This window comes from Trichomycterus rosablanca, chromosome 7 (genome assembly GCF_030014385.1).
Source record: "Trichomycterus rosablanca isolate fTriRos1 chromosome 7, fTriRos1.hap1, whole genome shotgun sequence".
Taxonomy (NCBI): domain Eukaryota; kingdom Metazoa; phylum Chordata; class Actinopteri; order Siluriformes; family Trichomycteridae; genus Trichomycterus; species Trichomycterus rosablanca.
The window spans coordinates 23782016-23839711 of NC_085994.1; the positions used below are offsets into that span (position 1 = coordinate 23782016).

A 57696-nucleotide genomic window follows, 5' to 3' on the forward strand; every position below is an offset into this window, starting at 1 on the left:
GTTCTACAATTACTGACTGTAGTCCATCTGTTTCTCTACATATATTTTTAGCCTGCTTTCACCCTGTTCTTCAATGGTCAGGACCCCCACAGGACTACCACATAGCAGGTATTATTTAGGAGGTGCAGGGGGGTCCTGACCATTAAATAACAGGGTGAAAGCAGGCTAAAAGGTATGTAGAGAAGTTGATGGACTACAGTCAGTAATTGTAGAACTACAAAGTACTTCTATATGGTAAGTGGAGCTGATAAAATGGACAATGTGTGTAGAAACAAGGAGGTGGTTTTAATGTTATGGCTGATCAGTGTATTTACTACTACTATTGTTACTAACTAATAATAATAACACAAGTAATTTTTATTTTAAAAGATTAACACTGTTAACAAATGCATTAAAAAGTATTACATATTTTAAACATATATATATATATATATATATATATATTTCAAATACCAAATAAATCAGATCAAATAAATACGTTCCCATACAGCTGCACAGCAAAGTAGGAAAACTATATTCCTGCTTACCCAGTTATTAAATATAATTGAGTTTACACACATTCTGCAGCCGATTAATAAAAAACCATAAAAAGTATGACTGCACTGTACGCACTGTTACCTTTTCTGGCCATGAGTAATTTAAGAAAGACGAAATCCCAAATGGCTGACTTATTCAAACTGAACTGCACTACATAGCGTATGAAATAGAATTGAGATTGAACCAAGAGGAAGCAGTTCTTCGGCGGAAATACAAAAACTACAACAAAGATGGCTGCGCCCGTGCCAGACGCGTTGGTAAGCACACACGTGGAGAAAAAGAAAAAGGTAATATTGAATTTCTTTTTAAATAGACTTAATAATTGTTTTTGTACAAATTTAGAGCTTTAATGACGTGGTAGACACGTTGGTTTAACACCGAGTACAAATGTCGAGCAGAAGTAAATAACATCAGCTAGCAGCTAATACATGCAGGCGGATTAGACCAGGTTTATACATGATTTGTTTTTATATTCGTTTGCAGTTTTAAGATAACATTTGACATTTCTGTTTTAATAATAAAAAAATATATAGTTAAAACAACAAATACATGCTGTAGTTTGTTTCAGTGCATTGCAAATATTTATAAATAAGTAATATGCACATATTGTATGAATCTAATTTAAATCTACATATGTACTGTCATTTATACATACAACTCCCACACTGAATTTTTATGCAAAAAAATGTTTTAAAGAGTCATACTGAAAAAAATCAGACAACACAAATGAACTACATCAGAACTTTGTTGGTAATTACAGCTTTGAGAGCTTGAGTACTTCAAGCGAAAGAAGAATTCCTTTTTTGCAGCCTTGTGGTTACATTTTTTTCACCAATTTTTCATAGCAACCTGTCTTCTATTTTCCAAGCCTAAAAGGCACAAATTGATTGACTGGCAAATTCAAAATTTCAGAAAATTTTGGTAGAAGATGCCTTAGGTTGTTTTGGTTTTGTTTACTGTTGTTAAAATCTATTTGCTTAGTTCCTCGGCTATTAGACAGTACAACGATATATACCGGGCAAGTCCGGCCTGTGGGCCAATCACTGCCCGAGGTTAGATTTTATACGCCCGCATCTTCTGTCTTAAATTGCATTATTTGTGGCCCGCCAGCACAGTCAAACAAAAATAATACATCATACAAATTTAACATGCAAGTCCGATTTTTACCAGATGGCGGCTGCAATACTGTGTAAGTACGCATTCATGTGAGAAGCGGCAAAACTGCGAATAAGACGTACTTGATATGATATGACAAGATAAAAACGACACAGTCTGTACAAACAATGATTAACGGAAACAAAATTTAGTGTGATGTATTGTACTAAAACAATGAGCTAACAATTTCAGTAGTAGAGAAAACTTACGACCAGTAATAATTTAGAGAAACTCAGTTCCTGTGTCGTTCTAAAGCTATGTTAGTTTTTTTTTTTCGTAAATGTGCCCTGAATTTCTTTCAGGCTTTGAGTTTCTGAAAGTTTTAAATTTCTTTTAGAAATTCAGATTGTTTTGTATGTTCTGATTTGTTCATCGGAATGCTTACATTTGCTTACTTTGTTGTTTGCTGTGTGAAAATAAAATTATTAAATAACAGCGTATTTATGTGCATATTTTTCTGTTTAAAATAATATCATCAGAGACTGTTGGCCATTGGGCACTTTTACATTATCAAATATGGCCCTCCTTGAAAAAAGTTTGGACACTACTGATAAAAACAAATAGGATACAATAGATGATCAAGAAATGAGCCATTAAATAGTCTGAAGAAACTATATATGGTCACCAGGAGTCTGATTTGACGTTAATAAAAACTATGTATCAATGACTATGTCTATGACTTTCTTTTCATAGCCAAATGACCCATTCTGTTACCAAGTTGTTTTTTTCTATTGGCTGTCCCCGTATTTAAGGGTGGCCACAGAGGATCATTCTGGTTTACATACCTGAAATGGCACAGTTTATACGCAGGATGCTCTTCCTGATGCATCCCATCTTATTTTATTCGGGCTTGGGACCAGCACCAAGAGCACACTGAGAAGTGCAGGCTAGGCTTTACACAAACATTATAAAACCATAAACACATCTATGTTAACTACATTTTATTTTATCGTTTAATGATTGTACCATTCTATTCCAAGCTAGTGTTCATTCATTCATTCATTGTCTGTTTTACCATTGCTTTACTGTCACTGTGTGTCTGATTCCTTGGGAGAAGGGAAACTCACTGGATAGGTCGCCAGTCTATCACTGGGCGCACACACACATACTTAAAGCAATTGTTAGTAGCTCCAATTGACCTAACTGCGTCCAACCGATTAGCCAATTATATGACTCAGTGTCCAGATTGTATGTAATGTTTATTAATGGTGCATTCTGCATCCAAGTTGTTAAAACTGCAATTGGATCCAAATGGTCCAAATAATCTCTGGTCCACTAAAAAAAGTTTAGCCACATGTAACAACCTTTTAATGCATGTGATTAAAATTTTTTATCTATATTTATTAAACTTGTCTGTATGTAATTGTGGGTGTTATACACCCTTCAGTTGTTTTACTAATGCATATTTGTTTACTTTTCTATTTTTTATCTCAGCAACCTAATCGTTATTGGGAAGAAACAAAGGATGGAGAAAAAAAGAACGAAGAGCAAGGCACAAACCCTGAGGCCGCAAAAGAAGTGTCGGAGGAGAAAAACAACAAGCAACGACAGATAAGGAAAAGAAAATTTGAGGGAAAATTCCTATCAGGGGTGTGTATATTTCATTTGTTTTATTTTAATATGTGCTTTTATTTGATGTTCAAATGTTGCAAGTGCAGATCACACCTTTCCCAACATTCACATATGGCCAAAAAAAGACACCTGACCATAAGCATGTTGGATCCCATTTAAAAACTATGGGCACCAGACTATTGGAGAGTGTCTGAAAACATGTATGCTAATTCAGTTTCCTTTGCTTTTCTATTTTTCCCTGCTAAACCTTAATGGAGAGTTAATATTTTATTTCTACTATTTAATTTGTCTCCTTCTATATTCCAAATCTTAAGGCTTCCAAAACGACTTCTGACCATAAACATTTAGGACAGCCCCCAGTAGCAATAACAGCTTTCATTCTTCTATAAAGCTTTTCACAAGATTATAGTGGGGTGGCATGGTGGCTTAGTGGGTAGCCTCACAGCAAGAAGGTCCTGGATTTGATCCCCAGGTGGGGCGGTCCGGGTCCTTTCTGTGTTGTTTGCATGTTCTTCCCATGTCTGCGTGGATTACTTCCCACAGTCCAAAGACATGCAGTCAGGTTAATTGTCCATGACTGTGTTTGACATTAAAACTTGTGAATGAATCTTGTGTAACAAGTAATTACCTGTCCTGTCATGACGTTAAAATTCTAATAAATAAATGTGCTTTTATTTGATCACACCTTTTCCAACTTTTGCATATTGCCAAAAAAAGAGACACCTGACCATAAGCATGTTTGACGTCTCTTTTAAAAACTATGGGCACGCCCGTTCAGGTTGGCGCAGCATTAAAAACACACGCTAGCACACCAGAGCTGGGATTTTCAATACATCGTGTTGAATCTTAGCTCTGCCATCCGGCTGGACTGAGTGGCCACATGAACAACGATTGGCCTGTTGTTCCTATAGGGGTGGCTGATTGATGGTGCCTGCACAGAGGAGGGGATCAGGGTGTGTCTCTCCGTACACAAGGCTGATTAGCATATATGCACTCGCCTAGTGTGGGTGACAAGATGCATACGGCTGCTGCCCACATGTCGGAGGGGGCGTGGGTTAGCTTCGTTCTTTTCAAATCAGAGTGGGGTTCAGCATTAGTAGAGAGAAAGCGTGATACAATTGGGTGCGTTTATATATATATATATATATATATATATAAATATATATATATATATACACATATATACACACATACAGTGGGGAAAATAAGTATTTGATCCCCTGCTGATTTTGTAAGTTTACCCCCTTACAAAGACTTGAACAGTCTATAGTTTTTATGGAAGGTTTATTTTAACAGAGAGAGACAGAACATCAACAAAAAAATCCAGAAAAAAAACATTAAATAAAAGTTATAAATTAATTTGTATTTAATTAAGGGAAATAAGTATTTGATCCCCCTAGCAACCAGCAAGAATTCTGACCCCCACAGACCGGTTATGTGCCCATGAGGCACACAAATTAGTCCTGTCCCTGTATAAAAGACTCCTGTCACAGAATCAGTTTCTTCCATTCAAATCTCTCGACCACCATGGGCAAGACCAAAGAGCTATCAAAGGACGTCAGGGACAAGATTGTAGACCTGCACAAGGCTGGAATGGGCTACAAGACCATCAGCAAGAAGCTTGGTGAGAAAGAGACCACTGTTGGTGCGATAATTCGAAAATGGAAGAAATACAAGATCATAGTCAATCACCCTCGCTCTGGAGCTCCATGCAAGATCTCACCTGGTGGGGTAAGAATGATTCTGAGAAAGGTGAGGTCAGCCCAGAATTACACGGGAGGAGCTTGTCGATGATCTCAAGGGAGCTGGGAGCACAGTCACTAAGAAAACCATTAGTAACACACTTCGCCGTAATGGATTGAGATCCTGCAGTGCCCGCAAAGTCCCTTTGCTCAAGAAGGCTCATGTACAGGCCCGTCTGAAGTTTGCCAATGAACACCTGAATGATTCAGAGAAAGCTTGGGAGAATGTGATATGGTCAGATGAGACCAAAATTTAGCTCTTTGGCATCAGCTCCACTCGCCGTGTTTGGAGGCAGAGAAATGCTGGATATGACCCCAAGAACACCATCCCCACTGTCAAACATGGAGTTGGAAACATTCTGCTTTGGGGCTGTTTCTCTGCTAAGGGTACAGGAAGACTTCATCGCATTGAGGGGCTGATGAACGGGGCCATGTACCGTAGAATCTCAGCCAGAACACTGAAGATGGGTCGTGGATGGGTCTTCCAGCATGACAATGACCCAAAACATACAGCCAAGGCAACAAAGGACTGGCTTAAGAAGAAGCACATTAAGATCCTAGAGTGGCCTAGCCAGGCTCCAGACCTTAATCCCCTAGAAAATCTGTGGAGAGAGCTCAAACTTTGAGTTTCCAAGCAACAGCCTCGAAACCTTCAGGATTTGGAGAGATTCTGTAAAGAGTAGTGGGCCAAAATCCCCCCTGAGATGTGCACAAACCTGCTGACCAACTACAAGAAACATCTGACCTCTGTGCTTGCCAACAAGGGTTTCTCCACCAAGTACTAAGTCACGTTTTGCTAGGGGATCAAATACTTATTTCACCTAATCAAATACAAATTAATTTATAACTTTTATTTAATGTTTATTTTCTGGATTTTTTGTTGATATTCTGTCTCTCTCTGTTAAAATAAACCTTCCATAAAAATTATAGACTGTTCAAGTCTTTGTAAGGGGGTAAACTTACAAAATCAGCAGGGGATCAAATACTTATTTTCCCCACTGTATATATATATATATATATATATATATATATATATATATACTGTATATATCCACACTACCACTCAAAAGTTTGGGATCACTGTGAAATTTTCTTGTTTTCAATGGAAACACACATGAGATGAGGAAATATAGCAAATAAACAGGACATGCAGACATTGTCAGAGTAAGAAATTTTTATTTTAATGGAAATGATGACTGTGTACTTCAAATTTTGCCTTTATCAAAAAAGCCACCTTTTGCAGCAATTACAGCCTGGCAGACCCTAGGCATTCTAGCTGTCAATTTTTCGAGGTAATCTGATGTGATTTCACCCCATGCTTCCTGAAGCATCTCCCATAACTTGGATTGACTTGATGCAGTCTTCCTCCGTACCATACGGTCCAGCTGCTCCCACAACAGCTCAATAGGGTTCAGATCCGGAGACTGTGCTGGCCACTCCATTACAGTCAGAATTCTGGCTGACTCCTTATTTCTTAAATATTGCTGACACATTTTGGAGGTGTGTTTGGGGTCATTATCCTGTTGTAGGAAGAACTTGGCCCCAATCAAGTGCTGTGCACAGGGTATGGCATGGCGTTGCAAAATCTTGTGGTAGCCTTCTTTCTTCAAAATCCCTTCCACTCTATATAAATCTCCTATTTTACCACCTCCAAAGCATCCCCAGATCATCACGCTGCCTCCACCATGCTTGAACTCCTTTTTCTGTCCTTGTTAGAGCCAGTTTGTGATACTCTCTGAAGGGAGTAGTTAACAGCATGGTAAGATATTTTCAGTTTCTTTGCAATATCTCGCATTGAGTAGCCTTCCTTTCTTAACACAACAATAGACTGACGAGTCTCTAAAGAAAGTTGTTTCTTTCTGGCCATTTTGAGCCTGTAAGCAAGCCAACAACTGCTGATGCTTCAGATACTAAACTAACCTAGAATGTCGTCCTCCCTTTTATGCTCCCTTATTAGTATAACGTTTTTCAGCTGTGCAACAAAATTAAAAAAGGGTTTCCTAACAGTCAATTAGCCTAATAACATTCTTAACTTGGATTGGCAGCCATACCAGGAGATTGAGGCAGAGGATTAAGAATTGCTGATAATAGGACTATACGCAAAATAGGCCTCTCTACAAAAACAGGCTTTAATGTAAACATTTTCATTCTTTAAAAATCATCTGATACATTTAAATGTACAGTATGTGTAATGGACAAAATTGTTTGTGAATTGCATGAAAATGTTTTTCTTTGGAAAGGAACTTTTGAGCGGTAGTGTGTGTGTATATATGTATATACAGTGTATCACAAAAGTGAGTACACCCCTCACATTTCTGCAGATATTTAAGTATATCTTTTCATGGGACAACACTGACAAAATGACACTTTGACACAATGAAAAGTAGTCTGTGTGCAGCTTATATAACAGTGTAAATTTATTCTTCCCTCAAAATAACTCAATATACAGCCATTAATGTCTAAACCACCGGCAACAAAAGTGAGTACACCCCTAAGAGACTACACCCCTAAATGTCCAAATTGAGCACTGCTTGTCATTTTCCCTCCAAAATGTCATGTGATTTGTTAGTGTTACTAGGTCTCAGGTGTGCATAGGGAGCAGGTGTGTTCAATTTAGTAGTACAGCTCTCACACTCTCTCATACTGGTCACTGAAAGTTCCAACATGGCACCTCATGGCAAAGAACTCTCTGAGGATCTTAAAAGACGAATTGTTGCGCTACATGAAGATGGCCAAGACTACAAGAAGATTGCCAACACCCTGAAACTGAGCTGCAGCACAGTGGCCAAGATCATCCAGCGTTTTAAAAGAGCAGGATCCACTCAGAACAGACCTCGCGTTGGTTGTCCAAAGAAGCTGAGTGCACATGCTCAGCGTCACATCCAACTGCTGTCTTTGAAAGATAGGCGCAGGAGTGCTGTCAGCATTGCTGCAGAGATTGAAAAGGTGGGGGGTCAGCCTGTCAGTGCTCAGACCATACGCCGCACACTACATCAAATTGGTCTGCATGGCTGTCACCCCAGAAGGAAGCCTCTTCTGAAGTCTCTACACAAGAAAGCCCGCAAACAGTTTGCTGAAGACATGTCAACAAAGGACATGGATTACTGGAACCATGTCCTATGGTCTGATGAGACCAAGATTAATTTGTTTGGTTCAGATGGTCTCAAGCATGTGTGGCGGCAATCAGGTGAGGAGTACAAAGATAAGTGTGTCATGCCTACAGTCAAGCATGGTGGTGGGAATGCCATGGTCTGGGGCTGCATGAGTGCAGCAGGTGTTGGGGAGTTACATTTCATTGAGGGACACATGAACTCCAATATGTACTGTGAAATACTGAAGCAGAGCATGATCCCCTCCCTCCGGAAACTGGGTCGCAGGGCAGTGTTCCAGCATGATAATGACCCCAAACACACCTCTAAGACGACCACTGCTTTATTGAAGAGGCTGAGGGTAAAGGTGATGGACTGGCCAAGCATGTCTCCAGACCTAAACCCAATAGAACATCTTTGGGGCATCCTCAAGCGGAAGGTGGAGGAGCGCAAAGTCTCGAATATCCGCCAGCTCCGTGATGTCGTCATGGAGGAGTGGAAAAGCATTCCAGTGGCAACCTGTGAAGCTCTGGTAAACTCCATGCCCAGGAGAGTTAAGGCAGTTCTGGTAAATAATGGTGGCCACACAAAATATTGACACTTCAGGAACTTTCAATAAGGGGTGTACTCACTTTTGTTGCCAGTGGTTTAGACATTAATGGCTGTATATTGAGTTATTTTGAGGGAAGAATAAATTTACACTGTTATATAAGCTGCACACAGACTACTTTTCATTGTGTCAAAGTGTAATTTTGTCAGTGTTGTCCCATGAAAAGATATACTTAAATATCTGCAGAAATGTTAGGGGTGTACTCACTTTTGTGATACACTGTATATATATACAGGGGTTGGACAATGAAACTGAAACACCTGTCATTTTAGTGTGGGAGGTTTCATGGCTAAATTGGACCAGTCTGGTGGCCAATCTTCATTAATTGCACATTGCACCAGTAAGAGCAGAGTGTGAAGGTTCAATTAGCAGGGTAAGAGCACAGTTTTGCTCAAAATATTGCAATGCACACAACATTATGGGTGACATACCAGAGTTCAAAAGAGGACAAATTGTTAATGCACGTCTTGCTGGCGCATCTGTGACCAAGACAGCAAGTCTTTGTGATGTATCAAGAGCCACGGTATCCAGGGTAATGTCAGCATACCACCAAGAAGGACAAACCACATCCAACAGGATTAACTGTGGACGCAAGAGGAAGCTGTCTGAAAGGGATGTTCGGGTGCTAACCCGGATTGTATCCAAAAAACATAAAACCACGGCTGCCCAAATCATGGCAGAATTAAATGTGCACCTCAACTCTCCTGTTTCCACCAGAACTGTCCGTCGGGAGCTCCACAGGGTCAATATACACGGCCGGGCTGCTATAGCCAAACCTTTGGTCACTCGTGCCAATGCCAAACGTCGGTTTCAATGGTGCAAGGAGCGCAAATCTTGGGCTGTGGACAATGTGAAACATGTATTGTTCTCTGATGAGTCCACCTTTACTGTTTTCCCCACATCCGGGAGAGTTACGGTTTGGAGAAGCCCCAAAGGAGCGTACCACCCAGACTGTTGCATGCCCAGAGTGAAGCATGGGGCTGGATCAGTGATGGTTTGGGCTGCCATATCATGGCATTCCCTTGGCCCAATACGGTGCCGTGTATCAGGATGACAATGCACCAATACACACAGCAAGACTGGTGAAAGATTGGTTTGATGAACATGAAAGTGAAGTTGAACATCTCCCATGGCCTGCACAGTCACCAGATCTAAATATGATTGAGCCACTTTGGGGTGTTTTGGAGAAGCGAGTCAGGAAACGTTTTCCTCCACCAGCATCACGTAGTGACCTGGCCACTATCCTGCAAGAAGAATGACTTAAAATCCCTCTGACCACTGTGCAGGACTTGTATATGTCATTTCCAAGACGAATTGACGCTGTATTGGCCGCAAAAGGAGGCCCTACACCATACTAATAAATGATTGTGGTCTAAAACCAGGTGTTTCAGTTTCATTGTCCAACCCCTGTATATATACAGTGTATCACAAAAGTGAGTACACCCCTCACATTTCTGCAAATATTCTATTATATCTTTTCATGGGACAACACTATAGAAATAAAACTTGGATATAACTTAGAGTAGTCAGTGTACAACTTGTATAGCAGTGTAGATTTACTGTCTTCTGAAAATAACTCAACACACAGCCATTAATGTCTAAATGGCTGGCAACATAAGTGAGTACACCCCACAGTGAACATGTCCAAATTGTGCCCAAAGTGTCAATATTTTGTGTGACCACCATTATTATCCAGCACTGCCTTAACCCTCCTGGGCATGGAATTCACCAGAGCTGCACAGGTTGCTACTGGAATCCTCTTCCACTCCTCCATGATGACATCACGGAGCTGGTGGATGTTAGACACCTTGAACTCCTCCACCTTCCACTTGAGGATGCGCCACAGGTGTTCAATTGGGTTTAGTCCATCACCTTTACCTTCAGCTTCCTCAGCAAGGCAGTTGTCATCTTGGAGGTTGTGTTTGAGGTCGTTATCCTGTTGGAAAACTGCCATGCCACTGCCAGTTTTCGAAGGGAGGGGATCATGCTCTGTTTCAGAATGTCACAGTACATGTTGGAATTCATGTTTCCCTCAATGAACTGCAGCTCCCCAGTGCCAGCAACACTCATGCAGCCGAAGACCATGAAGCTACCACCACCATGCTTGACTGTAGGCAAGATACAGTTGTCTTGGTACTTCTCACCAGGGCGCCGCCACACATGCTGGACACCATCTGAGCCAAACAAGTTTATCTTGGTCTCGTCAGACCACAGGGCATTCCAGTAATCCATGTTCTTTGACTGCTTGTTTTCAGCAAACTGTTTGCGGGCTTTCTTGTGCGTCAGCTTCCTTCTGGGATGACGACCATGCAGACCGAGTTGATGCAGTGTGCGGCGTATGGTCTGAGCACTGACAGGCTGACCTCCCACGTCTTCAACCTCTGCAGCAATGCTGGCAGCACTCATGTGTCTAATTTTTTAAAGCCAACCTCTGGATATGACGCCGAACACGTGGACTCAACTTCTTTGGTCGACCCTGGCGAAGCCTGTTCCGAGTGGAACCTGTCCTGGAAAACCGCTGTATTACCTTGGCCACCATGCTGTAGCTCAGTTTCAGGGTGTTAGCAATCTTCTTATAGCCCAGGCCATCTTTGTGGAGAGCAACAATTCTATTTCTCACATCCTCAGAGAGTTCTTTGCCATGAGGTGCCATGTTGAATGTCCAGTGGCCAGTATGAGAGAATTGTACCCAAAACACCAAATTTAACAGCCCTGCTCCCCATTTACACCTGGGACCTTGACACATGACACCAGGGAGGGACAACGACACATTTGGGCACAATTTGGACATGTTCACTGTGGGGTGTACTCACTTATGTTGCCAGCTATTTAGACATTAATGGCTGTGTGTTGAGTTATTTTCAGAAGACAGTAAATCTACAGTTAGCAAACTGCTTGCCAAGTTTCGTGAAACTGGTTCAGTGTTGGATTTGCCAAAATGTGGACGCATGAAAACTGTCACTAATGAAGAAACATCATCTGGCTGTCCTAGCTTCATTCAGCAAGAGCCCACAGCGTAGCACTCGCCACATGTCACTGGAGAGTGGCATCAGTCGAACATCCCTTTGGCGGATATTAGCTACTCACAAATGGCACCCTTACAAACTCCAGCTGCTGCAGCATCTCAACGAGGATGACCCAGATCGGCGCACTGAATTTGCAGAATGGGCAAAACAAAAATTGGAACAGGACCCTCAGTTTACACAGAACATTTTGTTCAGTGATGAGGCAAACTTTTATGTGAATGGTGAAGTTAACAAACAAAACCACCGCTATTGGTCTGACACTAACCCACAGTGGATAGATCCCTCCAAGACTGTTGGAACACAAAAATTGATGGTATGGTGTGGTATATGGGGTACAAAGATAGTGGGGCCATTCTTCATCAATGGAAACCTCAAGGCCACTGGATATTTGAAATTGCTACATGATGATGTGTTTCCCTCTTTATGCACTGAAGCTGGCACGTTCCCTGAGTTTTTCCAGCAAGATGGTGCACCACCACATTATGTGTGTCAGGTCCGAGCATTCCTAGATGAACAGTTTCCTGGAAAGTGGATTGGTCGTCGTGGGCCAGTTGAATGGCCCCCAAGGTCTCCCGATCTGACCCCCTTAGACTTTTATCTTTGGGGTCATCTGAAGGCAATTGTCTATGCTCTGAAGATACGAGATGTGCAGCACCTGAAACTACGGATACTGGAAGCCTTTGCTAGCATTTCTTCTGCGGTGTTGCGATCAGTGTGTGAAGAGTGGGAGAAGAGGGTTGCATTGACAATCCAACACAATGGGCAGCACTTTGAACACATTTTATAAGTGATCAGAAACTTGTAAATAACTCATGAAAGAATAAAGTTACGTTAAACCCAAGCACACCATTGTGTAAGTTTGATGTGTCACATGACCCTCTTCCCATTGAAAAAACTAAAGTTGGATCCAAAATGGCCGACTTCAAAATGGCCGCCATGGTCACCACCCATCTTGAAAAGTTTTCCCCCTCCCATATACTAATGTGCCACAAACAGGAAGTTAATATCACCAACCATTCCCATTTTATTTAGGTGTATCCATATAAATGGCCCACCCCATATATATATACAGTATATACAGTGTATCACAAAAGTGAGTACACCCCTCACATTTCTGCAGATATTTAAGTATATCTTTTCATGGGACAACACTGACAAAATGACACTTTGACACAATGAAAAGTAGTCTGTGTGCAGCTTATATAACAGTGTAAATTTATTCTTCCCTCAAAATAACTCAATATACAGCCATTAATGTCTAAACCACCGGCAACAAAAGTGAGTACACCCCTTAGTGAAAGTTCCTGAAGTGTCAATATTTTGTGTGGCCACCATTATTTCCCAGAACTGCCTTAACTCTCCTGGGCATGGAGTTTACCAGAGCTTCACAGGTTGCCACTGGAATGCTTTTCCACTCCTCCATGACGACATCACGGAGCTGGCGGATATACGAGACTTTGCACTCCTCCACCTTCCGCTTGAGGATGCCCCAAAAATGTTCGATTGGGTTTAGGTCTGGAGACATGCTTGGCCAGTCCATCACCTTTACCCTCAGCCTCTTCAATAAAGCAGTGGTCGTCTTAGAGGTGTGTTTGGGGTCATTATCATGCTGGAACACTGCCCTGCGACCCAGTTTCCGGAGGGAGGGGATCATGCTCTGCTTCAGTATTTCACAGTACATATTGGAGTTCATGTGTCCCTCAATGAAATGTAACTCCCCAACACCTGCTGCACTCATGCAGCCCCAGACCATGGCATTCCCACCACCATGCTTGACTGTAGGCATGACACACTTATCTTTGTACTCCTCACCTGATTGCCGCCACACATGCTTGAGACCATCTGAACCAAACAAATTAATCTTGGTCTCATCAGACCATAGGACATGGTTCCAGTAATCCATGTCCTTTGTTGACATGTCTTCAGCAAACTGTTTGCGGGCTTTCTTGTGTAGAGACTTCAGAAGAGGCTTCCTTCTGGGGTGACAGCCATGCAGACCAATTCGATGTAGTGTGCGGCGTATGGTCTGAGCACTGACAGGCTGACCCCCCACCTTTTCAATCTCTGCAGCAATGCTGACAGCACTCCTGCGCCTATCTTTCGAAGACAGCAGTTGGATGTGACGCTGAGCACGTGCACTCAGCTTCTTTGGACGACCAACGCGAGGTCTGTTCTGAGTGGACCCTGCTCTTTTAAAACGCTGGATGATCTTGGCCACTGTGCTGCAGCTCAGTTTCAGGGTGTTGGCAATCTTCTTGTAGCCTTGGCCATCTTCATGTAGCGCAACAATTCGTCTTTTAAGATCCTCAGAGAGTTCTTTGCCATGAGGTGCCATGTTGGAACTTTCAGTGACCAGTATGAGAGAGTGTGAGAGCTGTACTACTAAATTGAACACACCTGCTCCCTATGCACACCTGAGACCTAGTAACACTAACAAATCACATGACATTTTGGAGGGAAAATGACAAGCAGTGCTCAATTTGGACATTTAGGGGTGTAGTCTCTTAGGGGTGTACTCACTTTTGTTGCCGGTGGTTTAGACATTAATGGCTGTATATTGAGTTATTTTGAGGGAAGAATAAATTTACACTGTTATATAAGCTGCACACAGACTACTTTTCATTGTGTCAAAGTGTCATTTTGTCAGTGTTGTCCCATGAAAAGATATACTTAAATATCTGCAGAAATGTGAGGGGTGTACTCACTTTTGTGATACACTGTATATATATATATATATATATTTATATATACAGTGTATCACAAAAGTGAGTACACCCCTCACATTTCTGCAGATATTTAAGTATATCTTTTCATGGGTCAACACTGACAAAATGACACTTTGACACAATGAAAAGTAGTCTGTGTGCAGCTTATATAACAGTGTAAATTTATTCTTCCCTCAAAATAACTCAATATACAGCCATTAATGTCTAAACCACCGGCAACAAAAGTGAGTACACCCCTTAGTGAAAGTTCCTGAAGTGTCAATATTTTGTGTGGCCACCATTATTTCCCAGAACTGCCTTAACTCTCCTGGGCATGGAGTTTACCAGAGCTTCACAGGTTGCCACTGGAATGCTTTTCCACTCCTCCATGACGACATCACGGAGCTGGCGGATATTCGAGACTTTGCGCTCCTCCACCTTCCGCTTGAGGATGCCCCAAAGATGTTCTATTGGGTTTAGGTCTGGAGACATGCTTGGCCAGTCCATCACCTTTACCCTCAGCCTCTTCAATAAAGCAGTGGTCGTCTTAGAGGTGTGTTTGGGGTCATTATCATGCTGGAACACTGCCCTGCGACCCAGTTTCCGGAGGGAGGGGATCATGCTCTGCTTCAGTATTTCACAGTACATATTGGAGTTCATGTGTCCCTCAATGAAATGTAACTCCCCAACACCTGCTGCACTCATGCAGCCCCAGACCATGGCATTCCCACCACCATGCTTGACTGTAGGCATGACACACTTATCTTTGTACTCCTCACCTGATTGCCACCACACATGCTTGAGACCATCTGAACCAAACAAATTAATCTTGGTCTCATCAGACCATAGGACATGGTTCCAGTAATCCATGTCCTTTGTTGACATGTCTTCAGCAAACTGTTTGCGGGCTTTCTTGTGTAGAGACTTCAGAAGAGGCTTCCTTCTGGGGTGACAGCCATGCAGACCAATTTGATGTAGTGTGCGGCGTATGGTCTGAGCACTGACAGGCTGACCCCCCGCCTTTTCAATCTCTGCAGCAATGCTGACAGCACTCCTGCGCCTATCTTTCAAAGACAGCAGTTGGATGTGACGCTGAGCACGTGCACTCAGCTTCTTTGGACGACCAACGCGAGGTCTGTTCTGAGTGGACCCTGCTCTTTTAAAACGCTGGATGATCTTGGCCACTGTGCTGCAGCTCAGTTTCTGGGTGTTGGCAATCTTCTTGTAGCCTTGGCCATCTTCATGTAGCGCAACAATTCGTCTTTTAAGATCCTCAGAGAGTTCTTTGCCATGAGGTGCCATGTTGGAACTTTCAGTGACCAGTATGAGAGAGTGTGAGAGCTGTACTACTAAATTGAACACGCCTGCTCCCTATGCACACCCGAGACCTAGTAACACTAACGAGTCACATGACGTTTTGGAGGGAAAATGACAAGCAGTGCTCAATTTGGACATTTAGGGGTGTAGTCTCTTAGGGGTGTACTCACTTTTGTTGCCGGTGGTTTAGACATTAATGGCTGTATATTGAGTTATTTTGAGGGAAGAATAAATTTACACTGTTATATAAGCTGCACACAGACTACTTTTCATTGTGTCAAAGTGTCATTTTGTCAGTGTTGTCCCATGAAAAGATATACTTAAATATCTGCAGAAATGTGAGGGGTGTACTCACTTTTGTGATACACTGTATATATATATATATATATATATATATATATATATATATGTGTGTGTGTGTGTGTGTGTATGTATGTATGTTTACATAATTTGTGTTTGAGTTCAGATGTTGAACAAGATGAACTGGCTCACATTTGACCATTCAATATTCATCCCAACATGCTCAATAGGGTTTAGGTCAGGGCTTTGTGCTGGTCACTGGAGTTCCTCCACACCAACATCATTAACTCATCAAATCATGCCTTTATCAACCCTAAAGGAGCCTAGCCAATTTGGCCCAACTTCGGACCGTTGTCGCAATGTGGGTGTGGTTGGAAAGAGTGTCCACATAACTTTTGGCTATATAGTATATGTGTTTTGAAAAAAAGAATATCATAGGCTGCAAAATGTATTGATGTGATGTGTTTTTGTTTGTTTTGTTTTGTTTTGTTTTTAGAAAAAGGACCCTTTCCCTGGTGAGGCCCCTATTCCAGAGAGTCAGCTGAAGAAGTTTCAGAGAGGAGAAAAATTTCAGTTAGTGAGTGGCACATTTCTTCTGTCTAAAAAGCAAATTGAGATAAATATATTCCATTAATTTTTGTGTTAATGACCTCCCTCAAATTTTTGGTTCTTTAATCTCTGCAATGTCGTCAGTCTAAGGAAACAGGAAAGCGACTGAAAGAGACCATCACAAGCAGTGAAAAGGCTTCTGAGCTGGCTCAGAAACAGGCAGCACGATATGATCTGATCCTCCCAGAGGATGCTGGGTAAGGAGGCTTAATGTGTGCTTTGCATTCCTGTTTTGTTTTAAAAAGAGGCGTTCCTGACTCTAATGCTCACATGCTGTTTTACCAGGTTCCTGGAAGGAGATGATGGTGAAGATACATGTACAATATTACAAGAGGATATAGCAGATGCTGTAGATATTACATCTGGAGCGAAGGTGACACTTAAAAAAAAGCTATATCTCCAGTCACACACTTTCAGTGACAGTATTGGGTTCAAACCCCATTTCTGAATAAGTAAAATGCAGTGACTTCAAGAATTTGTATTTTGTTTACTTTCTTAACATTATGACCTTCCTAATATTGTGTTGGTCCCCCGTTTGCTGCCAAAACAACCCAGCAACTGCGATGCACTGTGTATTCTGACACCTTTCTATCAGAACCAGCATTAACTTCTTCAGCTGTTTGAGCTACAGTAGCTCGTCAGCTTGCCATCTATGGTACATAATATTGTGAAAAGATTTATTCCACCTATGGCAAGGCTCTGTTAAACTCTGTCTTGCATGACATGGCATTAAAAACTAAACACTAACTAACTGTCTTGCATGACCTTTGAGCTTCAGTGATAGTAGTAATAATAATGTTTATGTGCTTGGGTGTACTTCGGAATACCACTGGCACTTAACACAAAATTATACATCAATTCAATGCAGAAACACTCCACACATTGCAACAGTTATTATCCTCAGTTCCTAAATGATCATTAATAGGAAAGGTGATATAACACTGTCACAAGTTTGAGTGTGTTGCAGGCATCTTGGGTTGGTCAGTAAAAAGACTGGAAATCGTTTCTTTGTGCTTTTGTCCAGTTAAATAAAGATTCAAGAAAAAGAACAAGTAACAGATTAATTTTTTGCTGCATTTTACAAAATGTCCCAACTTTTCTGGAAATAGGGTTGGTATTTTGCTACTTTTTAATTTTTTTTTGTATATAAATGTCTCTCTCTTCTCTCTTTACAGTACTTTAACTTGCATTTGACCCAGTTCGGACCATACAGACTGGATTACAGTAGAACTGGACGGTCAGTACTTTTATTTGTGTACTTGTTTGATCAAATTTGAATATTGTCTATGTTTAGGGGTGAATATGAGAGTATTATAAATGTTAGTAATATTGTTGGCGCTCAGCTGGCACAGCAGTGAAACACGATAGCACACCAGTGCTGACAGCTGACATTTCGAACTCATCGGTTCAAAACTCGGCTCTGCCATCCTGCTGAGCTGGACGCCTACTTGAACAACGATTGGCTGGGAGCCGTATAGGGATTCCTCATAACTGATGCAATTATGACCTCAGCTGGTTGATTGATGGCACCTGCACAAGAGTCGCGGAGTGGCTCTCCGTACACAAAGCTGATCCGCATATGAACTAGCCTCGTGCAGGTGAAAAGATGCAGTCGGCTACTGCACACGTGTCGGCAAGCCGTAGCCTAGTGGTTAAGGTACTAGACTAGTAATCAGAAGGTTGCTGGTTCAAGCCCCACTACTGCCAGGTTGCTGCTATTGGGTCCTTGGGCAAGACCCTTAACCCTCAATTGCTCAGACCGTATACTGTAACTGTAATGCAAGTCGCTTTGGATAAAGGCGTCTGCTAAATGCCGAAAATGTAAATGTAAACGTCGGAGGGGGCGTGTGTCAGTCTCGTTCTCCTCAATCAGGGTGTGGGTCAGCATCGGTGGAGAGGAAGCGTTATGCGATTGGGTAATTGGATGCACTAAAAAGTCGGGAGAAAAAGGGAAGAAAATGCATCAACAAAAAATGAGTAAATAGATATCAGTAATATTTGTTAAAAAATGGGATCCAAAGACTGTTTTGGAATGCTGGACACAAGGCACACATTCAGTTTGATTTATCTGTTTAGCCCGTGATGTGTTTTAGAAGTTGACACGCAGGTTTTAATAATAATAATAATAATAATAATAATAATAATAATAATAATAATAATAAAATAAATCCCTAGTTTGACCACTGGGTGTCGCTGTTACACAAAATCTAAAACGGATATAACTTAAGAGTAGTCAGTGTACAGCTTGTATAGCAGTGTAGATTTACTGTCTTCTGAAAATAACTCAACACACAGCCATTAATGTCTAAATGGCTGGCAACATAAGTGAGTACATCCCACAGTGAACATGTCCAAATTGTGCCCAAAGTGTCAATATTTTGTGTGACCACCATTATTATCCAGCACTGCCTTAACCCTCCTGGGCATGGAATTCACCAGAGCTGCACAGGTTGCTACTGGAATCCTCTTCCACTCCTCCATGATGACATCACGGAGCTGGTGGATGTTAGACACCTTGAACTCCTCCACCTTCCACTTGAGGATGCGCCACAGGTGCTCAATTGGGTTTAGTCCATCACCTTTACCTTCAGCTTCCTCAGCAAGGCAGTTGTCATCTTGGAGGTTGTGTTTGGGGTCGTTATCCTGTTGGAAAACTGCCATGAGGCCCAGTTTTCGAAGGGAGGGGATCATGCTCTGTTTCAGAATGTCACAGTACATGTTGGAATTCATTTTTCCCTCAATGAACTGCAGCTCCCCAGTGCCAGCAACACTCATGCAGCCGAAGACCATGATGCTACCACCACCATGCTTGACTGTAGGCAAGATACAGTTGTCTTGGTACTTCTCACCAGGGCGCCGCCACACATGCTGGACACCATCTGAGCCAAACAAGTTTATCTTGGTCTCGTCAGACCACAGGGCATTCCAGTAATCCATGTTCTTGGACTGCTTGTCTTCAGCAAACTGTTTGCGGGCTTTCTTGTGCGTCAGCTTCCTTCTGGGATGACGACCATGCAGACCGAGTTGATGCAGTGTGCGGCGTATGGTCTGAGCACTGACAGGCTGACCTCCCACGTCTTCAACCTCTGCAGCAATGCTGGCAGCACTCATGTGTCTATTTTTTAAAGCCAACCTCTGGATATGACGCCGAACACGTGGACTCAACTTCTTTGGTCGACCCTGGCGAAGCCTGTTCCGAGTGAAACCTGTCCTGGAAAACCGCTGTATGACTTTGGCCACCATGCTGTAGCTCAGTTTCAGGGTGTTAGCAATCTTCTTATAGCCTAGGCCATCTTTGTGGAGAGCAACAATTCTATTTCTCACATCCTCAGAGAGTTCTTTGCCATGAGGTGCCATGTTGAATATCCAGTGGCCAGTATGAGAGAATTGTACCCAAAACACCAAATTTAACAGCCCTGCTCCCCATTTACACCTGGGACCTTGACACATGACACCAGGGAGGGACAACGACACATTTGGGCACAATTTGGACATGTTCACTGTGGGGTGTACTCACTTATGTTGCCAGCTATTTAGACATTAATGGCTGTGTGTTGAGTTATTTTCAGAAGACAGTAAATCTACACTGCTATACAAGCTGTACACTGACTACTCTAAGTTATATCCAAGTTTCATGTCTATAGTGTTGTCCCATGAAAAGATATAATGAAATATTTGCAGAAATGTGAGGGGTGTACTCACTTTTGTGATGCACTGTGTATATATATATATATATATATATATATATATATATATATATATATATATATATATATACAGTGTATCACAAAAGTGAGTACACCCCTCACATTTCTGCAGATATTTAAGTATATCTTTTCATGGGACAACACTGACAAAATGACACTTTGACACAATGAAAAGTAGTCTGTGTGCAGCTTATATAACAGTGTAAATTTATTCTTCCCTCAAAATAACTCAATATACAGCCATTAATGTCTAAACCACCGGCAACAAAAGTGAGTACACCCCTAAGAGACTACACCCCTAAATGTCCAAATTGAGCACTGCTTGTCATTTTCCCTCCAAAATGTCATGTGATTTGTTAGTGTTACTAGGTCTCAGGTGTGCATAGGGAGCAGGTGTGTTCAATTTAGTAGTACAGCTCTCACACTCTCTCATACTGGTCACTGAAAGTTCCAACATGGCACCTCATGGCAAAGAACTCTTTGAGGATCTTAAAAGACGAATTGTTGCGCTACATGAAGATGGCCAAGGCTACAAGAAGATTGCCAACACCCTGAAACTGAACTGCAGCACAGTGGCCAAGATCATCCAGCGTTTTAAAAGAGCAGGGTCCACTCAGAACAGACCTCGCATTGGTCGTCCAAAGAAGCCGAGTGCACGTGCTCAGCGTCACATCCAACTGCTGTCTTTGAAAGATAGGCGCAGGAGTGCTGTCAGCATTGCTGCAGAGATTGAAAAGGTGGGGGGTCAGCCTGTCAGTGCTCAGACCATACGCCGCACACTACATCAAATTGGTCTGCATGGCTGTCACCCCAGAAGGAAGCCTCTTCTGAAGTCTCTACACAAGAAAGCCCGCAAACAGTTTGCTGAAGACATGTCAACAAAGGACATGGATTACTGGAACCATGTCCTATGGTCTGATGAGACCAAGATTAATTTGTTTGGTTCAGATGGTCTCAAGCATGTGTGGCGGCAATCAGGTGAGGAGTACAAAGATAAGTGTGTCATGCCTACAGTCAAGCATGGTGGTGGGAATGCCATGGTCTGGGGCTGCATGAGTGCAGCAGGTGTTGGGGAGTTACATTTCATTGAGGGACACATGAACTCCAATATGTACTGTGAAGTACTGAAGCAGAGCATGATCCCCTCCCTCCGGAAACTGGGTCGCAGGGCAGTGTTCCAGCATGATAATGACCCCAAACACACCTCTAAGACGACCACTGCTTTATTGAAGAGGCTGAGGTTAAAGGTGATGGACTGGCCAAGCATGTCTCCAGACCTAAACCCAATAGAACATCTTTGGGGCATCCTCAAGCGGAAGGTGGAGGAGCGCAAAGTCTCGAATATCCGCCAGCTTCATGATGTCGTCATGGAGGAGTGGAAAAGCATTCCAGTGGCAACCTGTGAAGCTCTGGTAAACTCCATGCCCAGGAGAGTTAAGGCAGTTCTGGGAAATAATGGTGGCCACACAAAATATTGACACTTTAGGAACTTTCACTAAGGGGTGTACTCACTTTTGTTGCCGGTGGTTTAGACATTAATGGCTGTATATTGAGTTATTTTGAGGGAAGAATAAATTTACACTGTTACATAAGCTGCACACAGACTACTTTTCATTGTGTCAAAGTGTCATTTTGTCAGTGTTTTCCCATGAAAAGATATACTTAAATATCTGCAGAAATGTGAGGGGTGTACTCACTTTTGTGATACACTGTATATACAGGGTGGGCCATTTATATGGATACACCTAAATAAAATGGGAATGGTTGGTGATATTAACTTCCTGTTTGTGGCACATTAGTATATGGGAGGGGGAAAACTTTTCAAGATGGGTGGTGACCATGGCGGCCATTTTGAAGTCGGCCATTTTGGATCCAACTTTAGTTTTTTCAATGGGAAGAGGGTCATGTGACACATCAAACTTATTGAGAATTTCACAAGAAAAACAATGGTGTGCTTGGTTTTAACGTAACTTTATTCTTTCATGAGTTATTTACAAGTTTCTGACCACTTATAAAATGTGTTCAAAGTTCTGCACATTGTGTTGGATTGTCAATGCAACCCTCTTCTCCCACTCTTTACACACTGATAGCAACACCGCAAAAGAAATTGCCCCCAAGGTCTCCCGATCTGACCCCCTTAGACTTTTATCTTTGGGGTCATCTGAAGGCAATTGTCTATGCTGTGAAGATACGAGATGTGCAGCACCTGAAACTACGGATACTGGAAGCCTGTGCTAGCATTTCTTCTGCGGTGTTGCGATCAGTGTGTGAAGAGTGGGAGAAGAGGGTTGCATTGACAATCCAACACAATGGGCAGCACTTTGAACACATTTTATAAGTGGTCAAAAACTTGTAAATAACTCATGAAAGAATAAGGTTACGTTAAAACCAAGCACACCATTGTTTTTCTTGTGAAATTCTTAATAAGTTTGATGTGTCACATGACCCTCTTCCCATTGAAAAAACTAAAGTTGGATCCAAAATGGCCGACTTCAAAATGGCCGCCATGGTCACCACCCATCTTGAAAAGTTTTCCCCCTCCCATATACTAATGTGCCACAAACAGGAAGTTAATATCACCAACCATTCCCATTTTATTTAGGTGTATCCATATAAATGGCCCACCCTGTATATTAAATTAAATTCAGAGGGAACTGTGTATGTTTAATTTTTCAAGAAGCAGTTGCTCTAATGACAGAGTTTCATGATGTTAGTTGTCAAAATCACTGTCAACAGCCACTCAGGTGGCGCAGCGGTAAAGTATGCTAGCACACCAGAGTTGGGGTTTTGAATACATCGTATCGAATCTCAGCTCTGCCTTTCCGACTGGGCTGGGCGGCTGCATGAACAACGATTGGCTGTTGTTTATAGGGTTAGAGAGTAAAAAGTAAGAGCATAGGTCCTCGTAACTGGTACAACTGCGGCCCCTGCAGGCTGACTGATGGCGCCTGCACAGGGCTGATGAATAATGCTGATGTTTAATTTGTCAAGAAGCAGTTGGTGTGGCCCTTTGTACACCGTGCACGTCGGTGTATGAACTCAACTCTTGCAGGTGAAAAATGCAGTCTGTACTTGCTGGAGGGGGCATATGTCAGTTGAGAGGCGTCCTCAGTCAGTGGCAATCAGGGAAATTGGACACGACTACATTAGTGGAGAAAATTGGGGGAAAAAATAGAAAATCACTGTCAACGATAGCTCAGTTAGTCACTCATAAAAACGATGTGTCGTTTATAGTAATCAAGTTGGCCTATTACTTTATTATGAATTAATTTGTTAATTCATTAAATACACAGTCTGTCACTTGTTCAGTGCATATTTTTTTTACATCTGTCCCCCAACAGGAAGTTTGGACTCCCCGATTTAAATCTTGCCTGCTTTTTAAGTGTGTGTGTATAGATAGATAAACAACATAAAACAGCTTTTCTAGGTAAGCTTTTCACAAGAAAAATAATGTAATGTTGGACGAGCAGGCCTGGCTTTCAGTCTTTCAGTGCTTGATGACATGCGTTCAAATCGCTGCATGTTTAATACTGTACAACAGTTTTATCAGTCAGGTGCTGTGTAGTTCATACGTCATGGTGGTTGCTCAATTCTGTGCTCTGTCTTTCTGCGACTGTAATAATTAAGGGTCGTCGTGTCTGATTTGTGTCTTGTGACTTCCTGTGTTTCTAGAAACGTCTAAATATTTTCTTTTTTGCTTCCAGGCATCTGTTACTAGGTGGAAAAAGAGGTCATGTGGCTTGTGTAGAATGGCAGACCAAAAACCTCATGTGTGAGATAAATGTAATGGAAACAGTTCATGATGTCAAGTGAGTGCACACACACATACACAAGATTTTTAGTAATTATAATTGTAACTGCCCAAATTTAGTCAAGAATTATAAGATTGAATTCTATATGTAAATAATTAGTATAACAGAAATGTTATATATACATGCATAATTACATAAAATAGTGTATATATACTGTAGTTGCATATAACAGCATATAGTATATATAACATACAGCATACAGAATATATGAACTACATACATGAGTAACATTTTTATTAATTATGAACACGTATTTAAGTAACTGCCCAAATTAAGTCTCATTTGAATTCTGTATAATATATACAGAATTGAATTCGTAATTGAATTAATGATGCTGTAACTTGTCTTACAGTACTTAAATTCAATTCAATTCAACTTTATTGTCATTATACAATACAGGGTTGTACAGTATAACGAAACGCTGTCAGGCTACATCTCCAGTGCAGACAACGAAAGACAATAGTGCAAAGACAATGGGGGAGGGGATGGGGGAAGTTACCAAAAATTACCATACATAAGGTGCAAGAACAAAACAAGGTGCATAGACAAATTGAGGTAGTGAATTTGGATTTTGGATTTAGCAGCTGTTTAGGTGAGCAAAATTGAGGTAGTGGATTTAGCAGCAAAAGTCCAGTAAAAGTGCGAGTGCAACAGTCATAGAGGTAGTTATGTCCTGGTAGTTGTTGTAGGGGTGACCAGTTTAACCGCTCGTGGGTAGAAACTGTTCTTAAGTCTGGTTAGCACTTAGGGCTGAGTGATGAGACACTATAACACTTTAAAAAGCTATTAAAGTAAAATTTGTACCTTTTGTACTACAAGGACCTTGCAACTAAGTTAGTGTTATTTGTAGTGTCTGAATTCTTTTTCCTTTATTTATATGGGTTTTAAAACCTGTCTGTGCTTCAAAAATAGATCTTTCTGACATGAATTCACTGAAAATTGATATTATTGATAATAGCAAAAATAAAAGTGATTCGGGTTTCCAGGTGTCGCAGTGGGACATTCCGCTAGCACACCAGCGCAGAGATTCTGAACACCCCGGTTCGAATCTCGGCTCTGCTATTGCTTGGCTGGGCGCCATCTGGCGGGCACAATTGGCAGTTCCTGCAGCAGACACAAACTGGCCACCGTGTCTGCTGGGTGGGGAAATGATCGGACCAAGTGGGTGGGGTCTTCAAATGCTGTGCAAGGACCCTGGTTAGTAGACCGAGGCACCTGTGCAGAAACACCGGCGTGAAGAAGGGGTCCGCTAGGACTACGCTTGAGCAGCAATTCACCCTCCTCGAATGGAATCGGGGATCCACAGCAGCGGAAGACAAATTGACTACGCTAAATTGGAAGAAAAAGGGAGACGATGCTTAAATTAATGGGGAAAAAAGTGGTTTCTTTTTACTGATGAGCCAAAACATTAAGACAGCTCTCTTAATATGCAGTGAAATTAGCTCTAACCCACCAAGATATTGAATTTGTAAAATATTTTAAGGAGTCTGTGGTATCTTGTACCAGAACAGTACCAGCAGTTCCTTCAACTTTTGTACAGTACCATTTCTTCTATTGGTAAATGATGCACATGTGCCCGGTCACTTTCTTCCATTCTTCCAATGTCCAGTTCTTATGCCTGCTTGGCCATTGTAGATGCTTTCGACAATGGACATAAGTCAGCGTGTGTACTTTGACTGCTAAGATGCAAACACAGAAGGGTTTGATGCACTGCATGTTGTGACACATTCACTTCATGACCAGTATTAAGATCTGTGATTAGAGCTACATTTACTCTTCATCATAGCTTTAATGCCCCCTTGCTTGTTTGGAGGTACTTCAATCCACTGACTTCTGACCATAAGAATTTGGCCTAGAATGCCTTTATTTGTCATCTGTGCCTACATACGTGTACAGTACAATGAAATTCTTTCTTTGCATATCCCAGCTTTGGAAGTTCAGAGTATAGGGTCAGCCATTGTACAGAGCCAAGAGGGTTAAGGGCCTTGCTCAAGGGCTCAACAGTGGCTGCACAGGAGAGCTGGGATTCAAACTCTCAACCTTTCAATTGATAGCCCAATGCTCCACCCACTAGGTTACCACGTTATCTTTTTTATTAAAGTCACTCAGATATTCATGCAGGACATTCACTACTATTTCGAAACAGCCATAACTGTACAGATTTTTGGGGGCTAATCAATGTATGTTATAATGATGATTGGAATAGAGTGCTATTCTTCTCCACCTTGGTACTTAAGTGGTAAAATATCCTAACACTACTGCTGCACTTGACACCCCCAAACCAGAACAGCACAAACTGGTATGGGGTTGCAGTGGGGTTCCCTTTACATTATTAAATGTGGTACCTGGAGTTGACATGGTATACAAATCAACAGTCAGTAATCGTTTACCCAAGTTCATTTGTATGTTAGGTGTTCCCAATAAAGTGCTCAATGAGGGTGTGCGGGCTCTGTAAGTCCTTTTTTTCTTTATTTTGTAAGTTAATAAGGTGTTAGAAGTAGAGCGGGCTTGCATGACTAGAGGTCAAAAGACAACTGCAGAGGTGTTTTGCATTCCTGTGTGCTGATAAGGAGTTTAGGTGGGAGGCAGCGAGTTTCAGATTCTCTCCCACATCTGAAGCAGTGTTCAGCTTTAAATGACTGTGGTTTTAAGCTGGTTGTTCATGTTTTCTGGCGTAATGTTTGTCTCTTGTACTCTAGAAATGAAACTAATTTGAAAGTCTTTTTTTTTTACTCACGTAGCAGGTTTGCCTTTTGCATGTTTTTGAGTGGTGGGAGAGAGGCCTTCACAATGTTAAGGTTGTTTTACAGGACAGAAGGCAGGAAGGGCAAAAATACTGATAAAAAAAAAAAAAAAAAAAAAGAATAGTACAGAGATTGAGACAGAGAGTTCCAGAGCTTAGAAGCTATAGCACTGAAATATCAGCCACCCATTGAGGAGGGTATAGTGAGAGGCGTAGAGAGAAACCTAGGAGTGTAGGGATGTTGAAGCTCTCGAAGATAGGCCAGGGCAGAATTGCCAGTATCTGCAGGGGGGGTGACTGGAATATGTGGGTGGGGTCTTCAAATGCTGTGTAAGGACCCTGACTGGTGGATAGAGGCACCTGTGCAGAAACACCGGCGTGAAGAAGGGGTCCGCTAGGACTACGCTTGAGCAGCAATTCACCCTCCTCGAATGGAATCGGGGATCCACAGCAGCGGAAGACAAATTGACTACGCTAAATTGGAAGAAAAAGGGAGACGATGCTTAAATTAATGGGGAAAAAAGTGGTTTCTTTTTACTGATGAGCCAAAACATTAAGACAGCTCTCTTAATATGCAGTGAAATTAGCTCTAACCCACCAAGATATTGAATTTGTAAAATATTTTAAGGAGTCTGTGGTATCTTGTACCAGAACAGTACCAGCAGTTCCTTCAACTTTTGTACAGTACCATTTCTTCTATTGGTAAATGATGCACATGTGCCCGGTCACTTTCTTCCATTCTTCCAATGTCCAGTTCTTATGCCTGCTTGGCCATTGTAGATGCTTTCGACAATGGACATAAGTCAGCGTGTGTACTTTGACTGCTAAGATGCAAACACAGAAGGGTTTGATGCACTGCATGTTGTGACACATTCACTTCATGACCAGTATTAAGATCTGTGATTAGAGCTACATTTACTCTTCATCATAGCTTTAATGCCCCCTTGCTTGTTTGGAGGTACTTCAATCCACTGACTTCTGACCATAAGAATTTGGCCTAGAATGCCTTTATTTGTCATCTGTGCCTACATATGTGTACAGTACAATGAAATTCTTTCTTTGCATATCCCAGCTTTGGAAGTTCAGAGTATAGGGTCAGCCATTGTACAGAGCCAAGAGGGTTAAGGGCCTTGCTCAAGGGCTCAACAGTGGCTGCACAGGAGAGCTGGGATTCAAACTCTCAACCTTTCAATTGATAGCCCAATGCTCCACCCACTAGGTTACCACGTTATCTTTTTTATTAAAGTCACTCAGATATTCATGCAGGACATTCACTACTATTTCGAAACAGCCATAACTGTACAGATTTTTGGGGGCTAATCAATGTATGTTATAATGATGATTGGAATAGAGTGCTATTCTTCTCCACCTTGGTACTTAAGTGGTAAAATATCCTAACACTACTGCTGCACTTGACACCCCCAAACCAGAACAGCACAAACTGGTATGGGGTTGCAGTGGGGTTCCCTTTACATTATTAAATGTGGTACCTGGAGTTGACATGGTATACAAATCAACAGTCAGTAATCGTTTACCCAAGTTCATTTGTATGTTAGGTGTTCCCAATAAAGTGCTCAATGAGGGTGTGCGGGCTCTGTAAGTCCTTTTTTTCTTTATTTTGTAAGTTAATAAGGTGTTAGAAGTAGAGCGGGCTTGCATGACTAGAGGTCAAAAGACAACTGCAGAGGTGTTTTGCATTCCTGTGTGCTGATAAGGAGTTTAGGTGGGAGGCAGCGAGTTTCAGATTCTCTCCCACATCTGAAGCAGTGTTCAGCTTTAAATGACTGTGGTTTTAAGCTGGTTGTTCATGTTTTCTGGCGTAATGTTTGTCTCTTGTACTCTAGAAATGAAACTAATTTGAAAGTCCTTTTTTTTACTCACGTAGCAGGTTTGCCTTTTGCATGTTTTTGAGTGGTGGGAGAGAGGCCTTCACAATGTTAAGGTTGTTTTACAGGACAGAAGGCAGGAAGGGCAAAAATACTGATAAAAAAAAAAAAAAAAAAAGAACAGTAGTACAGAGATTGAGACAGAGAGTTCCAGAGCTTAGAAGCTATAGCACTGAAATATCAGCCACCCATTGAGGAGGGTATAGTGAGAGGCGTAGAGAGAAACCTAGGAGTGTAGGGATGTTGAAGCTCTCGAAGATAGGCCAGGGCAGAATTGCCAGTATCTGCAGGGGGGGTGACTGGAATATGTGGGTGGGGTCTTCAAATGCTGTGTAAGGACCCTGACTGGTGGATAGAGGCACCTGTGAAGAGTGCATGGGTGGAAAAGGGTTCAGTTAAGGGCCGAACGCAAGTCGGAGAGGTCAGTTCTACAATTACTGACTGTACTATAATTTCTGACTGTAGTCCATCTGATTCTCGGCATGCTTTGTTAGCCCCCTTTCATACTGTTCTTCAGTGGTCAGGACCACCACAGAGCAGGTATTATTTAGGTGGTGGATCATTCTCAGCACTGCAGTGACACTGACATGGTGGTGGTGTTAGTGTGTGTTGTGCTGGTATGAGGGGATCAGACACAGCAGTGCTGCTGGAGTTTTTAAATACCATGTCCACTCACTGTCCACTATATTAGACACTCCTATCTGGTTGGTCCACCTTGTAGATGTAAAGTCAGAGACTATCACGCATCTGTTGCTGCTGTTTGAGTCGGTCATCTTCTAGACCTTCATCAGTGGTCACAGGACGCTGCCCACGGGGCACTGTTGGCTGGATGTTTTTTGGTTGGTGGACTATTCTCCGTCCAGCAGTGACAGTGAGGTGCTTAAAAACCCCAGCAGCGCTGCTGTGTCTGATCCACTCATACCAGCACAACACACACTAACACACCACCACCATGTCAGTGTCACTGCAGTGCTGAGAATGATCCACCACCCAAATAATACCTGCTCTGTAGTGGTCCTGGGAGAGTCCTGACCATTGAAGAACAGCATGAAAGGGGGCTAACAAAGCATGCAGAGAAACGGATGGACTACAGTCAGTAATTGTAGAACTACTATATGGTAAGTGGAGCTGACAAAATGGACAGTGAGTGAAGAAACAAGGAGGGGGTTTTAATGTTATGGCTGATTGGTGTATATGTATTTTAAATGCTTTTTGTGTATTTTTGGACACCTCTTATCACTTCTCGCGTGTGTTTTTGTGACAAAACGTAGTTTGGGAGACCAGCTAGACTCGTTTGAGATTCCTCCAGGTGATGGATCGTGTAGTGTCTGACCCCCTATCGCCAATCAGTCGTGTAGCGTGAAAACCACCACGACCTAAATGACTCCCGATTACAAGAGATCCAGTTGTGTATACTATACAGTGTTCTGAACAACTTGAACGTCGTGTAGTGTGAACTTGGCATTAATTAAATGAGGATTGACCCCAGTTTCCAGTATCCACTCTACTGCACCACCATGGCCAATATGTTTTTAATAGTAGCTAACTTTTGATTCTCAAGACTCCTGACAGCAGTTGGAATTGCACTTGCCTTATTTACGTTATCCTTGTATGCTTTTGGATTTGCTGTTTGCTAGTTCTTTTTAGAGGTGGTCAATTCGGTTTATTTTATGGACTTGGGTTAATCTGAGTCACTCAGTAATCTGATCTGGTTCACTTGAGTCACTTGTACTGTCATCTTGATTTCGATTGATTTACTGCATGAAAATGCATCCAAATATCACCTGTCTTCCGTGCACTCATCTTCTGTAAATAAATCCTTCTCTCTTAATTCTCTTGACACCTCACACTACACTTGTCAGTAACAAGACACTTTTCTAAGTGGAATCTTGATCATGGGGGATAGGGACAAGGAGGGGGGAGAGGGGGGTGGACTCACCTACCAATCAGAAAGGGTATATTAATGGGTCAAGGGTTCAAGGGGGATGGTCAGCAACAAATTGCCGTGGTAACTTGACCCAGTCAGGCAGCTACAGTGGCACCAAGATGAAGAAAATATGCTACATTACTAATCTATACCACTACTACTGATAATAACAATAATAATAGCATGTGCATAAAATCAGCCACATAACGAACACCAGTGTGTTTAACCACTTGTTTATTGAAATATTTAACTTATTACTTAGATTCATGGACTGGACTGAAGCCAGTTCAGCCAAATCATCTGAGTCCGCGGTGTTTCCGTCGAGCCTGCTCACTTGCCTTGTGTACTCATAGGATCTGGGTTAATTGAAACCTCGGACTCGTGATTCCTGATTCAGTACGAAGATTCAAATCATTAACTAGAGTTAATCAGGAACCATTCAGCTCTAGTTCTTTTGGACATTTGTTGCTGAAGGTCTACACTATATGGCCTAAAGAGGGGTTTTCCAAACCCTGGGTCATGACGCTTGGATAGGTCGTGAGCCAAAAAAATAGGGTGAAGAGAAAAATTATTTAAAAAAATTATTAAGAAAAATTTTAACAGACTCAAAACACCACATGAACTTGTACACGAATGCCCCATTGTGAAGGCTTTACGTTACACCTTGTAAACCATAGTGGGACCAGATTGCCACCATTTTTAAAACCCTGCCCTAATGTATGTGTACACCCCTACTGATTGAGGTTAGATGTTCAGCCACACCAGCTGCTAACAGATGTATAAAATCAATTATGCTAAATTCAGCAATGTGTGGTCAACTTGGGCACAGTGGATGCTTGGTGGGCAGATCTTTAGGCTGTCCATTAGAAGATTGTGGATTTGAATCCATTGATTGTGGTCCTTAACCCTGTCTGCTCCAGGGGTGCTGTAAAACATAAACGCCACTGAACACCTGAATTGGAGCATCTATTAGTGTCAGGCCTTATAAATGCTCTTTCGACCAAGCGGGCACAAAGCCCCAGAGACACTCCAAAATCTTGTGAAAACAAGAGAGTAGGCTGTCTGGGAAACTGCATAGTATTTCCCATGGTTTTGGAATTGGGTGTAACAAGGTTATAGTCAGTTTTCCAAAGTCTTTTGCTACCTGTATTGATGTGCTTTTTGGGCAGCACGGTTGTCACCCCACAGCAAGAAGGTCCTGGGTTTGAATCCCAGGACCTTGCTCCCTGTGTCTGCATGGGTTATCTTCCGGGAGCTCTGGTTTCCTCCCACAGTCCAAAGACATACAAGTGAGGTGAATTGGAGATACAAAGTTGTCCATGACTGTGTTTGATATTGAACTTGTGAACTGATGAATCTTGTTTAACCAGTAACTACCTGTTCGGTCATGAATGTAAGCAAAAATCCTAATAAATAAATGGATGTGCTTTTTTCTGCTAGGTGGCTGCATACAGAGGCCATGTTTGCTGTTGCTCAGAAGAAATGGCTTTATATCTACGACTCAGACGGCATAGAGCTGCACTGCATCAAAAAATTTAACAACGTTCTACGTATGCAGTTCCTGCCATACCACTTTTTGCTCGCTACTGCGGTATGTCATTGAATATTTTTCCACTCTCTCAGAACACACGTTAGCATGAGGGTATGAAAGTCTTTAATATGCCATGCCGTATTCTTTCAGAGCGCCGCAAGTTACCTGCAGTACCTGGACGTGTCCGTAGGGAAGGAGGTGGCAACCATCTTCACAAAATCAGGCCGTCTTGACGTGATGGCGCAGAATCCCCACAATGCCATCATCCACCTCGGCCATTCCAACGGCACCGTCAGCCTGTGGTCACCCAATCAGAAGGAGGCGCTTGTTAAAATGCTGTGCCACCAAGGCGCAGTCCGGTCAATTACCTTAGATAAAACCGGCACGTAAGTACTGCTAATGTGGCTTTTGATTATTATGAAATGCTTGCTTGATCATGATTCATTAGTAGGGATGTAATGATACAGTTTACCCATGATGCAATGCGATTCATGATACTGGAAACCCGTGTATTGACGTCAACCAGGCGAGGTGAATAGTGCCAGTGCCCTCTGCTGTTTAAAGTGAATATCAATTCACTATACTTGTAAACCGATTTGAATCGTTACACATGTGAATCGATTTTTAACTGTCTTGTTGTGCATTGTTACATCCCTATTCATTAGTCAGAACAAATAGAATTCCACAGTTTTGCTTTTGGAAAGCAAATACGCAAAATGTACACAAGGTTACTGTCTGAAATCTGCGAAGAAGGAGCAAGCTAGTTAGCTTAGCTTAGCCTCTGGTATGTCTTAGTAAGGCCTTAGTTACCTTCCCATTAACAGTCCATTACCTTAACCACAGAGCTACCATTGACCCTTGATAAGGCTGAAATATGTTGCTCTGTTCTAGTTCTGGACTAAATTCCAAAGTTGTCTCTTCAAAAAGAATAAACATTAAAACATAGCACAATATAACAGCCCTTACCGTGTGTGTTTGTGTTACAGGTACATGGTGACATCAGGTTTGGACCGGAGACTGAAAGTCTATGACATTCGAGCTTTTAAACCTCTTCACAGCTCCCTCTTGCCTGCTGGAGCCTCCTGCCTCTCGCTCAGTCAAAAAGGACTGCTCAGTGCTTCTACTGGAGATGTAGTACAGGTAATACAGTCTTCAATCATTAAAATGTTTAGACACATACATCAGAGTATTCTGCTGTAACTGCTTGTACACATCTGGAAATCTGGGAAAGCTATTGCTATTGACTAGTAGCTGAATGGTGGCTTCACATCACTTCAGTCACTTAGTATTGCGCACCGCATGGTAATCTTAGGATTGTGTGCAGCCGCTCAGCCAGTAAACCACAAATGAACTATGAAGCTTATAATAAACAGATCTTGATTAGCTGTGCATTATGGGAAAAATACATCATTTTAATTTGCACAATTAATTTGAGAAAATGTCAACATATTACCACTAATGAATCTTTAGGCTTTTAAATTACACAGAAAATAATATGAGTTGAATATGTATATATATACTGGTGCTGGTCATAAAATTAGAATATCATGAAAAAGTTGATTTATTTGATTTATTTCAGTAATTCCATTCAAAAAGTGAAACTTGTATATTATATTTGTTTAATACACACAGACTGATAGATTTCAAATGTTTATTTCTTTTAATGTTGATGATTATAACTGACATCTAATGAAAACCCCAAAATCAGTATCTCAGAAAATTAGAATATTGTGACAAGGTACAATACTGAAGACACCTGGTGCCACACTCTAATCAGCTAATTAACTCAAAACACCTGCAAAGGCCTTTAAATGGTCTCTCAGTCTAGTTCTGTAGGCTACACAATCATGGGGAAGACTGCTGACTTGACAGTTGTCCAAAAGACGACCATTGACACCTTGCACAAGGAGGGCAAGACACAAAAGGTCATTGCTAAAGAGGCTGGCTGTTCACAGAGCTCTGTGTCCAAGCACATTAATAGAGAGGCGAAGGGAAGGAAAAGATGTGGTAGAAAAAAGTGTACAAGCAATAGGGATAACCGCACCCTGTAGAGGATTGTGAAACAAAACCCATTCAAAAATGTGGGGGAGATTCACAAAGAGTGGACTGCAGCTGGAGTCAGTGCTTCAAGAACCACCGCGCACAGACGTATGCAAGACATGGGTTTCAGCTGTCGCATTCTTTGTGTCAAGCCACTCTTGAACAAGAGACAGCGTCAGAAGCGTCTCGCCTGGGCTAAAGACAAAAAGGACTGCTGAGTGGTCCAAAGTTATGTTCTCTGATGAAAGTACATTTTGCATTACCTTTGGAAATCAAGGTCCCAGAGTCTGGAGGAAGAGAGAAGAGGCACAGAATCCATGTTGCTTGAGGTCCAGTGTAAAGTTTCCACAGTCAGTGATGGTTTGGAGTGCCATGTCATCTGCTGGTGTTGGTCCACTGTGTTTTCTGAGGTCCAAGGTCAACGCAGCCGTCTACCAGGAAGTTTAAGAGCACTTCATGCTTCCTACTGCTGACCAACTTTATGGAGATGCAGATTTCATTTTCCAACAGGACTTGGCACCTGCACACAGTGCCAAAGCTACCTGTACCTGGTTTAAGGACCATGGTATCCCTGTTCTTAATTGGCCAGCTAACTCACCTGACCTTAATTGTGAAGAGGAAGATGCGATACGCCCGACCCAACAATTCAGAAGAGCTGAAGGCCACTATCAGAGCAACCTGGGCTCTCATAACACCTGAGCAGTGCCACAGACTGATGGACTCCATGCCACGCCGCATTGCTGCAGTAATCCAGGCAAAAGGAGCCCCAACTAAGTATTGAGTGCTGTACATGCTCATACTTCTCATCTTCATACTTTTCAGTTGGCCAACATTTCTAAAAATCCTTTTTTTGTATTGGTCTTAAGTAATATTCTAATTTTCTGAGATACTGAATTTGGCTTTTTCATTAGTTGTCAGTTATAATCATCAACATTAAAAGAAATAAACATTTGAAATATATCAGTCTGTGTGTAATGAATGAATATAATATACAAGTTTCACTTTTTGAATGGAATTACTGAAATAAATCAACTTTTTCATGATGTTCTAATTTTATGACCAGCACCAAGTGTGAGTGTGTGTATATATATATATATATATATATATATATATATATATACAGGGGTTGGACAAAATAACTGAAACACCTGTCATTTTAGTGTGGGAGGTTTCATGGCTAAATTGGACCAGTCTGGTGGCCAATCTTCATTAATTGCACATTGCACCAGTAAGAACAGAGTGCGAAGGTTCAATTAGCAGGGTAAGAGCACAGTTTTGCTCAAAATATTGCAATGCACACAACATTATGGGTGACATACCAGAGTTCAAAAGAGGACAAATTGTTGGTGCACGTCTTGCTGGTGCATCTGTGACCAAGACAGCAAGTATTTGTGATGTATCAAGAGCCACAGTATCCAGGGTAATGTCAGCATACCACCAAGAAGGACAAACCACATCCAACAGGATTAACTGTGGACGCAAGAGGAAGCTGTCTGAAAGGGATGTTCGGGTGCTAACCCGGATTGTATCCAAAAAACATAAAACCACGGCTGCCCAAATCACGGCAGAATTAAATGTGCACCTCAACTCTCCTGTTTCCACCAGAACTGTCCGTCGGGAGCTCCACAGGGTCAATATACACGGCCGGGCTGCTATAGCCAAACCTTTGGTCACTCGTGCCAATGCCAAACGTCGGTTTCAATGGTGCAAGGAGCGCAAATCTTGGGCTGTGGACAATGTGAAACATGTATTGTTCTCTGATGAGTCCACCTTTACTGTTTTCCCCACATCCGGGAGAGTTACGGTGTGGAGAAGCCCCAAAGAAGCGTACCACCCAGACTGTTGCATGCCCAGAGTGAAGCATGGGGGTGGATCAGTGATGGTTTGGGCTGCCATATCATGGCATTCCCTTGGCCCAATACTTGTGCTAGATGGGCGCGTCACTGCCAAGGACTACCGAACCATTCTGGAGGACCATGTGCATCCAATGGCGGTGCCGTGTATCAGGATGACAATGCACCAATACACACAGCAAGACTGGTGAAAGATTGGTTTGATGAACATGAAAGTGAAGTTGAACATCTCCCATGGCCTGCACAGTCACCAGATCTAAATATTATTGAGCCACTTTGGGGTGTTTTGGAGAAGCGAGTCAGGAAACGTTTTCCTCCACCAGCATCACGTAGTGACCTGGCCACTATCCTGCAAGAAGAATGGCTTAAAATCCCTCTGACCACTGTGCAGGACTTGTATATGTCATTTCCAAGACGAATTGATGCTGTATTGGCCGCAAAAGGAGGCCCTACACCATACTAATAAATTATTGTGGTCTAAAACCAGGTGTTTCAGTTATTTTGTCCAACCACTGTATATATATACACTACTGCTCAAAAGTTTGGGATCACTGTGAAATTTTCTTGTTTTCAGTGGAAACACACATGAGATGAGGAAATATAGCAAATAAACAGGACATGCAGACATTGTAAGAGTAAGAAATGTTTTTTTTTCTTCAAATTTTGCCTTCATCAAAAAAGCCACCTTTTGCAGCAATTACAGCCTGGCAGACCCTAGGCATTCTAGCTGTCAATTTTTCGAGGTAATCTGATGTGATTTCACCCCATGCTTCCTGAAGCATCTCCCATAACATGGATTGGCTTGATGCAGTCTTCCTCCGTACCATACGGTCCAGCTGCTCCCACAACAGCTCAATAGGGTTCAGATCCGGAGACTGTGCTGGCCACTCCATTACAGTCAGAATTCTGGCTGACTCCTCCCCAATCAAGTGCTGTCCACAGGGTATGGCATGGCGTTGCAAAATCTTGTGGTAGCCTTCCTTCTTCAAAATCCCTTCCACTCTATATAAATCTCCTATTTTATGACCTCCAAAGCATCCCCAGACCATCACGCTGCCTCCACCATGCTTGACAGATGGCATTAAGCATTGGTCTTGCATCTTTTCATTGTTTCTGCGCCTCACAAAAGTTGTTTCTTTCTGGCCATTTTGAGCCTGTAAGCAAGCCAACAACTGCTGATGCTTCAGATACTAAACTAACCTAGAATGTCGTCCTCCCTTTTATGCTCCCTTATTAGTATAACGTTTTTCAGCTGTGCAACAAAATTAAAAAAGGGTTTCCTAACAGTCAATTAGCCTAATAACATTCTTAACTTGGATTGGCAGCCATACCAGGAGATTGAGGCAGAGGACTGAGAATTGCTGATAATAGGACTATACGCAAAATAGGCCTCTATACAAAAACAGGCTTTAATGCAAACATTTTCATTCTTTAAAAATCATCTGATACATTTACATTTTCAGCATTTAGCAGACGCTTTTATCCAAAGCGACTTACACAATGAGCGAAACACAATGAGCAATTGAGGGTTAAGGGCCTTGCTCAGGGACCCAACAGTGGCAACTTGGTGGTGGGGGGACTTGAACCGGCAACCTTCTGTTTACTAGTCCAGTACCTTAACCACTGAGCTATCACTGGCCCTGATACATTTAAATGAATTGTGTAATGGACAAAATTGTTTGTGAATTGCATGAAAATGTGTTTTTCTTTGTAAAAGAGGGAAATTTGCAAGTGATCCCAAACTTTTGAGCGGTAGTGTATATACCGATCAGCCATAACACCTCCTTGTTGTCCATTTTATCAGCGCCAGTTACCACATAGAAGCACTTTGTAGTTCTACAAAGAATGTAGTCTATCTGTTTCTTTGCATGCACCAGGACTCTCCCAGGACCACTACAGAGCAGGTATTATTTGGGTGGTGGGTCATTCTCAGCACTGCAGTGACACTGACATGGTGGTGGTGTGTTAGTGTGTGTTGTGCTGGTATGAAAGGATCAGACACAGCAGCGCTGATGGAGTTTTTAAACACCTCACTGTCACTGCTGGACTGAGAATAATCCACCAACCAAAAACATCCAGCCAACAGAGCCCTGTGGGCAGCATACTGTGACCACTGATGAAGGTCTAGAAGATGACCACCTCAAACAACAGCAACAGATGAGTGATCGTCTCTTTACATCGTGACTTTACTTCTACAAGGTGGACCAACTAGGTAGGAGTGTCTAATATAGTGGACAGTGAGTGAACACGGTATTTAAAAACTCCAGCAGCGCTGCTGTGTCTGATCCACTCATACCAGCACAACACACACTAACACACCACCACCATGTCATTGTGACTGTGCTGAGATCATCCACCACCTAAATAATACCTGCTCTGTGGTGGTCCTTGAAGAGTCCTGACCATTGAAGAATGTTGAATACAGGTTAAAAAAAATATGAACTGATGGACTACAGTCAGTAATTGTAGAACTACAAAGTGCTTCTATATGGTAAGTGTAGAAACAAGGATGTGGTTTTAATGTTTTGCCTAATCAGTGTATAAGTGTAGTCTAAAAAAATCATGCTGACCTCTGTCCACTGCCAAAAGTGGCTACTATGGGCATGTGAGCATCAGAACATGAACATGCCGTGGTAGGCATTAAGCTCTAATTTGGGACTCTTGAGTGCTTTGATGTTAGTAGAAGGACACCAAATGTCTACTGATAAGAGTTAAAGAATTGGTACAGATACAAGGCTGTGATTTGCAGACCTAATTGTACATCCCAGATGGTGTAGTTCAGTCAACTAATGAGGTATTTTGTAGGTGAGTGAATGTGGGTTGTGATCGGTAACCAGTGAAGCTTGTACAGAATAAGGGTGATATATTGATACATTAACCTGGCATGGAGTGGGTGAATGAATGCTTGTAGAGAGGTGGTGATCTAGAGGGCATTTTTATTGTTAAAGAGCTCATCAGAACTCAAAGCTACATAGACAGGAGGGTGAATTGGTTTGTTTATTGTGTCAAACAGTGTTACAGACCTGTAGTGAAGAGAAGTAGAACCAGTGGGCAGTATTTTTTTCCTAATTATTAAAATTAGACACCATACAAGTGATTTAGTCAGCTAGTGAATGAATGTGCTAGTGTTTAATAAATTGCTGACCAGACTGAATTTCCTGCAAGATATAAATAAAAAGAGTTTGAAAAATGTTTATACACCCTAATTACTACATTTTGCTCATGTTCTCCACACTGAAGGTGTCATACAAGCCTAAATAATGTATTGCTATGTATGAAGTTGTGTCTTATGTATTAAACAGAGCCATGTGTGTACCTATACGATCAATCACAGGTGTACCGGGACGTATGGGGAAGCAGTCCGATCTCAAAGCCCTACATGGCCCATCGGGTGAGAGGAACAGTCTGGAGTGTTGGGTACTGCCCCTTCGAGGACGTCCTGGGAATCGGACATGCAGAAGGGTTCACCAGTATGATCGTACCAGGTCAGTACACACACACACACACACACACACACACACACACACACACACACACACACACACACACACCCAGGTGAACTTTTCTTTATTATTAATAAACCTTATTTACAGTGGTGTTCAAAATAATAGCAGTCCAACACCATTAACCTGATAAATCACTGTTTTTAGTAGAAATGCTATTTCTACATAGCAAAAAATTGACTTGAAAGTGTAGTAGAGTAATAAAAACAAAACAAACCCAACAATTAGGACATGCATCCCACTCATTCTGAGTAATCGAAGCATTGATTGAAAGGGCGTTGTTCAAAATAATAGCAGTGGGGAGTTTAATTGGTGAAGTCATTCATTCTGCAGAAGAACGGGTGTCAATTTTGGCCCTTATTTAAGGTAGGAGGGTGGCAAATGTTGCACAGGTTGGTCATAGCACATTTCCTTTTGAAATACTGGGTAAAATGAGTTGTTCCAGACATTGTTCTGATGAACAGAGTACTTTGATTAAAAAGTTGATTGTAGAGAGAAAAAACATACAGAGAAGTGCAGCAAATTATAGCCTGCTCAGCTAAAATGATCTCAAATGCCTTGAAGTGACAACTAAAACCTGAAAGATACGCAAGGAAGCGTGGAACTACTGTTCAATTGGATCGAAGAATAGCCAAAATAGCAAATACTCAGTCAATGATCACCTCCAGAAAGATCAAGGAACATCTAAATTTACCAGTGAGTACAGAAGATGATTAAGTGAAGCCAATTTACCAGCAAGAACTCTTTGCAAAGTCCCGTTGTTAAGAAAAAGACGTGTCCTGAATGGGTTAACATTTGCCAAGGAACACATTGACTGGTCCAAAGAGAAATGGCTCAACATTTTGTGGACTGGTGAAAGCAAAATTGTTTTTTTTGGGTCTAGTGGCCGTAGACAGTATGTCAGACGACCCCCAAGCACTGAATTCAAGCCAAAGTTCACTGTGAAGACAGTAAAGCACGGTGGTACAAAATGATGATATGGGATGTTTATCATACCATGGTGTTACGCCTATTTATCACATACGAGGGATCATGGATCAGTTTAAATATATCAGAATACTTGAGCAGATCATGTTGCCCTATGTTGAAGAAGAAATGTCCTTAAAATGGGTGTTTTAACATAACAATGACCCAAAACATTTTGGTTACAGACAAACAAGATTGAGGTAATAGAGTGACCAGCCCAATCCCCTGACTTCAATCTCATAGAGAACTTGTGGGCTGAAATCTGAAACGTGTTTTTTTGAGGCAAAACCCAAAATTGCAGAAGAACTGTGGAATGTCGTCTAATCATCCTGGACTGGAATACCTGTTCAGAGGTGCCAGAAGTTGGTCGACTCCATGCAACACAGATCTTGGAAACAATTGTTATGCCACTGAATATTAGTTCAGTAATTTAAAGTAAAGTGAAACCTCAAACATTTTTTCATGTTATAGATAATTTTTTTGAGTTTTTAAAGAAAAATGCTGGCACTGCTATTATTTTGAACAGCCTAATATTCATTTTTCTTAATTTTCTGTAAAGGATTAACACAAACTGACTAAATTTTGTTAATGTTTTGATTTAGAATTGAAAGTGTAGTATTTTCAGTGCATTTGCATTTATGGAAATAAAAGTTATTATAATGATTTTGTGCTTTATTTGCTTTTTTTAAATCACTGCTATTTTTTTTAACACCACTGTATTAGCCCAGGTGGTGCAGCGGGATATTCCGCTAGCACACCAGCGCCGAGATTCTGAACTCCTCGGTTCGATACTGGCCGGCTGGCCACCATCTAGTGGGCATAACTGGTAGTGCCTGCAGCAGATCCTACCTATAGCTAAGCTTAAAGTAACTAACAGTTGTTTCTTTGGTACTGTATTTTTTAGGTGCGGGTGAGCCAAACTTTGATGCTCTGGATGTGAACCCATACCGCAGCTCAAAGCAGAGGCAGGAATGGGAGGTTAAGGCTCTGCTGGAAAAGGTGCAGCCTGAACTGATTGGTCTGGATCCAGGGCTTCTGGGTAAAGTGGACAAAGCTACCTTCGAGCAGAAACATAAGGAGAGGGTGGAGGCATTGGTGAGTATCGTTGACGGTTACCTCAACGTTGTTTTCTCTACCATACATGCTTTTGTTTTACTGTAATGTTTAGTCATACACATTGTTTTAAAAAACATAAAATAATTGTAATTAGAGATGTACTGATCGCGGTTTTTGGCACCGATTTCGTTTCAGGTCAATCGGCCGATGGGGGGGTGCAACATGCAATTTTTTGCGCAAAATTAGCAGTAAATAAACAAAGTAAATCAAACAAATACAGCCAATACTGTAATGATTATATTTAGACTAACCCGTGGGGGGCGCCCGCCCCGGGGGGAGAGGGAGGTTGGGCGAGTACCATGCCGTCCATGACCCTGTCGTCGGTGTACCACTGTTTCTTTCTTGGACCACTTTTGATAGAGATTGACCACTGCAGATTGAGAACACCCCACAAGAGCTGCAGTTTTGGAGATGCTCTGACCCAGTCGTCTAGCCATCACAATTTGGCCCTTGTCAAACTCGCTCAAATCCTTACGCTTGCCCATTTGTCCTGCTTCTAACACATCAACTTTGAGGGTAAAATGTTCACTTGCTAACTAATATATCCCACCTACTAACAGGTGCTGTGATGGTTTTATCATTTATCATGTAGTGTATATACGAAGGCTGTCCAAACCCTGAAATGCCCACATGCCGTCCCAATGTTGATCAAATCAGCTGTATTGGAGTCTTTAGAAATCCCAAAGAAGCAAGGGTTAAAGTTGTAATCTAAATGTTACTTGCAATAAAGTAGATCTGTCTTTTGCTTAAGCCACTAGTTGTTCTATATAGTCAGTCTTAATTAACCTTGATAATATAAACATGCTCAGTTTCTGTACTACATCCTCTCTTGAAAATAAACAGTTGCAAGCTGAAACTGTAAGTGGTTATACAAATACAGTGGAATTTTAAACAGTCGGACCAGACATTTGGTTTTCCAGATTTTGTCCATTAAATTCGAAATCCGTTAAATGGAGGTTCGTTAAATCGAGCTTCCACTGCGATTGCCTTTTTTATTTTTACTAATTCCTTGTGTAATTTGGTGGTGGCTTAATACTTTAAACGTCATGGATTTCCATACAAGGTTAAAATCCTATGAAAATTTAATTTCTCGAACACCCTTAAAAATGTTTACATTCTAAATGTGTGTTTTCAACTGTGTTTCAGGGTTATGATCCACTAGCAAATGAAAAGTTCAAGCCCAGACATAAGAAAGGCAGAAGCAGTACTGTGGAGAAGAGAAAAAAGAAGGTGGCTCACGAGGATCAAAGGGTATGTTATTTTTTTAATGCACACATTTAATTTGTTTAGGGCTTTTAGCATATACAATCTTGTGTGCTATTTGAATGGGTGTGGCTTAAGTTCTATATTTTGTTCAGTGACCACATGCTCTAAAGCAAACAAATGTCTGCACATATTAATGTACAATTACTGCTTATGGACTTAATTTAGATATTGAACATTTTGATATGCATTTAATAAAAATTAAACATCATCTTAAGTATTTGGTTCGAAGCCTTGGCGGTGCCTCTGACAGACAGAGTGAGTTAGGTCTGATGGATGGATGGCTGAATGGAGAATCTCCTTGCAGCTGCAACAGTCAATCCTGCTGTTTGGTCAGGGCACTGGACCAAGTGGTGGAGGAATACAGAGAGAATAGAGTCCTCCATATGTGCTGAGGCTCTCTGTAAGAGTACTGACATGACCCAGAGAAAGTGTGTACCAGCATGTAGTCCTTTTCGGCAAGCTTGGGGGGGTCACAGGGAAACTGGGTATATCCAGATTTGGACAATGCAAAAAAGGGAAATGTATATTTATCCTCAATATGGTAAATTCACAGTGTGCAGAGCAATAGGGCTACAACAACTGACAGCCAAAATTATTATTGGGGCACCCAGGTGGCGCAGCGGGATATTCCGCTAGCACACCAGCGCCAAGATTCTGAACTTCTCGGGTCAAAACTCGACGTTGCCACCGGTCGGCTGGGCACCATCCAGCGGGCATAATTGGCAGTGCCTGCAGCAGACACTAATTGGCTACTGTGACTGCTAGGGGGCGGGATAACCGGACTATGTGTATGTGGGTGGGGTCTTCAAACACTGTGCAAGGACCCTGATTAGCAGAAAGAGGCGCCTGTGCAGAATGCATGGGTGAAAAGAAGGGGTCCGCTATGACTGCGCATGTGTTGGAGGAGACCTTGAATGCAATCGGGGATCCCCAGCAGCGGAAACAGATTGACTACGCTAAATCGGGAGAAAATTAGAGGAAATGCATAAATAAATAGGAAAAAATGAAAAATATTTTATTAGAATGTTGGTAGAGAGAGTATTAATCCTTATGATTATTAGTTAATATATCTGTCTTGGCCACACTAGTGTAAAACAAATCCTGGATTTACTCCTAGTGTGTATACAGGGCCTTGTGCGTTGGATTGGATTAAACTGGATTAAAAGGAACAATTTTTTATTACCTGAATGTTTTTTGTTTTAATGTAAACATTTTTAAATAAATAAAGAAATCGATTAATAGGAAAAAGTAATTGACACATTAATCAATTACCAATATAATCTGTAGTTGCAGCTCAACACAATCATGTATGCGCTTTTGTTTCTGTAGGACGAGATTCGAAAAACCGTGGAAGAGAGAATGGAGAAAGAAAAGGAGAGAAAAAATAGTGCCAAGGAGCAAGCCAAGCTGGGGAATAAGATGGCACTAGATCGATTCAAAAAGTAGACTGACCTTAGAAAAGGACTTCAACAGAGAATACAATGACCACAGACTTTATATACAGTTTCGGGACACTTCAAAAATGTTTTTTTCTTGAACTGTTTCTCTTTTGTGTTCGATTTTTAGAAAACATTGGGTTTGTATAAGTAAATGTTTAATAAATAACCCACATGTGCCATAAATGAACTGTGCACGAGTGTACAAGCTTTACTTTTGTCACACTTCATAATGATCAACACTTTTTTCAATATTATTTATGAATTTTCTCCCTTTTTCTCCCAATTTTAGTGTAACCAATTAGTCTTTCGCTGCTAGGGACCCCGATCGCATCTGAGAAGGAATATTTCCCTGACACACACTCCCTCTGACGTGTGCACAGTCCACCGACCCCCTTGTGTTTGCCCATACTTTGGTGGATTTGTTCGTGAGGCCAGTCTCATGCACGGAGAGTCATGCAGTGATGTCCGCATTCCTCCACCTCTGTACAGGCGCCTCATAAAATCCCACTCTCTTATTTATTTTTATTATTATTATTTTTTTAATTTTTTTTTTTTTTAATTTAGCGTGTCCAATTTCACCCCATCAATCATCCTCTCACTAATGCCGGTCCCTGCTCCTGATCAGGGCTGACGAGGCCGTTCCACGCCTCCGACACGTGCACAGCCAATCGACCGTCTTATCACCCACACTTGACGAGCGCAGGGCGGCAGAGCACCGTGCGCGGAGGATCACACACTCCACCGCACACCCTCCCGTCTCCATGCAGGCGCCACCGACCAGCCAGCAGAGGGCGCAACCGCCCCAGTCCTGAGAGAGTATCCCCTCCGGTCTCAAATCCCGCCCCGCCCACCCTGAACAACATGCCAATCGTTGTTCATATAGCCGCCCAGCCTCCACCGGTGAAGGCAGAGCTGGAATCGAAACGACGCACCTTCGAGATCCAGCTCTGGTTGCAGCGCGTGTCTTTTACCGCTGGGCCACCTGAGCGGCAAAACCCCACTCTCTTATTAGTCCAGTCTTTTTCCACACAGCAGACTTAGGTTGGACAATTTTGTCTGCTGCAGGCACTGCCAGTTGTGCCTGCTAGGGGCCGCCCAGCCATCCGATAATGATCAACATTTTAACTAGAAATAGGTCCTTAAAATAGTTTTGTATCATTCAGTACTGTAAGAAACTCTGAAAAGCAATTATATTTTTAATGCGTCCAATTGCCCGATTGCGTCATGCTTCCTCTCCACTCCTCGCCGATCCCCGCTCTGATCGAGGAGATTGAAGCTAACCCACGCCCCCTCCAACACGTGGGCAGCAGCCGTATGCATTTTGTCACCTACACTTTGACGAGTGCAATGCGGATCATCAGCACTGTGTATGGAGAGACACACCCTGACAGCACTCTTTTCTCGTCTCTGTGCAGGCGCCATCAATTAGCCAGCAAAGGTCGTAATTGCATTAGCTATGAGTCTTCCTATCCGGCTTTAATATCCCACCCCTATCTGAACAACAGGCCAATCGTTGTTCATGTGGCCATTCAGCCAAGCCGGCAGGCAGAGCTGAGACTCGATACGATGTATTTGAGATCCCAGCTCTGGGGACTTCCCCCACCAGTTGCTGTAGATTCGCTGACCCTCTTTTTTTGCTTCTGCAACAGTGCAGCATGTGAAACTAACACATTTGACTTCCACAGTAACATGTTCTTGTTGGTCATGCCTCTTTGATGCTAGCAAACCACACATTGTTCTTGTCTTGATTCCTGAAACAAGAACTTCCGTTCCTGTATTGTCACCACTGTCCAACTCAATCAGCCATAACATTAAAACCACCTGCTTGTTTCTACACTCACTGTCCATTTTATCAGCTCCACTTACCATATAGAAGCACTTTGTAGCTCTACAATTACTGACTGTAGTCCATCTGTTTCTCTATATACTTTTTTAGCCTGCTTTCACCCTGTTCTTTAATGGTCAGGACTACCACAGAGCAGGTATTATTTAGGTGGTGGATCATTCTCAGCACTGCAGTGACACTGACAATGGTGGTGGTGTGTTAGTGTGTGTTGTGCTGGTATGAGTGGATCAGACATACCGTGTCCACTCACTGTTCACGCTAATAGACACTCCTACCTAGTTAGTCCGAGACGATCGCTCATCTATTGCTGTTGTTTGAGTTGGTCATCTTCTAGACCATCAGTGGTCACAGGATGCTGCCCTTGGGGCGCTGTTTGATGGGTATTTTTGGTTGGTGGACTATTCTCAGTCCAGCAGTGACAGTGAGGTGTTTAAAAACTACATCAGCGCTGCTGTCTGATCCACTCATACCAGCACAACACACACTAACACACCACAACCATGTCAGTGTCACTGCAGTGCTGATAATGATCCACCACCCAAATAATACCTGCTCTGTGGTGCTCCTGTCCATTGAAGAACAGCATGAAAGGGGGCTTACAAAGCATGTTGAAAAACAGATGGACTACAGTCAGTAATTGTAGAATTACAAAGTGCTTCTATATGGTAAATGGAGCTGATAAAATGGACAGTGAGTGTAGAAATGAGGAGGTGGTTTTAATGTCATGGCTGATCAGTGTAAGGATAATCAATACACTTGAACTTGCCACAGGGTTATGTTGACTCCCCTAGGATGCAAATCTGTAGTTACCGATCTGAGGTTTGAACAGTTCTCTTAAAACTGTGTTGACACCATAGTCACTTACCAGCCACCTGCAACAAATGGGTCATGCTGAATCTTTTGGGCTTCATCTCAAGGGCTTCATGCTCAAAGAATGAAGGAAATGATGAACTGTTATGAACAAGTCTTCTGTAAAGCTTTCTCTATGCTCTGCTCTAACTACAATCTGCTCTTTCACATGAGCATGGAGGGACTGCTGATGATAACAGACCCATGGCTTCTTTGTTCAAAGCTTTTGTGGCATAAGGCCATGCCTCTGAGCTGTAGCTTCCTCTGTAATCATGAAAATTATGCTATATATAGACACAACATATGACTGCACAGCATTGTTCTGGCTACGACCAGTCTCGCTATTGAAGCTACTTACCCGCCTCGCTGTTGCACATACTCCTTACTTTTAATAATGATACAAATCATGATATCAATGACTCTATTTGACCATGACTGTATGAAATCGATAACTTCCAGCATTCGGTCTAATGTCTTCATCATTAAAATTCTGGACACGTTGTTGTTGACGGCTCTATTATATGTTGTTGTCCATCAAGCTCATTCTCAAGTGTCCCAACAGAAGAAGAATGTCTTTATTTGTGATTTATACATGTGTACAGTACAATGGGTGGGTGGAAGGGTGGATGGATGGATGGATGGATGAATGGAAGGGTGGATGGATGGGTGGGTGGATGGACAGAGTTGACCCCTCCCCCAACAATCACAGTATAATTCGCACTCTGGCCAAAAGTTGGCATATAATTTATCTTATACAGTATGTTATACAATTGTTTGCAATGGATGTGCCAAAAAAACTCAATAATTTGTGGACATATAGTGTATTAAGTCATTTTCGCTGCTATATTTTACATGCAGTGCATTTACTGTACAGTATATTTACTTACAGTATAGTATAAATTAACTTTTACTATTTACAGCTCAGTAGATAGCACAATATTCACATTACACAATTTCTCATCAATGGACAGTGCAGGGAGTGGAAAAATATCACAAAATCAAGTATATCATAATCAGCACATAAAAATAAAGCTTCATAACAATAATCCACTAGTACGCCCTATTTCTGCTTAATGTGTATAAAAAAAGTGCACATATTTATTGGTTCCCCCAGTTTGCATTATAATCCAGACCACAAAAAGTGTCTCAAGAGTGCTCTGAGCTTGCAAATACCAAGCGAGGTTCTGACCCGCAGCCACGAACAAGGTGCAGCGTATTGCATGTCTGTCCAGTAGTGCAGCATTTCTTCAGGTTTAATATGGTGGACCGACACCATACCCTGGTAACAGCAGGGTGCGAAGGGGACTGACGGTCCTCCGGAGAAGTACGGACAGTGGGTGGGTACTATGCCTGCTGTGTGGGCACACAGACCCACAAACACATCTTCAGGGGGTAGGGGCTTAGGTAACGGTGCTGCAGAAGCCACCAGCGAGAGCTTAAGAAGAGCAGGTCGTGAAAGTACATAAGCGGTCCCACTGCAGTAGTCGGGGAAGGTCGTACCTCCGAAAGCATCCTCAGAAAGGAAGTGCTTGCTGACTGGATCGCGGTCCGGGACCACCTTCATGTGAACGCGGCCAATGTAGAGTTCGGCAAGCTCACTCTCCGGTGCCCCCCATTTGAGGTCAATATAATGCAGCAGCGCATTAGGATTGAACATGACATCGTCGTCTACTTTCGCCACGAAGTGAGCTTCAGGGCAAAAGCGGCGTGCCCAAGCAAGCATGGACAAAGTCTTCAAGGTCAGGTTGGCGTAAGTGTCCAAAAAGCGACCCTGCACCAAGTCCCCATGCTCCTGTGCCTCCTCTGCCAGTTCTTTAGTCAGAACAGGGTCTGACGTCTGCCCCAGCATGAACAAAGTCATCACCCTATGCCCACGGACTTGCACTTCCCCGCCCCACGTGTCACGAACGGCCTGCCGAGCCTTCTGGTTACCAGGGGCCGAGGTCACCAAAGTGATCATGTAGGGTTTCGCGCGCTGACACACAAGGCGGCTCGGCATGTGGAGAAATTCCTCTGGGCGTGTAGGGGGCATGCTCTGAGGGGGCAACCCTACATGGGAACCACTTATCCCACTCATTCCAAAACAAGTGGCCCATTCTTCTAAATAGTCAATGAAGAAAACAGCAAGGAAGCAGACGCAGGTCAGCAGGCATAGTATTGGGGTCAGACCAGAATGTTTCACCAAACGGACCTTACACACCCACATGCCACGAATCACCATTTCGGCAGATGGAACTTTAACATTGGTAGATGTGTTTTCTTTGTAGTTTATTTTTCAATCACACCACCTTGCTTTTGATTAACTGTTCCATATGCTTTACAAATCATCTTGAAAGGAAACATCTAGGGCCGAGGTTTAGATCCAAAAGCATAAGCAGATGAGAGCACTGACATCTTTAACACTGCTGGCAATCTGCATAAACAGAACAAAACATGGTAAATAAAAATGCATCCTCATACATAAAATCGTAGACACTTTTTGGTTTCTAGGACTGCGGTAGCTCAGTTGTTAAGACACTCAGAACAGCCCTTTATTCAGTCATTATTGTAAGTCGCTTTGGATGAGACTGTCTGTTAGATGCAGTGAATGATTGTTCATGGTGGTTTTGTATAAAGGCTTATCACAACATAATGGGTGATAAAACAGCCAATCTTTAATACATCCTTAATATGTCACATTTCTTACATTTACTTTGACTTCTATTTGATTGCATACAAGATGAACCTGAGATATTTCATGTTTTATCTGCTCACCTTCATTTTATTTATTAATAAACATCCAGACCTGCAACACATTCCAAAAAAAGTTGGGACAGTAAAGCATTTACCACTTTGTAATGCTGCCATTCCTTTTCACCACACTTAAAAGACCTTTTGCCACCGAGGAGACCAAGTGATTTAGGGTTTCAGCTTTTATTTTGTGTCATTCTTCCTGCAAACACGTCTTAAGATGTGCAACAGTACATTTTTGGTTTCAAAATTCTCCACACATTCTCTATTGGGGACAGATCAGGACTGCAGGCAGGCCAGTCCAGTACCCGTACCCTCTTCCTCCACAGCCATGCATTTGTAAAATGTGCAGCATGTGGTTTTGCATCATCTTGTTGAAAAATACATGGACGTCCCTGGAAAAGATGACGGCTTGAAGGCAGCATATGTTGCTCTAAGATTTCAATGTACTTTTCTGCATTAATGCTGCCATCACAGAATACCAAGCCCCATACCATGACAGACCCTGGCTTTTGGACTTGTTGCTGATAACAGTCCGTCTTTGGCCCGGAGCACACGGCATTAATTTTTTTCCAAAATAGACCTGGAATGCTGATTCAGCTGACACAATACACATTTCCACTGTGTGATGGTCCATCCCAAATGCCTCCGAGCCCAGAGAAGTTGACATAGCTTCTGGACATGGTTAACATAAGGCTTCAGTTTTTAGCACAGTAAAGTTTTAAGTGGCATTTGTGCATGTAACTCTGTATTGTAGTGCTTGACAAAGGTTTGCCAAAGTAATCCCTCACCCATGTGGTTATATCAGCTATTGTTGAGTGGCGGTTCTTGATGCAGTGCCGTCTCAGGGATGGAAGATCATGGGCATTTAGCTTAAGCTTGCGCCCTTGGCCTTTGCGCACTGAAATTCCTCCTGATTCCTTGAATCGTTTAATAATATTATGCACTGTAGAGGGAGAAATATGCAAATCCCTTCCAATCTTTTTTTGAGGTACATTGTTTTTAATCATTTCAATCATTTTCTCACACATTTGTTGTCAAACTGGAGATCCTCTGATCATCTTTGATCCTCTGATCTCATCAAAGACTCAGTCTGTCCTGGATGCTGCTTTTGTTCCAAACCATGATTACAATCACCTGTTGACATCACCTGTTTGGAATCACATTATTTAGTTTTTTCACCTCATTACAAGCCCTAAATTGCCCCCGTCCCAACTTTTTTTGGAATGTGTTGCAGGCCTGAAATGCAGGAATGGAGGTTTATCAAAAAATGAAATTAAGTTGACCAGATAAAACATGAAATATCTCAGGTTCATCCTGTCTGCAATCAAATAATAATCAAAGAAAAGGTAAGAAAAAAATGCATTTTTATTTTATTTGCATTTTCCATCCTGTCCTAACTTTTTTCTGATTTGGGGTTGTACAAATTACAGCTGTTCCCAAATGTTTCAACACATTTCCAGAAACGGTGGCTCAATTTCTCAAAACTCTAAAGACAATCTGAATAGTTTTGTCCAAACTACTTTGGACAAAACACTCAAAACAATGTTCTGTCTTCTCAAAATCGATTCCTTCCACCAAAACACACACGGCTTTTATACGCTTATCTCCTACAGAGCGTCAAATAAACACTGATATGAAGGACATGAGATACCGGATAACACTGCTGCCATTCAGTGAGGGTTCGATTTTTAGCACCTGTATCAGCAGCTTGGAAAAAGGTCATAGTTTTGTGTGTAAAGTTTCCAATAAGCCATTACTGTTCATTTTGGCTGTTTATTTCATGCGTCTTTATGTCTCATGTGTCTCTGTGTGTAGGTGTGTGTTATTTAAACTGCATTGCTTCATTCTTTTAGATACAGCTGGCAGCTACTTCAATCAAAGCATCTTTCAGCTCACCTGGTCTGCCATGACATATACAGTATATGTCCCTTACAAGAGTATGTATACTTTTGCTGGCTATACTTTTTATTTGGTGCCAACATACTACAAATTCTGTGAATTCTGTGTAAACAAGTATTCTTCAGTTGTCTCATTTTGGTGACTACAACCCTAATTTTTTCTCATTTATCCTCTGTGACCATTAACTGAGCTTTTAATTAAGCACCTAGCCCCTGTCGGTGACACGGTGTCATAGTAGTTAGCGCTGTTGCCTTACGGCAACCCTACCTGGTCCTATATGGAAAAGTAAGTGCCTCCTTAGCTACCTTAGCAAAATTTAATGGATAATTGGGTTCAAATACACTAGCCACCCTTAGGCATGTTTACTGCTAGACCTGTCAAATCCAAACGTCACTTAAATAGAACCTGTCTGCCGCCGCTCAGGTCTCGCAACGGTAAAAACACACGCTGCAACCAGAGCTGGGATCTCGAATACATCGTATCGAATCTCAGCTCTGCCTTGCCAGCTGAGGCTGAGCGGCCACATGAACAACGATTGGCCTGTTGTTAAAATGGGTGGGACTAAGCCGGGTAGAGTCTCTCTCTCTCATGACTGGTGCAATTACGACCTCTGCTGGCCGATTGATGGCGCCTGCACAGAGATGAGGACAGAGTGCTCTTAGGGTGTGTCTCTCCGTACACAACGCTAGGTGGCACAACACTCGTCAATGTGTGGGTGATAAAATGCATACGGCTTGCTGCCCACGTGTCGGAGGGGGCATGGGTTAGCTTCAATCTCCTCAGTCAGAGCTGGGATCGGCATAGGCGGAGAGAAAGCATGATGCAGTTGGACACGATAAAGGGGGAGAAAAAAGGGGAGAAAATGCATAAAGACACAAAAAAAAAAAGCAGCACATGATGCCACATTTCAGGTTTTAAATACATATGTGCAACAAAGTATTGAAGGAGTTACAAAGACATTGGCTTTGGGATTTCAGTTACATCCATTATTCACAAATGAAGGAAACTTAAAACAGTAATAGACCTTACCATGGCCTGTTTCACCAATAACACCTTGCCAACCCATCCAGGAGGTTACAAAAGAGCTCAGTCCCATTCACACTGAGACAGAGGATAATTGGTATTGGTGTGTTACTCTCCATACCCAAGATGGATACCCATATGAACCTGGGACACACGTGTCAGAGGAGGCATGCAATGGTTGTGGCTCTTCTAAGATCAGTCATGGAAGACTGCAGCAATAGAGGCGTAAATATGAATTGGGTAATTGGATCGACTAGATTGGGAGAAAATTAGGGAGAAAATGAATAAAAAGAATAATAGGGCTTGTTACATATGCTGTAAAGCTAACACCATTTTATCATAAGAACATCATACATAGTGGTGCTAGTATGATGTTCTGAGGCTGCTTTGCTTCTGCAGAACCTGAACAACTTGTCATAACTGACGGAACCATGAATTTTGCTCTCTATCAAAAGATCCTGAAGAGAAATGCCATCCATACTACACATAGAAAAAAAACAACAGAGTTTCTTACATTTACATTGACTGGGCTGGATGTTTTATCTGCTCAACTTCATTTCATTTATTAATAAACCTTCATTCCTGCATTTCAAGTCTGCAACACATTGCAAAAAAAGTTGGGACAGTAAAGCATTTACCACTTTGTAATGTTGCCATTCCTTTTCACCACACTTAATAGATGTTTTGGCACCGAGGAGCATTCTTCCTGCAAACACGTCTTATGATGTGCAACAGTACGGGGTCGTCGTTGTCACATTTTTCCTTTCAAAATTCTCTACTGGGGACAGGTCAGGACTGCAGGCAGGCCAGTCCAGTACTCGTACCCTCTTCTTCCGCACCCATGCCTTTATAATGTGTGCAGCATGTGGTTTTGCTTTGTCTTGTTGAAAAATACATGGACGTCCCTGGAAAAGATGACGTCTTGAAGGCAGCACATGTTGCTCTAAGATCTTAATGTACTTTTGCCAAGGGCACTGACACAGCTCCATACCATGACAGACCTTGGCTTTTGGACTTGTTGCTGATAACAGTCTGGATGGTCTTTGGTCCGAAGACCTGGAATGCTGATTCATCTGACCACAATACACGTTTCCACTGTGTGATGGTCCATCCCAGATGCCTCCGAGCCCAGAGAAGTTGATGTCGCTACTGGACATGGTTAACATAAGGCTTCATTTTTGCAAAGTGAAGTTTTAAGTGACATTTGTGCATGTAACTCTGTATTGTAGTGCTTGACAAAGGTTTGCCAAAGTAATCCCTCACCCATGTGGTTATATCAGCTATTGTTGAGTGGCGGTTCTTGATGCAGTGCCGTCTGAGGGATCGAAGATCGAAGAACATGCGTTCAGCTTAAGCTTGCGCCCTTGGCCTTTACGTACTGAAATTCCTCCTTATTCCTTGAATGGTTTAATAATATTATGCACTGTAGAGGGAGAAATATGCAAATCCCTTCCAATCTTTCTTTAAGGTGCATTGTTTGTAAACATTTCAATAATTTTCTCACACATTTGTTGACAAACTGGAGATCCTCATCAAAGACTCAGCCTTTCCTGGATGCTGCTTTTGTACGAAACCATGATTACAATCACCTGTGTAGAATCACATAATTATTTAGTTTTTTTCCCCTCATTAATAGCCCTAAATTGCCCCCGTCCTAACTTTTTTTGGAATGTGTTGCAGGCCTGAAATGCAGGAATTAAGGTTTAACAAAAAATTAAATTAAGTTGAGCAGATAAAACATGAAATATCTCAGGTTCATCCTGTCTGCAATCAAATAAAAGTCAAAGTAAATGTAAGAAACTGGGGTTGTATTTTCAGTAAATGAATGAACATTTAAAAGCTGCATGTTGTGTTTACTAGTGTTGTGTTTATCTTATATTAAATTTAGCTGGAAGAAACAGTAAAATTAGCAACTTAGCAAAACACTATATTGTGTAGAGCTAACTATTAGAACATGCTTTACACTGAGACATACAGTACTGAGGTAAAATTAATAATATAATAACGTGTAATATCGAGACATATTTTGCTTAAAGCTGGTTAGCGTGTTAAATATTGAGCTTATTATTATGGTATATTTTGTTGGTTGTGAAAAACAAGTCGTGTCAGAGGTACATTTTAAGGTTTTTAAATCTACCTCACGAATTTTATACTGAATGAGGATCAGTACGAAATCTGGTGGCACAATTAACCTTTGGCGTACCATAATTTAACACAATTGGTGCTCCAGATGAATGAAAACAGCATATGTAGGCAGGCTTTTTGATCTTTTAAAATTAGAATCGAATCAATCAAATGTTGTATGTTGTATAAAAAAATATCATTTTAATCCTACAAACCTTATTGTGCAGAACCGACAAGGCATTCGTGATGTTCTTCCAAATGATGCTTGCGTCCATTAATACAAAATCAGCCACAAATAAGCGTCCTCAGCATGTGTCCCACCGTCCACCTCCACTTATTTAAACATCCTTCGTTTATGTTTATTACGGCCTTGAGTTTGTCCCGTAATAAACACATTAAACAATATATGATCATAATAATAATGAGCTGTTATCTAGGAGATTTAGGTCGGATCGTGGTGCCAGCGTTAGAATTCCTGCAGCATTATATGATGATGCGCCATTCAGTGGTGGATTGTCGCACTGCTGAGCTGAGTGAGATGATGCTTTCCAAACTACGGCGCCAAACACGCCCTTCATACCCAATCTGTTATCAGGGTTTATACAGTACCACTGGTTTAGATTCCCAGTCCCTCCATCCTTCCAGACAATAGATGTTTGTTTGTTTTGATGGCCAAGGTGACCCATTCAATGGGTAAATTAAAGCTTAAATAAGAGATGGAGAGAGAGCAGCTTCACCATTAATCATAATATTAAGTAAAGCCTTCACACTAACAATTTGATTCAGTCTTCATCAGATAGCATTTTATTTTAGGTGCAGCAGATCCAGAATAAAGATTGGCATCGGGGCTGATGTGCAATGAATAAAGAAGTGCAATTAAACAATTGGGGAGATACAATAAGTGCAATCACAATTCACAATTTAAAAATTACATTACTTGTAATTTACATGTAACTTATATGATTTCCCCCCCTTTGTAGATACTTGATGTTTAAATTTGGTCTGGGTGGCCCTAATTCTTAAGTTGCTAATTTATTCTTATTACACGATGCAGTTGCTCCGAACTGAGGTAATGGTAGTCATGGTGACGAGATCGCGACACCAGGTTACGTGTGACGCAAGCACGTAAGCGCGTGCCCTCCCGGAAGCCATTCGGAATGTATTGCAGCTCCTGCAGTTCGAAAAAAAGAGCCTTAACATGAGAGTCTATGAGAGCAATAAGGGGCGGTACTGTATGGAACACAACTCGACGCTGATTGGACTACGATATTCCGAGGCAAGACAGACTGTCCAGAACGGTCACAGCTGTGATAGAAAAATTGCTTCCCTTTTGTCCTTTGGTGGTTCGTCGCCCGATCGCCCTAAGGAACGAGCCGCCCCTGATTTTAACGTCATGTTACAAACGCCACTTTGGTTACATTCATGACAGGAATGGTAGTTACTCATCACACAAGGTTCATCAGTTCACAAGGTTATATCGAACACAGTCATGGACAATTTGGTGTGTCCAATTCACCTCATTTGCATGTCTTTGGACTGTGGGAGGAAACCGGAGACACGAGGAGAACATGCAAACTCCACACAGAAAGGACCCGGACCGCCCCCCCTAGGGATCGAACCCAGGACCTTCTTGCTGTGAGGCAAAAGTGCTACCCACTTAGCCACCGTGCCGCCCCAGACAATAGATAGTTAAGGATCTAATACGTAGCCATAAATTGAACATTGGGGCGGACTTACTCTCCAGGCAGGAAAAGAACAAGGGGAAGGGGTTTGGGATGGGGCTTATTGCCCATCTATTTGAAAATCCAAACATTAAATTTTTTTATTTCACAATTATGTCTAGTAGTGTATTGTATTGCCATTGATAAGTGATTAATACGCATTGTTACATGAAGCCAAGTGCACTTATTGTGACCAATGTGTAGGGATTTGCTGTTTATATTTAAGCCTAGCCATTTTTGTTAATCCAGGCTTACAGAAGGTTTTCCAATTCTTCAATCACAGGTGACCTATTCACAGCATGAACAGTCACTTCTTTCTTCACATTAGCCCCTTGTATTGCATTTATTTTTCAATATGGACAATGTGGTTAATTCACCACATCATATAGTAGCCTGTTCATGACACGAGACACGAGTTCAATAGTGGTTCCTGCTGTCTTCCTTTTAGGGTTGGTTGAATCACACATTTTTTGCATATCAGAATATTGTGTTTACCACCTTGTAAGTATCAAACCCAGTTCCTTACTGCTACTTGCTAAGGGCAAATTCGAGCAGGCATAAATATATTTTAAAGGTTTTTTGGAAAAGAAAGCCAGATTGTCAATGTCAGTACAAAAAAAGAGCATGACTGCTCTAAAACTAGGCACCTATAATTGTTTTGTGTTGTGTAATGTTCTCTTCTTGTAAGACACCGCCATCCGCCCACCGCTAGGGGGCGATCGCGCGCTACACCTTGGGCGAGTCAAGCTAATTGACATCACCTGGGCGGCACTTCTTAAAAGGGCTTTGCACGGCTCACTCGGCGCAGAGTCTTGTGTTGATCGTTGTTGCCAGACCTCGCCGGTAATTTTCTGTGGGTTTTCGTCATAAAAGACATTTCCTCTTCTCTCTCTCGGGGAACAGTTTCCCCAAAACCCTTTCTCTGTTTCCTTCCTTAACGCCATTCAGGGTGTCCACGTTAGACGTTGAATATTATTCCTTTTAAAAACCCTCACACCAGCGTTGAGGTTCCTTTTAGTTCCGGCCAAACTACCCGACGGCCAGCGGGTA

At 42.0% G+C, this 57696-nt stretch overlaps 2 protein-coding genes across 2 annotated transcripts; one reads left to right on the plus strand and one right to left on the minus strand.

Moving 5' to 3' along the window:
• Positions 1-662: 662 nt before the first annotated feature.
• On the plus strand, positions 663-44638 carry wdr46 (WD repeat domain 46). Its single transcript, XM_062998539.1, has 14 exons — positions 663-824; positions 3127-3282; positions 16550-16630; positions 16747-16859; positions 16948-17035; positions 17838-17899; positions 24074-24178; positions 32178-32328; positions 32419-32654; positions 33255-33408; positions 39496-39646; positions 41535-41725; positions 42893-42997; positions 44342-44638. Exons 1-14 carry the CDS (start codon positions 768-770, stop codon positions 44456-44458), a joined length of 1767 nt encoding a protein of 588 aa, XP_062854609.1. The 5' UTR covers positions 663-767; the 3' UTR covers positions 44459-44638.
• A 2932-nt stretch (positions 44639-47570) lies between these two features.
• Positions 47571-49495, minus strand: b3galt4 (UDP-Gal:betaGlcNAc beta 1,3-galactosyltransferase, polypeptide 4). The gene has a single exon (XM_062998540.1). It carries the CDS (start codon positions 49365-49367, stop codon positions 48267-48269), a length of 1101 nt encoding a protein of 366 aa, XP_062854610.1. The 5' UTR covers positions 49368-49495; the 3' UTR covers positions 47571-48266.
• Between the last annotated feature and the right edge of the window lie 8201 nt (positions 49496-57696).

What these genes read in the sequence shown, in the direction of transcription:
- wdr46 (XM_062998539.1), top strand. Translation starts at nt 768, where the DNA reads ATGGCTGCGCCCGTGCCAGACGCGTTGGTAAGCACACACGTGGAGAAA. An exon ending in AGGGAAAATTCCTATCAGGG is followed by an intron (nt 3,283 to 16,549) that starts GTGTGTATATTT and finishes TTTTGTTTTTAG; the next exon opens with AAAAAGGACCCTTTCCCTGG. An exon ending in GAGGAGAAAAATTTCAGTTA is followed by an intron (nt 16,631 to 16,746) that starts GTGAGTGGCACA and finishes CAATGTCGTCAG; the next exon opens with TCTAAGGAAACAGGAAAGCG.
- b3galt4 (XM_062998540.1), bottom strand. Translation starts at nt 49,367, where the DNA reads ATGGTGATTCGTGGCATGTGGGTGTGTAAGGTCCGTTTGGTGAAACAT.